The sequence below is a fragment of the Corylus avellana genome, chromosome 2 (genome assembly GCF_965113065.1).
Source record: "Corylus avellana chromosome 2, dhCorAvel1.hap1.2, whole genome shotgun sequence".
NCBI lineage: Eukaryota > Viridiplantae > Streptophyta > Magnoliopsida > Fagales > Betulaceae > Corylus > Corylus avellana.
Window position 1 is genome coordinate 12,120,409 of NC_142491.1, and position 72,089 is coordinate 12,192,497.

Below are 72,089 nucleotides of genomic sequence, written 5' to 3' on the forward strand. Positions count from 1 at the left end.
AAATTGTGCACTAGTGTCTTTATATGAAAATAAGTGAACGCATATGATGTTCCCCATCCTTTAGAAAAACATTATAGCCCTTTATATGACAACAAGCTGACTTTGACTACTACATCACACACTACTGCTAGTTGTCTACACTGAGCCTCATAATTAGCCGTAGAACACTAAAAAGGGATTGAATTCAAACTATGCACACTTCACACCAAGATCGATGTCTCATAGTTTAGTGGAAATATTCCGAGAGTAATCTGATGTATATTAATGAGGTTTATTTTTTTAAAAAAAATTATTTATTTAAATGCAGTGTTGAGCTTATTGAGCATTGTAGCAATTGGCCAAAGTAATTAGTTGAGAAATTTTTTTGCTATTTTTTTTTTTCTATATATGGGTTAAAATAATCTTTTGCCTATTTTGGCTAGAGGCCAATTATCTCGTCGGTACAAAAAAAAAAAAATTATCTCATCAGATTTGGAGATCCAAGCTTCATATATATATATATATAAACAAAAAAAGGTGCACATCGACTACAAATTCTAGTACATTGCAGTATAAAAGTTGCACTCACTTTATTTTATTAGATGTAATTTCATACAAAATGCCATGGATTAACTGATAAAACTGTTCTTAGAAATATGTAGTACTAGACTTTAGTTAAAAATTGCTCAAAATATCATTGGTTAATTAAGTGGATAAATTTTTACTTTGCTAAATTTTGTGAGATTTACCAAACATTAATAGCGTCTTAATCGTCTTCAAATAGCAGTTCAATCGCAAGTGACCATGCATCTTGATGCGGATGTCATTAAATTGAATTATCTACCCCCTTTCCTCTCCTGATGTGAACATGTTAAAAAAAAAAAAATAGAGACGTTGGTATGCCTTTTTAACAACAAGCCATTTTTTAGATTGTATTTAAAAAATAAAAATTCTCAATCTCGTTTAATGGAAAGGATCATAGGCCACACATAAATCAAAGACCAAAGGAATCTAAAGCCACAATTAAAAAACAAGAATTTGTAAAAACACGTGTGAAACCGATTTGAAAACAAATCACGAAAAAACAACAACTAACGCCACTGGCTCACCATAGAATTACACTATAGCCCTTGATATGACAACACGCAAAACTTTGCCTATATTCCACGCTGCCTACAGTCTACGCGACTAAAGTGATATTGCAGTCCATTCTGCTTCTTCTGTAATTGAATGTTAGCAGCGTTGCTTGAAGTTGATGGGCTTGCAGAATGATGAAAAGTTTCACGAAGAATGGAATCAACCAAGTGTGCAATCTACATCCGTCTCCCTTCACCAAATTCTTTGAGCGCTTCACAAAATTCCTTGAGCACTTCAAAATTCCTTGAGCACTAGATGTGTTATCAATGTTGGGAGATATGCTGTTCGAGAGTTTGTCCGTTTAAGTTTGCGATTTTAAAAAGTGTAATTTAAAAGTTACGATTTTAAAATGTGTGATTTGACAACATGATTTTTAAAAACACAGTTAAACGTTTAGAAAAATCGTAATTTAACCTTTAAAATTGTAATTTATCTTTTAAAAATTGTGCGTTTTTTAAAAAAACACATCATTATGTATAATTTGAAAATGCAGATTTTTTATATTTTTCATATTTGGACACGACATAAACCAAAAAGTCTAAGCTAATGAACTTGGGTTGACTTAGGTATGTTAACCACTATTCTTCAATACAAACCAAAGTTTAAGCTAATGGACTTGAGTTGACTTAAGTATATTAACCACTATTTTTTAATCATAAGTTCAATGGCAATTTTAAAAATCATCTTACGCTTAGAAGGGCACAAAAAAGACTCCTAATATTACTCATAATGCCACACTCATTTTTTTTTCACCTCCATTTTCAGACACTTTTAAAATTATTATTAAATTTAAAATAATTTTTTACCCAGTTTAATTTAATAATGAATCTAAAGGTTTGTGTGAAAATAAATGTACGAAAGTAATAGTATATGTACCATTACTTTTTTCTGACCAAGATTGATGCGTCATAGATATTCCAAAAGAGTAACTCCATGTTATGTATTCTATTCTTAATCATTAGTTGAGTTTTTTTTTTTTTTTTTTAAGAGGAAGGAGAGGTCTGCAGCGACCGGCCAATTCTTTAGCCAGATTTTTTTTCCCGTGTCTACAGCATTAGCTAAAACAACTATTAAGTATTGAGCCAAACGTGAATGTTCTTAGGTTATATGAAAGCGCGAGAGGTATTTGTATCATTGCGAGTTGATTTCAACTAAAGAGGATCCGGTCCCTTTTAAGTGAAGAGTAAAACTGTAAACAAAAATGTAAAACAAACATTCCGTTCTTCACTTAAATGGACTACCTTCTCTCCTGTTAATCAACTTGAGAGAATCAATTTCTAAGCGAGAGAAGGGTCAATGCACTTCATCAAAAGGGTAACAAGAAACCAATAAAAAGCAAAGTAAAGACTATAGAAGATGAACTCAATTATGCCAATTATGTCATCAGTTGTGGAGATCTAAGCTTCATATAAAAATAAAAAATAAAAAAAAAAAAAAAATGGTCCACATCCATTACAAGTTCTAGGCAATTACATTGCAACATAAAAGTTGCACTTACTTCCTATGCCTTTAGTGATGAAATATCTGTCAAAGTGCAAGTGGGTCTTTATATAAATCTGTAAGCTGTCTTGTGCCTATCTCAACTATTATATAGACATTCGGAATATTTGCACTGCAACTCATTCTTTATTTGTTGTACTAATTTAGATTTGCCAGCATTATTTGAGGAAAAAAATGATCCAAAAGTATTCTTCTGCATGCTTTTTCAAAAGTAGCGCTTATTTTTCTTCTGATGCCTTATCTTCAATCTTCCCCATTGTGGTAGGGTCAAAGATAAAGTTGATAATGATGCTCATCCAGCTGTTTGGCGGGAATCTTTTTACAGTTTGATGATCATCATGCTGTCCTCTAGATAGCTCCCTTGTCTAATTAATTTGATTCTTTAAAAAATACAATAATTGAGTTCAAAAAGTTTTTATTTGTAAAAATAACTTAAGGAATTACATAGTCTACGCCTCATTCAATAAAACCAAAGGAATCCCAGTCCATGAGAAATATGCTTCGGAAAACTCACACTACAACACAACTTCCCAATCCCCACGTCTTTCATGATCCTCTGTTTGGGTTCTCCGTTTTTGGGAGCCAAAATTTAGATGACATTGATTCCGATATTGCAGTCCATTAATATTCTGCTTCTTCTGTAATTGAATGTTAGCCGTGTTGCTTTGAAGGTGATGGGCTTGCAGAATGATGAGAAGCTTCTCAAAGAATGGAATCAACCAAGTGCAATCTCCATCAGTCTTCCTTCACAAAATTCCTTGAGCACTTGACAAAATTCCTTGAGCACTTGTTGTGTTATCAATGGTAGGAGATACGCTGTCTGAGAGTTTGTCGGTTTTAGTTTGCGGTTTTAAAAAGTGCGATTTAAAAATAACGATTTTAAAATGTGTGACTTGACAACGTCATTTTTAAAAACACAGTTAAGCGTTTGGCAAAATCGCGGTTTAACCTTTAAAATTGTAGTTTAACTTTTAAAACTTGTTTGTTTTTAAAAAAACACATCATTTACCTGCGATTTGAAAATGCAGATTTTCTAGCCTTTTCAAATCACAATTTTTTTAAAATGTAATCACAAACAATTTATTTTCTGTAATTTTGTTTAAAATTGCACTTTTTGTCTATGAAATATCAATGCCAAACGCACCATAATATACATATTTCGACATCACACTAACCAAAAAGTCTAAGCTAATGGACTTGGGTCGACTTAAATATATTAACCAATGTTTTTTGAATCATAAGCCCAATGATGATTTTAAAAGCCACCCTATTCTTGGAGGAACACAAGAGAGACTTCTAACATTATTCGTAATGACACACTCATTTTTTCACCTCCATTTTCAGACATTTTTTAACTGGCTTTTAAAATTATTATTAAATTTTGAATGAATTTTTATTGTGTTTAATTTAATAATAATTTTACAAGTCATCTAAAGGTGTGTAAAAATAAATGTACGAAAATGAGAGTGTATGTAACATTATTTTTTTTTCCAACCAATATTGATGCGTTATCATATTCCAAAAGAGTAACTCCATGTACATTATTCTTCATCATTAGTTGAGTAATTTATTAGAGGAAGGAGAATATATATTGCAGAGGCCTGTAGCAACTAGCCAATTGGCCCAATTCTTTAGCAAGATGGAGAGGTTTCTTTAGCTTCTCTTCTGTTCAGCTATTTTAACTAGGACAATATGAATGCTCTTGGGCTATATAAAAGAGAGAGGGCTCAAAAGGGTAGAAATAAACCAATAAAGACAGAAGATGAACTCAATTAGGCCAATTATGTCATCAGTTGTCTAGATCCAAGCTTCTTATAAAAAAAAAACAAATGGTCCACATCCATTGCAAATTCTAGGCAATTACATTGCAATTTATAAGTTGAACTTATTTTCCATGCCTTAGTACTGATCAAACATCTGTCAAAGGCACAATGCAAGTGGGTCATTATAAATCTGTTAGCAGTCTCGAGCCCATCTCAACTATTAAATAGACACTGGTACCATTGCAGATGGGGAAAATTTGCATTCTTGTGACACATCATTATTTGTTGTACTAATTTACATTTTCCAACATTATTTGAGGAAAATAATGATCCAAAAGTATTTTTGTGTTAATCAAAGGCATGGTTAACAATTTAAAGGTTTACCTTAAACAAACCCCTAAAGTTGCATCAGCATCTCAATAAAAATATCTAAACACAAAAAGTGGAAATTTCATAGGACTTAAAGGAAGAGCAGAGTTCAAATAATTATCAATTGGTTCTTAAAGAATGAACAGTGCATTATTTTGTTAGAAAAACTTCACACATCATTTAAATAATTACTATGGCAAATATTTTATAAAAGGTGCATTCCAAAGTTTAACAACCCACATTAAACTTCTGTTACAAAATGAAAAAAATATTATGTAATGGTAAGAATACCTACGATTGAGCTCTACGTAAGGGTAGGAAGAGCTTTGAGATAGTTATGTAGAAAGACATTTTATGTAATTCTTGGTGGTTTTGTTTCGATATTTCCATGCTTTTAGGAGCTGCTTAGAGGGTCCTCTGTATTATGTTCTAGTTTTGATTTTATGTATTGGTAAAACCAAGGTCATACGTTGAAGCCATTGTTTTGAAAATGGATCCTCGAAAAAGTGTACAAATTGGGATAGTTAAAATTGAGATAATTTTGTCCCACCTTTTTATTTAACCCGCTTATCTCCATTTCATTTGAAATTAAGAGTATCTAATTTTCATTGTCTCTAATGTATGGTCATGAACCTTAAGAATCATAGCATGTTATGACTTTTGTCTTTATTAAATAGTCGCTTACCACGTTTATAAATAAAGACCATCAAGTTTAGACAAAAAGGTTATCAAAAAGTTTCATACTCATTTTTTGAGTTTTCAACTTCGTCATTCATAACTCATTATTGGTTCTAGTATTTCACTTTGTTACTTAAAGAGAGAAATATAGAGCAATTCAGTGCTCATTTTTCATTTTATTACATTGAATCTTGTAATTAAACTAAATGGTTGTTTATTTGACCTTCGTACATTGAAGTGCATCCTTAATTAAGGTAGTCACTATAATCTAATTCTTAAAGGTTAAGTGTCAACAGACCCAATCGTACCGAGTTGAATACTTCACGGGACAAAAAATCAACATTTAAGGACAACGCTCTTACATGATTCTATAGCATTATGAGATATTTCCTTGCTTTAATTTTAATTTCTTGCATTGTGAGTATCTTATTATTTATTTTTCGAATTAATATTATTTAGTACCAATAAGATATTTTCCACCTTCAAAATAATCATCTACTGACATATACTTGCTATTATTTATTTTTCATAGTTGCGAGAAATTATATTTGTCACAGAGGGCTAAGAATGACCACTACAGAAAATTAAGGAAATAGCCATTCCATTCATCAACAAACCAATTATGTTTACCCTTTTTGAGACAAATGAGTTTTCTATTCATAAACAAATCAATTCCAAATAAAAGAAAAATCTCTAATTATCTTTAAGTTGATCAATTGGGAACACTGTTTGGCTTCAAAAGTGATCTGTAGCTCTCTGATCAAATGCAATTAGGAAAAATGTTTGGCTTCATGCTTCAACATTCTTCTGCTACTTTGCCCTGTAAGGGCCCTTATGTTAATATTGGTAGCACAACTCTCATTTTCTGAAGAAAGATATCATACAGCATTACAAGAAATTAGCAATTTCACAAACAGAAGAAAAGATCATGGAACCCTGAGCTCAAAGCTAGAGTCCTTGCTCAAATAGCAATGTAAAAAGGATTGAATTAACACCCAGCAGAGATAGTCTCAATCATTGAAAATAAAGTTTTATTTTCATTCAAAGAAGTTCAATATTAACAGTGCCTCTATAACCAACATGTTAAATAAAGTGGAATTACAACTGTATATGATAATTCCACTACATCAATTATCAGTCGTTAAATGGAAACTGAAATCAACTAAATGTTCTCCATAATTTTGGTAAGGCATCAACCTAAGTACTGTAAAAATTAAAAAAGAAAAAAAATAATAATAACAATCACATGAAAATATATGTACTTGATCATGGATGGATAAATCAGAGTAATGTCAACAATTTGGAATCTGATAAGAATTCATAATCTCAACAAATCAACCAAAAGAGAGAGAGAGAGAGAAAGAGAGAGAGTGGTGAATAGATGCATGCCCCATTATCTTAGTTTCAGTACCAAGAAAAGCTACAGATATACATAAACAATCAAGTAAATCACCAAATTGTAATAACCAACTGAAAGTACTAACTACATCAAATATTTGAACTAGTTTAAATAAACACATCAAACAATCTAATTAACAATTAACTCCGAAAACCGCAGGTCTTCAACAACCTCTATTTCATACCATATTGAGTCAGGAGTAGCACCAAAAAACTTAACCCCCAAAGTTTCAGCAAAGATGGCACATTTTCTAGTAGGTTTCCTTGCTATATATCTCCTCAGTTCCGAATCATAGCTGCAAGTATAAATGCTTTTAAGATTTGGAATTTGTTACTTTGAAAGATAGTAGAGAACCATAGGAGAGAGACAGAGACAGAGGTAAACAAATAGAAAACCTGCAAATGCTGCAATCAGCATTCAGCCCATTATATTAGCTTGATTGGTCTTCTTTTGTAAATATATCTCTATATATATTTTCCTGTGAAAGCAATACACTATATGTAAGGTGGGAGGAAAAATCAAAGAAAGATCTAGATTCAAATTAAAGCAACCAAAGTCCCAACTAAAAAAATATATAAATTTCGTATGTATGACATTTCATACAACTATTAATGGGTTTATTGCTCATACACCTCACAAAAAATCACAGTAAGACCACTTAAGACAAAACTATTAAACAAACACTCTTGAGTTCTAAGCGGAAAAGGTTTAAAAAAAACAGAAAATAAGTAAATTAATGGAACTAACTTAAGTAATAACTTGTCACAAACAGAAATGTTCTGCTTAAGAGGAAAGCAGGCCAAAAAGTAAACAATTAATTTTGCTCTTTATTTCTAGAGAAAATGTTTGTTATCAAACAAATGGTTCTAAAAAAACAAATTAAGAGCTCTGTATAAAGGCTTTTGGAGCATATGGAAAAGCCAATGGAAAATGTCCAATGATGTTCAATGTCATCAAAATAACTTTGGCCTATGCAATGGCTTAGCTCATTAGTAATCTCCTAGGCAATTGCAAGGACAACTTTATACTTGCAATATCATCATTCGATGCACTTATGTAAAACTTTTGAATATTAACAATCGAAGCGCCAGAAGACATATCACTCACTACTATCTTTTTAGAGGCACACTCAAGAATAACTCTTTTCTAATGAGTAACCCCATGAACATTTTGAATGGCCATCTATAATATATTATACAATGAAAAATTGGACAATAATTATCTTCCAACTAGCAGATGTAGTTTTCCAGCGTAACCCAATAAATCATAGCAGTACATCTATCAAAACAAATACTAGAAACCCAACCACATATTTACATAAAAAAATGAGATACAAGTACAAAAAATTTTAAGTACTAGTAGCAGTTAATAATAGGAAATAGAAGCTTACCAAGCAAGGCTCAAGCCCAAAGAACCCAGTAGTGTAAGTCATCCTCTTTCATTTGGCATCTACAGCATTATCAACAAGTACAAAAACCATCCCATCTTTTTTTCGGTAAAAAAAAAAAAGAAAAGCTGAAAAAGAAGACAAGAAACCAAAATTAAAGAAAACCAAACGTTTGGATACCAATTCCCGTGTAGGGGCCAATCTGTGCTTTGTCCCACTTGTCAACGTTCAATCCTCCTTGATAGTGTTAGTTCTTGTGTTGGCTTAATTCAGTTCCAAAATGCAGAGGCTACTGTTCACGAGCTCAAACACTGATATAGAATGCTCAGAATCCAATCTCCACCGTTCATAATGTAGATTCATGTGTTATGAACGTCCCTGCAAAATTTCAGCTCAATCGGACCACAAACGCCCATCGATCGGGGCTGTTGATCAAGACTGGACAGCATTTCCAGAATGCTGTTTCACCCATGTCCGGACATGCCTTCCCCGGGTCCGGACCTCATTTCCAGAAACTCAAATTTTGCTCCGCAAAGCTGTGTCCGGACAGCCCATTAACATGTCCGGACACCCCGTAAGTTTTAGGCCCAAAAACATGATTTTAAGTGGGTTAGGTCTAGGGTTTTGTCGGAGATATATATACATCATTATAGAAGAGAGAAGTACGAATTTTCACCCCCAGAGAGTTCGTCGGAGGCTGTGCTAAGAGAGATCATATGTGGTGAGCGTTAAAGTGAATCTCTTAAAGTTTTAATTATTCCTTTGATAAATCTACGGTTGAGAAGTCTATCGGAAGGGTCCGGTAAAGGAGAATCACGTTGAAGAAGATTGTGAGCGCGGAGACGAGTTGTAGGCTTGTCGATCTTACAGAGCCAAGGTCTTGCAAAGGGTTGTAAGTGTTCCTAGTGTCTGTAATCTCTGGATAATCTTTTGATAGTGATTTCCTGGGTTTGGCTGCCCCGGAGAGGTTTTACTTTTAGATCGGTCTTTAAAAGGTTTCCTCTTCGTCACCAAAATCTTTGTGTGTGATTGTTCATATTTTGGTGATTGTTTGCTTTGATAAATATCCGTTAATTCCGCATAAAATTGTGATATTTTTCTGTTTAGAGTTTTTCAATTGGTATCAGAGCGGGTTCACTCTGTTTGGATTAAATTCTTGAGTGAGATCTGTTGACTCCTGTTTACTATGAATACTTCTCAAGGGGAATATGATCTTATAAACTCCTTCAACAATTTGTTGGAAAAATTCACTCTTTTGAGACATCAATACACAAATTGTTTGGGGGATTTTCAAGATCTTAAGCATGTGAATGAATCTATTGTTAATTAATTGTCTGAATCACATGTCCTAATTGATTCTTTGAAATCTGATAAAGAATCTTTGGCGAATGATTTGTCTAAATCACATATCTTGATTGATTCTTTGAAATCTGAGATTTCTGTGCTTGTTGAAAGTCTTTATCACTTGAGAATGAATTGAATGTTTCTAAGGAACTCTCACGAAATTTCTCTAGTGATAATTTGAAAAGTTTTCTTTGTACTAAAGAATTTGTTTCTAACAAGCCTAGTATGATTGTTGATAATGTTGGTGCATCTACTTCACATGTTTCTAATGAGTCCTTGAATCATAATCCTGTGAATGTTAAAGAAACCAAGGCTAATTTTTCTAAGACTCCTTCAGTTAAACAAACTCAAGGTAAGCTTTTTCCTACATGCCATCATTGTGGGATTGTTGGTCACATTAGACCAAACTGTTGGAAATTCAAAGCTGCTCCAAAGAAAGAAAATCATGCAGCTGCTCCGACTCTCCATGGTAAGAAAGGTAAGAAAATTTATGTTAAGCATCATGCATCTTACCCTAAGCTTAGAGTCATGCATCCTCATAGAAAATTATCTTCTAAAAGGTTTGTGCCCACTTGTCATCATTGTGGAAAGGTTGGTCATATTCGACCAAAGTGTTTTGATTTGAAATCCCATAAGCATAAAAGTGAAAATTCCTATTCTAGGAAAGAAAGTGAGGGTTTGGTCATAATGATGAGAGAAGTGCTATCTAGGCTAGATAAGTTTGAGCAAAGTCATAAGTCTAGACCTAAGATTTCTCAAGTGTGGGTTAGGAAGGATGATATCATTCACCCATTGAGGGGGAGTGGTAGTGATCTCACCTAAAATTAGGTGAGTCAATAACATGCCTAGGATTGATTGTTTTGCTTATTTTATAATATCCTAGAGCATGTTGTTTTTTTTTTCATTGCATTTTTTTTGTTTTTGCTTTATTGTTTATGCACTGCATTGTTTTTGTTGTTACACTTTCTGTATGAAGAGTATATACATGATTGTTTTGAGATTCATGTTTTGAGGCATATTCATAAAGGATTTTTCAAGAAATTCATATATCATGATCTTTGAAAAGTTTATAGATGAGATGTTGTGTGCGGACCACCAAGATTTTTGTCTCCTTGCTAATCAAATGTTTAGGAATGTGTAATGTCTTGTGAAGACCTAGAAGTAGTTATTAAACCAAATCATTATTTTGTAGTGGGACCTATAAGATGTGATGAAAGTTTAATGCTAAAGGACATTCATGTCTTGCCAAATGTAATCTCAATTCAAGCATGTTGCTTTGTTTTGCATTGCATTTTTATTTGTTTTGCATTTGTTTTTCTTTTGTGAAAAATTTCAAAAAGACAAAAATATTTTACTTTGGTTGTTTTTTTTCTTTTCTTTATTTTGTCTTATGCACCTAGATAGTTCATTAATTTCTCATGTTGCTTTTTATGAATTTAATTCCTTACGTCTTGGAATGTTCTTAATATGCATGAGATGAAAATTTGTGTCAATAGACTTGTTTTTGTGGTTACCTAAAGCCTGAGCTTATGTGGTACTTTTTGCCTATGCTTTATCTCTTGTGCACAGTTAAGCTTAAATTGAAGTTTTGTTTCACTTTATTTGTGAGGTCTGTTAGGTAGCCATATGAGGTTTTTGACTAGTCATATTTTTCAAATTGACCATATGCTAGTTGAACCTAGGGCTTAAAAATTCCTGCTTTCTCTGTTGTGATAAGCTCCAAAAGTTTAAGGACACTTTCTCAAAGAGAAAAATAAACAAAATAGTGAAACAAATAAAATCAAAATATCATATTCCAAAAGGAATTTATTTCACTGTGTCAAACTTGTGCAAAATATTTTACAAAGAGAATTGTATAGGATGAGAGTGGCTAGACCCTAGTATGATAAGGTTTCACTTTTGATTTGATATACTTGTCAAAACCTCATGGTGGTGAAACTTTCTCCTCATTTTATAAATTGAAAATTTTTCTCTTTGGATGGCTTACCCACACACCACACAAACATAGGTTGAATGGAACATTTTCTTGGCTTGGGTTAAGCAATATGAGTTTCTAGCCATTTCTAGTCTCATGTATATTTTGCATATTTGGAGCATGTTTGGATATTCATTGTACAATACATGAGTCATTGATGTGTTATCATGTGTGTTCTTTTAACTTTTAAGGGGGAGAAACATGTTTTGCATTTCCAGTTTCCTGTTGTTAATTGAGTCATACATTGAGGGGGAGTTTTGCTGATGTTTCTTTATAATCACGCATGCTACGTCATTTTTTTATCATGAGTTTTATTTATGTCTTCTTGTTCCACATATGCCTTGATGTATTTTGTGAAGTGTTTCAGGAAATATGAAGACCTTTTGTCATTCTGTGACAAAAAGGGGGAGTAAATATGGGGAGATGATGGGATTGGCTCGACATTTTGGTTTTGTCACTGAATTGCCAAAGGGGGAGTTTGTTAGTTCTTGTGTTGGCTTAATTCAGTTCCAAAATGCAGAGGCTACTGTTCACGAGCTCAAACACTGATATAGAATGCTCAGAATCCAATCTCCACCGTTCATAATGTAGATTCATGTGTTATGAACGTCCCTGCAAAATTTCAGCTCAATCGGACCACAAACGCCCATCGATCGGGGCTGTTGATCAAGACTGGACAGCATTTCCAGAATGCTGTTTCACCCATGTCCGGACATGCCTTCCCCGGGTCCGGACCTCATTTCCAGAAACTCAAATTTTGCTCCGCAAAGCTGTGTCCGGACAGCCCATTAACATGTCCGGACACCCTGTAAGTTTTAGGCCCAAAAACATGATTTTAAGTGGGTTAGGTCTAGGGTTTTGTCGGGGATATATATACATCATTATAGAAGAGAGAAGTACGAATTTTCACCCCCAAAGAGTTCGTCGGAGGCTGTGCTAAGAGAGATCATATGTGGTGAGCGTTAAAGTGAATCTCTTAGAGTTTTAATTATTCCTTTGATAAATCTACGGTTGAGAAGTCTATCGGAAGGGTCCGGTAAAGGAGAATCACGTTGAAGAAGATTGTGAGCGCGGAGACGAGTTGTAGGCTTGTCGATCTTACAGAGCCAAGGTCTTGCAAAGGGTTGTAAGTGTTCCTAGTGTCTGTAATCTCTGGATAATCTTTTGATAGTGATTTCCTGGGTTTGGCTGCCCCGGAGAGGTTTTACTTTTAGATCGGTCTCTAAAAGGTTTCCTCTTCGTCACCAAAATTTTTGTGTGTGATTGTTCATATTTTGGTGATTGTTTGCTTTGATAAATATCCGTTAATTCCGCATAAAATTGTGATATTTATCTGTTTAAAGTTTTTCAGATAGTGCAACTCACACAACGTCGTGTAGGGGTGGGCAAAGATCTGATGAGAGCGGTTGTTTGAGATGACAGTAGTGTGGAATTGGAGGAGAGTGATGAACAAAGGTTCTCTGTTGCAAATTGATTAAGTGGGGTTGAGGGAAAGAGCAAGAATAGAGACTAACTATTTCTCATGATATGTGAAGAATCAAGAATGCAGTGCGCTACATTTTTGAAAGTTACTCTTCTACGTCTCCGACATTTTTAGTTTCTAGGAAATTTATGTTTGAAGACGTATCTGGTACCAATTTTCTTGACATAAAGGGTCTTAGTTGGACACTTATTTATTTATTATTTATTATTATTTTTAATTCAAATAAGGGGAAGCCGGAAGCGGGTTATGCATCATACAACAATAAAAGTGTGGGCAACCCAACAACAAAGTTCAAATAAAAAATATAGTACAGTGAAAATAACAGTAATAGACTAGCAATGGTGTTATTCATGGTCCCAGAAGGATCATAAATAAGTCTGGTATTTTTAAGGGCTGCACAAGGCGGTAATTAATGACAAAATGGCTAAATAAAGAGTCGCAACCGGTGAAGGCAACAACCACAATTAAGAGGTTGTTGCAAGAAAGGTACTGCAGTAAACCAGATGGACTCCTTAAATGGTGTCTTTTGAATCTTGATTTTGTGCATATACAATGCCTTCCAAATGCATATATTGTTTATAGAAGTCATTTTGTGAGGTAATTTTCCTTGCGATAAGAAGGGATAATTATATTTACCTCTATGTGGTAAAATGATAATTAATACAAAACTACTTCTGTTAGTCGGTAACTGCTTTTTAAATAGAATTTAAAAAAAAAATAAAATCCAATACGATAATTTGATAATACTCTACTATATATAACGTCATTTTTAGAATTATATATATAATACTTTTAAAAACTTTTACCCGTAAATTTTTAAAAACTTTATAAAACGTCACATTGAGTTCTATTGATGCCATAGTGAGGCGGGTGTTAAGCTATGGCTCGATCAATCTACTACAAAAAAATAGAGGTTTAGTAATGTTTTTTTATGATGGTTTAGGGCTAAAAACCGTCGCTATAAAACTAGTGGCGGTTTTGTAGTGACGATTCCAAAGAGTAGCTAAACAAGGGTAGGGAAATGGGAAAAAGTTGTCGGTTTAGGCAAAACTGACACTAATTAGTGATGGTTTGTCCAAACCGACACCTTTTGAAAGGTGTCGGTTTGTCTTTGTAGTGACGGTTCCAAAGAGTAGTTAAACATGGGTAGGAAAATGGGAAAAGGTGTCGGTTTAGGCAAAACCGACACTAATTTATTAGATTCCAAAAAATATATATATATATATACCCACATATATTTTCCACTTATTTATTGATTTCATTTTTCATTTTTTACATTTTATTTTTATTTTCATTTTAATGTCGATCAGATCCAAATCTCCTCCTTCTTCTTCTTCTCCCTCTCTTTTCTCGATCTCTCTTTGTTGACGTCGGCATCGATCTCTCTGTATGTTGGACTTCTTCTTCTTCTTCTCCCTCTCTTTTCTCGACCTCTCTCTGTTTACGCCGGCATCGATCTCTCTGTTGGGCTTCTTCTTCGTGTGATTTTGGATCTTGCGGCTTGCAATCCAAATATGGCACGCACAAAATCAACCATGGATTCCAAGAAAGTAGCACAAAACTTCATTTCTCGAACGGGCTTAGATTCACAAACATCCAGTATCCTCTTAATTGTCTTGGCTTGGGAAAAATGTTGAGGAACCACCAAATGAACAATCGCCTACAGAAAAATGAAGGAAAAAAAAAGGTGATCAGTAGATCCAGTCAGAAAAATAAAAGAAGATGAAAAAAAGAAAAAAGAAAAAAAGGAAGAAACGTGAAATGGGATTATAGTGTGTTAAACTTTTAAACCCAAAAAAATATTTAAATTAGAAAGGAGGGTTGAATTGGTATTCAAAATTCAAAATTTGAAATTGGTGTCAATCGGTTGAACAGTAAACCAACACTATTATTAGTGTCAGTTACTGTTCAACTGACACCATTTTTAATTTGATGTCGGTTGAACAGAAACCAACACCTTATAGTGTCGGTTTCTTCCAAATCGTCAATAAAACTAGTTTTTTTTTTTTTTTTGATAGTGGTCATGAGAGTGCGTTTGCGGAAACTCCTCTTAAGCGGCACCCCGCGAGTTGGTGTTATTATGGTCAAGCCCTGGTAAGATAGCTACAATTGGCCTCTCACTCCAACCGTCTAAAAAAACGTTTTAATGATTTTATCTCCCAGGCTAGTGGTTCTTTGTAAAAAAACTACTTGAATCATTAAAAGGAGAATCTATTTTGATCGGTCAAATCATTAAAAGTAATAAAACAAAATACTTTTTTATAGACTCAAGCAAATTAGCGAGTTTTATTTTGTGAGTAAACAATACTCACCAAAATCATTAAAAATCACAAAAAAAAAAAAAAAAAAAAACTTGTCAATAGACTCAGCAAAGTTTTGCTTGGAATATATATATAAACTTGCTACAATTTTCCATAGTCGTTATGCTTGCAATTGAAGTTTGTATATGGGCTTTGCATGTTGAGAAGGGCATTTTAATTCACGGGATTCATTTTAATTCATGGCCAATCGACGTCAAGCTTTCAAAAGCGCATGCGCCAAGTTGTCTTTCCTAGTATTGGAATACAGACTCCAATTGCACCTGCAATGACTATGGAAGCAGCCACAATAGCGAGTTTATATATAATGGAGAGCTTTTTTTTTTTTTTTTTTTTTTTTTAATTGAATAAGGGAAAAAAGGCTACAGGGAAATATATAATGGAGACCTTGATGCAATTTTCATACTCTTTATCCTCCCAAAACTTAGGAAAGGTGTAGAAAAAAAAAAACATAAGGAAAAAATTATACTTTAACCACCTAAACTATTATCACATATTTTTTTTAAGCTTTTAAACTTTAAAAAGTGACATTAGGGCGTCTTATAGTATTAATACCGTGTGTCAAATTAGGGATTTAGCTTAAGTACCGTTAAAAAAAAAAACTACAACATATGTGTTGTAGTTTCAATGATCCAGATTTAATTTCAAGTTTTCCTTCCAAGTGTTCCGTGAGAAAAAAAAAAAAAAAAGAAGAAATTAAACCTGGACTATAGAGAAAATTACAACACGTATACTATAGCTTTTTTTTTTTTTTTTTTTTTTTTTTTTTTTTACAACATTTAAGCAAAATCCTCAAATTTAACACTTTTGTATTTTTCTCTCCCACATACCATTAAAGTTATTTAAAAATAACCGTTTAAAAAAGCTAAATTTATTAAAAAAACTTAAGGTTAAAAAAAGGGGTGGCCCTTTTCATATTAACCATTTTTTTTTAAAAAATAATAATGATTTAGGGGTATTTTAGGGAGAAAAAAAATGTAAAAGTGCTTAATTTGTTAGGCAATGGTTCTATGGGAGCCCTAATGTCACTTTGAAAGTTTGGAGATGTAAATGAATATGTGGTGATAGTTCAAAGAGTTAAAATATATTTTTCCTAAAAATAAAGTGCAAGTCCTTTATGAAATTCAGTATAAGATGGGAAAAAAAAAATCAGCTTCATTATGGGAATTGCTTGAATTATTGGTATCCATCAACTCATGAAAAATCGAGAAGCCTCCAGAATTTTGTAAGTAAAATTTATCTGATTATGAAACATAAGTTATTCTTATAGGTGGGAAATAATATTTGTAGCCCCCGTGATAATTGCTATACCCCATGAAGATACAAGGAAAGTATCTATAATTATGTGGATGCTGTATTACTATTTACTTAAGGAAATACTAAGGCTTTGTTTGGTTTGCCGATCGGATATTCTATAAGAAAATGAATAATTATTAGTGGGAATAGAGAAGAGTGGAATGAAATAGTTATTCATATTATTTAGTTTGGCAATAACACATATGTTCTTACTGGAATTAAATCAAAATTACTACAAACCCCACATTTTTTTTAAACTCATATTAGAAAATTTTTTTTTTTTAAAAATAAATAAAAAAAAAAAACCACTAAAAAATATAGTGGGTGACCAACCACGGAAGCAGTCGGGATAAAAGTCTTTCTCTACTAGCACTACTCTCGATCCAAGAGTTGGTTAGAATTATCATGCCAACATTATAAAATAATGATGAAATAAAAATATAATTTATAGGATTATTACTCTTTATAAAACTACCTTAATTTTTGCGTGTTTGTTTTAACTATACGTTTCCTCTGATATTCTAAGGACATTGTAAGGTTCTTGATTCATAATACAGTCAAGATAAAGGTGTTTGGGTATGGTAAACAAGTATTTGACAGGTAAAGCTTTGGTGGGGGTTGCTCTAACCATTTGAGGATTAAGATAAAGCTTCCGTCTGGTGATCAGATCTTGGAGGTCAGAGTGGGTTGCATCCATGGGAGGTAGTGGAGAAGATAGATAGCAGAGAAGACAAAAGTCTTCAGAAAATCAGTCAAAAAAGAGAAAAGATACAGAGTAGTGAAAGATCCGGCTATGTTTTAATTTTTGTAAATTTTATTTCCTTAATAATATCTTTCAATAAAATTACAAAGGGAAATTTTAACCTTAATGAGATTCAAACACATCTCCTAATGTACCACTCCATTTAGACGATAAGAGTTCGTTTGAATTTATGATTTTAAAAAGTGAGATTTAACAATAGTGATTTTAAAATGTGTAATTTGAAAATGTGATTTTTAAAAACACAGTTAATCATTTGGAAAATTGCAGTTTGACTTTTAAAATCACAGTTTGCGTTTTAAAAAAAACGCAAATTTCCTACGTTTTCACATTGTAATTTTTTAAAAACACAATTTTAAATGATATATTTTCTACGTTTGGCTTAAAATCACATTTTTTATCTATGAAATCAAAATGTCAAACGCACGTAAACCCTAAATGTCTTTCAAAATAAAATTAATTATCTCATTTATGGACCTCTGATCTATTAAGCTATTTTGGACCCAATTAATAGAGCCTTGACATTTAAGCCCATTACCATGATGGGCTAACCTACAAACTTAGCTGAATAATGTTACAACTTAAGAGATGGGGTTGCAAATCGGTTTTCAAAATGATCTGTCACATCACTTTGGGCTCTAATCGACACCTTCACCTTATTTTGTGTTTAATAAAATTCTAAAAGAAAATTCAAAATGATGAGATTTAAACTAGGGTTATACATGTAGGCAGTTGGTAACCGCTATCTGTTATCTGCATATGTAGATATATACATATAGCGGTTTTTATATGTGTGTGTTTTTGTTGGATTTGTAACGTTGTTGAATTTCTTCTAAAACAGTAAACACATGTTTACAGATTTTCAAAATCGCTTAAAATAAGTCTTAAAAAAGACACAAAGAAAACCCAGAAAAATAAAATATGCCCCTAAGGCACTGAATTTGGCCCGACTCCAAAGTTTAACAAAACTTCATTGGTGTCAATTGGTAAAGTATTCCTTCTTGACATTATGTCATTTTTATAACTACTTGTGACAGATAAATTAAATTTGTGTTATTTATGAAAGATTAAAATAACATTGTAGTGTCAAATGCATAAGAAGAGGGGAGGTTGGAGTTTAGTTATCTCCGCCTGATTTTTTAATTAATTATTTATAATTTAGGAAAAAAAGTACATATATCTCATTCAAACAATTTAACAATTTGTAATGTTTTCCCTCTCCCAGACTTTTAATTAAAATAATATTATATCCCTTACTCCTTCCCAAAACTACCAAAAAATTACAACGTACCACTTTGTATTAAGAATGACAAAAATACCTTTATTAAAAAAAAAATCAGAAAAATACAGGATATAAAGGGTAATACCCCGAATTTATATAGATTTTTACATCCAAATCATTTAGCCTAATGCCATTCCAAAAATGATAAATAGTAGTACTTCGACACAGCTTGCAAATGTTAACAACACTTGTTATATATAGTTGCTTTTTGGAGAAAGAAGTTTTTCAAAATTAAAATTGAAAAACTCTACTTAAGATTGACAACATCATTTTTTTAAAAAAGAAAAAAGAAAAAAAGAAAAGTGAATTAGCCATAATATCAATTAAAAATGATATTTTAGAAAAGCTTGAATAGAAAATTTTAATTATTAAGTTTGCATTCAAAAAAACAAAAAGAATAAGGAAAAATTACAGTTTACCCCCTCAAAGTTGACAGCTTTTTTCAATTCGAACAACAAAGTTTCAATTTTTGCAATCCACCCCCACAAAGTTTCAATTTTTTTTTCAATTTGACCAATATTATCCAAAAATTTCCATATTGCCCATAATTTTTATTTTTTTTATGAAAAGAAATAAATAAATTTGGGGCTGCAAAAATGGCAAGATGGCCAAAGTGGTGGCTACAGCCATCCCGAATTCTTTTAAATTTTTTTTATAAAAAATAAAAAAATAAAAATTAGGGGCAATATGATAAGTTTTGGATACAATTGGTCAAATTGCAAAAATTTGGAACTTTGAGGGGGTGGATTGCAAAAATTGAAACTTTGATGTTCGAATTGAAAAACGCTATCAACTTTAGGGGGGTAAACTGTAATTTTCCCAAAGAATAATTATAGAAAATATTCTATAATATATCATAGAATTGCATCAATGAAAATCCCTTTGAGCAAACTGTCAGCAAGCCCATGATTCGGCCATATGTGGCGTGAGAAATAAATTATTAAAGAAAGAGATAGAGAACAGAGGATAAGAGAAGATAAAGGAGAAGAATATGAGTAAATGCAAGCCTATGATCCGGCCATATGCGGCGTGAGGAATAAAATTCTAAAGAAAGAGAGATGAAGAAATAGAGGAGGGGAAGAAGATGAAGGTGAGGAAAAAGTAGTAAAAGGAAGAAAAGCCTCGTGTGATATGGCAGCAGGTAACATATCATGCATCTAGTATTCACCTGTGCATAGGAATTGAAAGTAATATAGCTATCAACTATATTAGCCTAATTGGTCTTCTTCTGTAAATATATCTCTATATTTTCCAGTGAAAGCAATACACAATATGTAAGGTGGGAGGAAAAATCAAATAAAGACTGTTTGGATTCAATTTAAAGCAACCAAAGTCCCAACTAAAAATTATATAAACTTCGTATGAATGACATTTCATACAACTATTAATGGGTCTATTGCCAAAAAGACTCTTACACCTCAAAGAATCGTACCTTTTCTGCTTAGAACTCAACTATTAATGGGTCTATTGCAACGGATTCATTAGTAATCTCCTAGGCAATTGCAAAGCCAACTTAATTCTTGCAAAATCATCATTCCACACACTTATGTAAAACTTTTGCATATTGAGTCATTGACAATTAAAGAGTTAGAAGAAATCTCACTCACTATCTTTATTTTAGAGGCACACTAAAGAAAAACTCTTTTCTCAAGAGTAACCCCAATAACATTTCGTCTGACCATTTATAGTATATTCAAGATTTAGGAGAACCATTGACGTACCCAAGAAAAGAACCTGGAGGGTGTAAAAGGGTTTATAACTTCTCTATATTTCGTAATTGGGTGGTCCAATGATGAATTGTGCTGAAAAGGCACCTCATCAATTATGATGGGAAAAAAAAATGGAAGGTAGTCTTAAATAATTATCCATAGTGCTCTTGCTTTATAATTTGATTATTATCCCTACAAATTGTTTCATGATTACTTGTGATACACATTTTCTTCAAGCTAATGTTTTATGATGAGATTTGCCTTATCTCTTATATTACTTGTGATACACATTTTATCATGAGATTTGCCTTATGTCTTATATTTTCTTACTGGGTTGTGAAACTCGCCAATTTTAACTCTAAACCCCGTTTACTAACCCTGCGACTAATGGAAATTTTCTTTATCCTTCTCTTGTGCAGGAAGTGTAGCTTAAGAAAACCTGTGTTCAAGTTTTCTCACCATTACAGAAATGTATCCTTACAAGGGAAAGTAGTATCTTTTCTTTTACTTGTTCTCAAGCTAAATTACAATTATTATACAATTGGTTAAAATGAGAAAAGTTGAGTCCATCTAATATAACTTGTAATTGGGTGGCCCAATAATTCATGCTCCACAGCTTCATTCTTAGATGTATGTTGTTCAACCAGAAACATTTTTTCACTAAGGGAACTGTTTTTTATCCTTCCCACCAACCCCCCCCCCCCCCCCCCCCCCCCCACTTTTTTTTTTTTCATGTAACTTTTTTAACAACCAGCCATTGGATTTGTAAAATCCATATTGGTGAAGAAATGAGTCCTACAGATCCAATGACTGATTTTTTAAAAAGATGTATGAAAAAAAAAAAAGGACAGGAGAAGAACAAATAGCAATTCTCTTTTCACTTATACCAGTTGCAATATTGATATTATCACCAGGTTATAACATGTCATAATTCATAAAGATATTATTACTACCTGATTAATTGAACCATAATTCATAAAGTAAGATACAACACCCACAGGATCCAAATGACTTCAACATAGTGTGATGGCCTTCAATGTTGGTCACAATCTTTTGTTTTCAAAACAGTCACAAAACTAATCACAAAACAGACACAATTAACAAAAGATTTAAAATACAAGATTAACAGGATCCATGACTTCAACACCATTGCTTTCGACTTGAGTATACGTGTTGTGCCAATCATCCCAATCATTTCACATATTTCAACTGGTTGAACCAAGAAAAATAGATAAATTAATAAAAGCCATAAATTTAATAAACATCATGGCACTTATGGAGGAAAAAATCAATGGCAAAGATAACTTATCATGCGTCTACCATTCACCTGCATAGGAATTGAATTAAATATAGCTATCAACTTTTAAATTTTGAGCTCAGATGTTGCAAAAGGAAATTGATAAAGAAAATATAGATTATAGCTAAAAAGAAAAAATTCCTACAAGCAACAAACTAAACAAACAGGAAACAGCAGTAATGATAGAATAGTAATGATACACTCAATTTTGTCATTTCTTATACTAATAAGTAATACAATATAGGGCTAAGCAAATTACCGACTAACCGACTTCCGACCGACTTTCGACTGACACCGACCGTTACCGACTAGATGGAGGATGGTAGGTGGCATGATTTTTTTATTCCGAATTTTTCGGTTCGGTAGGCGGAAGAGGTTTTTTAACCAAACCGACTTTACCGACAAATTTGCCACTTTTCCACATACCGACATTACCGAAACCGACTTTCCCGACTTCCGACCGACACCGACTTTACCAACCGCCATTCGGTTCGAAATGCGAAATAAAATAAAATTTGGCGGTATAAGTCGGTGAAATAACCGACTTTACCAGCATTGTCTGTTCGAAAGGCGAAAATACAATTTTTCTACCGAAACCGACATTACCGATTGACGCTTAGCCCTCATACAATATCTCCAACAATCATGTAGACATGAATGATGCAATTTTTAATTTATGTAGATGATCAAGAGGCCCCCTACAGGCCTGCCTTTTGCTTGATTTTGGGCTGGCCCTGCTGGCAGTAAAGTTTTTACTATCTATTTTTGGAAACGCAACTTAGAGAATCCTCTTTTCTAAATGATATGAGTATTCTCCCCTATTCAATTTTGTAATATCATGAATCATTTTGCCATCCTATGGAACTTCTCTTTTTCGAGAGTAAGATTTAGTAGTTGAGATTCGAGCTGCAAGTAGCCATTTTCTGTTCATTTTATGTAAGGTAAAATTCAACTAGGAGCAAATATCTTGATATTCACTTTTAATCATACAGAGATGAATATAAACAGTCAAAGAGTTATAGCAAGCATACACTCATACAATGATCAGGCTCTCCAAAAACAAAAGATTGCCAGTAAGGTTTACATCATGAATAAGGTTCAGAGAAAGCCCACAATCGTAGATACAAGTGCTGATTTTCTATTTCCTTCTCTTATGACATAAACAGGGGAAAGAATACTCACAGTAGATATGTATGTAACATCTTCCATGGAAACACTTTTCTCGTTCCTTCTCCTAGACCTTCACTGCATGTTCCTCCCTTCATTCATGAGATCCCTACAAATTATGACAAACATTACAGATGGTAGGAGACATTTTATTCAAGTCAATAATTATCATATCATGCCCGCTAATTTTTTTATTTTAATCATATCCTTCAGTCTTTTCACCGGCACATCAATCACAAAATGAACAAGGCGATAGGCATGCTGACCCAATCCAATCAAAAGAGGACTATATCCCGTAAATGAGTGAAAATTTCCTTGTACACTTTCTCTTTTCCCTTTCAGTGAATAAAAGGTAACTCATATTCTAAAATTTCTGAAAAGAAAAATTCAAATGCTATGCATTCAGTATCCTCATTTTTAATCAATGTCGCATTTGAGGGCAATGCTTCCTGACTATCTTTTGTGGCCTAGATATAGGAATGCTTCTTGACTCCTCAAGAACCATAAAAAGTAACCAAACCATTTAATCACAGACGTTACGCTTCTATTAGCTAATAATGGTTCAGGGCAACCCATACATTCTTAAACCGATAAATCCTTTTGGTAAGTATATACTTGATTGGAATTTTATAATATTTCAAAGTAGAAACAAGATTTTTGAAACTTGATTCAGAAACATTCAGAAAATCAGAAAATTTGATCCATAAATAAGAAACTCCCACTACTTTTAATTTGACAATATCAAGCCCATAAATGCATGAAACCTACCTTTTTCAACTTAACAGTGTGCAAAATTATAGTGTGCAAAACTTAACAGTGTGCAAAACCTACCTTTTGCTGACAATACTATCTATGACTATTCTTTGCTCTCTGTTTCTTTGGGATTAAAGATTATTCAGGGCAAATGGAAAAGATTGGCTACTTTCCAAAAATAGACTATAGCATGTAAACCTGAGAAGCTCTTACAATGTCCTTGACCGAGGTACTAACATTTCATTTTGTAGGTTTCACCTCCCGCTCCCTTAAAGTTGAACACAAAAAATATTTGTTAGTTTAGGTTTTGGCACATTCGGTTTGCATGTAAGTTGTTGAAAATGAACACCTCAACATGTCCCAGAAGCAGATTCTAGAAGGCCCTGTCCGGACCACTAGAAGCCAGGTCCGGACCCAATTTCCAGAAAATATCTATTGAAGGGCATGTCCGGACCGCCAGAAGCTGGGTCTGGACTTGATTTCCAGAAACTGCATTTTGATGAAGAGGTCCGAACCACCAGAAGCTGGGTCCGGACCCCATTTCCAGAAAGCCTCAATCTTTATGAGATGTCCAGACACAAGTGTTGGAGGTCCGGATATCGCTAGGTTACGCATATGTTACCCTAGCCATGTCCGGACCCCAGATTAGCCCTGTCCGGACATGGCTGCTTTATTTTGTTTTATTTTCTATTTAAACACGATTTTGCTACATTTATACGTACGTATTTTGGTGAGCAAAATCAGAGAGCTTAGAGAGAGATATTGTTCTAGCTTATTTGAGAAGGGATTAAATACGTGAAGCCAATCAGAGTTCCGGTGAAAGGAAATCGTATAGAAGAATTGTGCCAGATGTTCTGGAAAGGGCTACTGCGGTAGAAGTCAAGTGAGTCGCTTGTCGTGTATAAGGAAGAGTAGATTGCAAAGGTTTTGTAATTCTTCTTGTATTCCTTATTCTTCTTATAGTGGATTGATTTCCTGGGTTTGGCTGCCCCGGAGAGGTTTTACATTTAGAGAGTTCTCTAAATGGTTTCCTCTTCGTAATCAAATATCTGTGTTTTTGTTTTTCATTACATATCTGAATTTGGTTGATTATTAATTGTTAGGTCAGATCTTATTCTGCTTAATATTTGTGAATCACCTAGACATTTAAATAGGTGTCGTTTGGAGTCGTTTTAAAATTTTCAATTGGTATCAGAGCGGGTTCACTCTGAAGGATTTATTTCCTGAGTGTGATCCGAGACTCCATATCAAATGTCTCATACTGTTGCTCCTAATTCTCTTCCCGTCTTTGACGGAACAAATTATACGCTTTGGAAAATTCATATGAGAGCATATTTTAAATCCATTAATGTTTTGCATATTGTCGAATCTGGATGGACACGTCCAGAAAAAGCAATAGCTGAATGGACAACAGAGGAAAAGAATAATGCTACTGCGAATGACAAAGCTATAAATGCTATTTACATCTCTGTTTCAAATGAGGAATTTTCTAGAATTTCTAGATGTGAAATAGCTAAAGAAGCCTGGGAAACTTTAGAAATCACACATGAAGGAACTAAGGTTGTTAGAACTTCAAAAATTCAAATGTTGGTTTCTCAGTTTGAGGAGATTAGAATGCAGGAAGATGAATCTTTTGATGAATTTTATTCAAAGCTTAGTGCCATTAGAAACTCTACCATTAATTTGGGAAAGAAAATGGATGATGCTAAAGTGGTGAAAAAAATCTTAAGATCTTTGCCTGAGAGGTTTATTCCACAAATTGCTGCTATACAACAGAACAAGGACTTAGATACTATGAGAGTAGAAGAACTTGTAGGTTCCCTTCAGACCTTTGAGCTAATTCTTCCTAAACACAAAAACACCAAAAATATTGCTCTTAAGGCAAAAAATGTTAAGGTTGACTCTTGTGGTTCATCTGATGAGGATTCTGGAAATGAGGAAGAAATTGCTATGTTTGCTAAGAAGTTTAGGAAATTTTTTAGAGCCAAGAAAGGAAATTTTAGAAATAGCAATTCACAATTTTCTGAGAAATCTAGAAATGAGAATGTTGAGAAAGGAAAGTCACCTAGAGGTATCAAGTGTCACGAATGTGGAGGACATGGGCACATTCGTGTTGACTGTGCTAACTTGAGAAAGTAAAATGGCAAGGCATTTAATGTGACTCAAAGTGATGAGTCAGATAAGGATGATGCTGAACAGGGAGTTAATTACTTAGCATTTGGAGTTAGTTATGAGAGTGAGCATGAGAATAGTGAGTGTAATTCTCAAGACAAACAAAGTGTGTCCGATAATGATTCGAAAGAAGAAGATGATTTGCAAAATGCTTATAATAATCTCTTTGTGGAATACACTAAACTGAAAAAGCTGAATAAGCAGCAATTGAAGAAACTCAATGAGGTTAATCTTGAAAATGATCAACTTTCTGTCACCTTAACTGATTCTCTTGCTACTCATAATACTTTGATGTCTGAAAATCAAATGCTAATTGCCAAAGTGAAATCCTTAGAGAATGAACTGAATGAATCAAAGAATCATTTAACAAAATTCTCTAGTGAAAAGCTAAATCAAATGTTACATAATCAGAAACATTCGTTTGATAGAACTGGATTGGGTTTTGATAAATCTGCTATTTTATCTACTAATGTTGCTTCTTCTTCAGATATGATTTTTGTGAAACCAGTAAACAAAGAAGATAACTTGGCTGAAAAGAAGGTAATTTCTCCTCAAATTTCCAAAGGTGGAAAAGGTAAGGGAACTCTAACTGATTCCTATATGTCTAGTTCTAAGTCGAGAAGTATGCACATGTTAAGAAACCAACCTTCTCAAAGGTTTATTCCTACGTGTTATAACTGTGGTAAGTTTGGACATATTCGTCCTAAGTGTTTTCAGCTTAACAGTCATGGGCCTAAAAGAAAATATTTCCATTCTAGAAATAGTTATGAGAAATTATTCAACATGATGAGAGACGTAGTAACACGGTTAGATGTCTTGGATAAGAGTCACACAGTTGTCCCTGATGTGAATAAAGTTTGGGTCAAGAAGATTAATACCATTCACCCATTGAGGAGGAGTGGTAATGGACTCACCTAGATTAGGTGGACACATAGACCATGCCTAGAAATTGAGCATATTGATATTTGTTTATAGCTGTTCTAGGACATTTTTGTTTCTTTTTTAATTTTTGTTTGCTTTGTTTTTATTTTCTTTGATTATTTTTTTATTCTTTTAGATTGTTTTAAGTGTTGGATACTCAGTTTCTCATGTTTTGTGCTCAAATGAATATTTTACATATGAGTGGGGTCAATATTTCTGCAATTTACATCTATTGCTCCATATGTTTCTGATATACCTTGTTTTTCTGAAGACTGTTAAAGGAGTAAGAGTCAGTTTTTCTCATGTTCGAAATTGTGCACTTTTTGCCCCCATTAAGTTTAGATTTTTGTTATGTGTTTGGGAATTTGGAGCAAACATTTTGCTTGGAAGATAGGTAGTGTCAGTTCCATTCACTTGACCAACTCGTTAGTTGAACCTAGCTCTAAAAAATTCCAACATTTTCTTCCACAAAAAAAGAAAAAAAAAAGGGAAAGGGCATAAAATAAGCCCAAATGACTTAGTTTTGCTTCTATATGTCCCTAAAGAAAGAATCAGTGATCAAATCATTGCGGAAATAGATGATTACTAAAAGACATGGTAAAAGCAAATGATTAGTCTCAGGGGGAGTGTATCGGATGAGGGAATCTAGATCCTAACATTATAAGGTTTTACTGTGGCTTGAATCAGACTGTTTGTCTTTCATTTACAAAATGTCTGCCTAGATTTCCATTCCACTGATAAAATCTTATTTAATGGGAGTTTTCACACACTACACATTCACATGAGATTTCTGATTATTGCCTACTTGACTGCATTCACAGAATAAGGTTGTGTCATGTATATGATACATTTAAGATGTAAGTGTAATTTGTTGATCACTCCAAATTGTTAAGATATTCATGAGGACATGCATGGTTTATTGATTATCTATACAATTTATCTTTTCCTTTTCAATTTAAAAAAATAAATAAATAATAATAATAATAATAATAAAAATTAAAAAAAATTATGTTTTCCTTTTCAATAAAAAAAAAAAAAAATTTATTATGAATTTATTTTTTTTGGGATGCGGTCCGGACAAGGAAATTTCCTGTCCAGACACGGCATTGGTTATTTTATATAACCTGCAGTGTGTTCCATATCATACTTCTCTCTCTCTCGTCCGATTAACTTCATACAAATTTTTTTTGTTTCGTTTTTTTTTTGTTTCTTTCTTTTTATCTCTGATTTCTCTGTTTCATAGTCCAGTATCCACATTCAATCATCACAGGTATGTTTTTCTTTCCTTCTTCTTTTCAATTTTGTGTTCAAATAAACTTCTCGGCTGTGACTGTTTGGGTTTAATTTTACAATTCCGAATTGTTTGAGTCCTTGATTCACATTGATTATTCTTTCTATCTCATATGATTGTTGCAAACTACATGCACTTTGATGTATTTAGGAATGGTTTTTAATCTTAACATGTGTCTTCCATGCCTACATGTTTTTTTGGCATACAATGTGTTTGATAAAATGTCTCAAAGATTCCGGTTTTCAATTGAGCTACAATTTTTCAATTACATTATTATATTTCACTGTCATTGGGTTTTAGATATTGGTTGGAATGTTCCTAGGCAAGGTATTTTCGGTTTTCATGAATTCTTTTCATCATGTTATATTCAATACCTTAATGCCTATCACCTGTTTGATTGAATGTCTACATGACATATGTTTGCATCTATCTTCACTTTTCCTTGTGAAATAAATTATTTTTGTTGTGTTCAACATTTATTTTTTGTTTCTGGTACATCTATCTCATTTTTCGAATCACATGTTTCCTATAAAAATTTTTTTTCAATCTAATTTCTTCTAGTAATTTGTGATATTCTTTTATCATTTACTTCTTTCTTTGGGGTGAGAATGCAGAAAATGGTGTATCAAAATTCGGAATCCACACCAAGGAGGAAGCGCGCTCGAGAAGAAAAATCAATCTTACAAGACAAGCCTTTGACACGCAACATTGTGATCGAGCGTGGAGTAGAGCAAAATGATCTTCAAGTGGAACCGTTTCGATTCATTCATGAAATATTCCAGGCCAATCAATGGACCTCTGTGTTCGTTCCTGTTAATGCATAAACTCGATTAGTTCGGGAATTCTACTACAACATCGAAGACATTGACTTGGTTGGTTTTCCGTCATTCAAGACCAAGGTCTCAGGGAAAACTCTCAATGTCACTCCTGAGTTGATAAGTGAAGTTACTGGGATTCCTTTGACAAATAAGAAGCCGCTTCCATTTTTGGAGACTGAGCCATAACCAACTAAAGCGGAGATCATGGCGGTTCTTAATCCAAGTCGAAAGCTTGTATGGGACGAAAACAAGAACAAAATTCCGATTGGTTATGTACGGGCTCTAGAGAGGCTGCTAACACAGATTGCGCTGCATAATATTTGACTTACTTAAAGCCTAAGGCCAAAGCATTGAAGCTATCAACAACCGCCTGATGACTCAAGGCCAAAGCATCGAAGCTATAACCACCCGCCTAACTACTTTGGAGAAAGATGTAAAGTATATCAAGGACAGTTTTTGGCAAGAATGATCTTCTCATATGTTTTGTTTTGTTCTTCTTTTGGCCAGAATATTTTTTTTAGTCTACTTATTTATAGGTTTAATGGGTTGTTTTTCTTTGTTTTTTTTTTAACTCTAGAATTTCATTTGTTTTTGTGTGCCTCCTTTGTTCTTCTGAGACAAAAAGGGGGAGTTGATTTTGATGTGTCATTTTCATGTATATTTTTGTCCCCGAATGGCCAAAGGGGGAGTTTGTTAGTTTAGGTTTTGGCACATTCGGTTTGCGTGTAAGTTGTTGAAAATGAGCACCTCAACATGTCCCGGAAGCAGATTCTAGAAGGCCCTGTCCGGACCACCAGAAGCCAGGTCCGGACCCAATTTCCAGAAAATATCTATTGAAGGGCATGTCCGGACCGCCAGAAGCTGGGTCCGGACCTGATTTCCAGAAACTGCATTTTGATGAAGAGGTCCGGACCACTAGAAGCTGGGTTCGGACCCCATTTCCAGAAAGCCTCAATCTTTATGAGATGTCCGAACATAAGTGTTGGAGGTCCGGACATTGCTAGGTTACGCATATGTAACCCTAGCCATGACCGGACCCCAGATTAGCCCTGTCCGGACATTGCTGCTTTATTTTGTTTTATTTTCTATTTAAACACGATCTTGCTACATTTATACGTACGTATTTTGGTGAGCAAAATCAGAGAGCTTAGAGAGAGATATTGTTCTAGCTTATTTGAGAAGGGATTAAATACGTGAAGCCAATCGGAGTTCCGGTGAAAGGAAATCGTATAGAAGAATTGTGCCAGATGTTCTGGAAAGGGCTACTGCGGTAGAAGTCAAGTGGGTCGCTTGTCGTGTACAAGGAAGAGTAGATTGCAAAGGTTTTGTAATTCTTCTTGTATTCCTTATTCTTCTTATAGTGGATTGATTTCCTGGGTTTGGCTGCCCCGGAGAGGTTTTACATTTAGAGAGTTCTCTAAATGGTTTCCTCTTCGTAATCAAATATCTGTGTTCTTGTTTTTCATTACATATCTGAATTTGGTTGATTATTAATTGTTAGGTCAGATCTTATTCTGCTTAATATTTGTGAATCATCTAGACATTTAAATATGTGTCGTTTGGAGTCGTTTTAAAATTTTCAATATTGTTCGACACTTAACAGACTTTTGACTACCAAGGATTGTTAAATAGCGTGCACAAACTTTTATGATTTTAGCAAATGCAATAAGAATCGCATGAAAAATATACAATACTTGATCACGGATTGATAAATTTGAGTAATCTCAACAATTTAGAAGAATTTGATCAGAATTCATAATATTTCCAAGCTACCAAATAAACCGAAAGAGCAAGAAAAAGAGGTAGTGAATAAATGCATGCCCCATTATCTTAGTTTCAGTACCAAGAAAAATTACCGATATGCATAAACAATTAAGTAAATCATCAAATTGCAATAACCAGGTGAAAGTATTAACTAAATAACAAAAAAAAAAAAATAGTTAAAATAAATACATCCAAACAACGAAGTAAATCCCAATGTAATTAACAATTAACTCCAAAAACAATAGGTCTTCAACCTCCTCAGTTATGAATCATAACTGCAAGTATAAATACTTATAAGATTTGGAATTTGATACTTCGAAAGATAGTGGAGGACAATGGGAGAGAGACGGACACTAGAAACCCAGCCTAATATTTACATAAAAAAAAGAAAGACGAGTACAAAAAAATTAAATACTAGTAGCAATTAATAATAGGAAACAAAAGCTTACCAAGCAAGGCTCAGGATCAAAGATGCCTGGGTGCTAGAACTAAGTATACCCCTGGAAAGTCAACAATCTTTTCCCAATCCTCACCAGTGTCATTCTCGCATCTTCGCAATAACATGGGACAACCCCAAATTGATAGGCTCTGCAAAGACGTTGGCCTACGCATTCCTTCAGGCAGTGATGTCAAACTGGAGCATTCATAAATGTCTAAGTATTGAAGTGATTTGAAGTTGTGGATCCAATCTGGTATAGCCTTCAAGCTTTCACAATTCGAAAGACTAAGCCTTTGTAGAGTGGTAGTATGTTGAAGTCCTGAGGGGAGAGAAACCAATTTTGGAAGTCCTCTGAAGGAAAGAGAGAGGAGGCTCGTAAGGCCATGCCATTGCATCCCATCCTCATCATTGGCTAGCTCAAGGTCAAGACAACGCTCAAGAATCAAGTCTTGAACGGAAGTGAGATGTTGAAGGGGGAGAGACTTTAATGAATGACAATCAACTAGCCACAAGCTCACAAGATTTCTCAATGAAAAAACCCAACTCGGAAGCCTTGAACCCGGATAATCATATAAGCCTAGATGTTTCAGATTTGGGGGCGGTTGGAAGCCTTCCAATTGCATTTTATCATCAACAACGTCCCAATCATTGACATATCCTTTAGTACTCCAGCATAAAAACAAAGAATGAAGATATTGCATCTCCTTTAGATTTGCAGCCTCATATTCTAATGCAACATCTTTCCCACGTCCAAGATTTGAAATCTGTAAACTTCCTCTTAGCTTATTGAGCCCATTCAATTCTCGTAAACCACTGCAGTGCTTGAATTTAGAACCCGAGTGGACCACAAAATTTGTTAACCTCTCAAGATTAGTCAATTGCCCCAATCCCTGTGGCATATAAGTCAAACCATCACAGCTATCTATATCAAGATGCCTAAGATTGACCAATTTTTTAATGTCTCTCGGCAATTCTTTAAGTGACTCACAATAAAAGAGTCTTAATGTTTGCAAATTGTGCAACCTAGTTATAGAATCTGGTAACTTCTTGATATTCTTATTGCCAGAAAGATCAAGACACCTTAAATGCTTCAGCTCCCCGATAGAGCTTGGCACATAATCAAGATCTCTACTAGACAGATCCAACATGCGCAAGAACTTGAAACTTGAAAAAATTGCATCACAATCAATCTTATACTTATACACATCGTTATCGAGGCAAAGAAATGAACGTATCCTACTTGCTTCACACAATGAAGAAATATGTTTATTGTAACCACGCAATGATAGATGACGATTTTTCTCATCGATGTTTGTCTCCTTATCACCTAATGTGGCCATCAACGATCCTGCCACTGATATGGCAAGATCATGCATGAGGTCATGCATTTTGCATTGATACATGTCACCAAACAGAAAGGTTTCAGCTTCTTGAAAGAATGATCTCTGTAGTAAATCTATAAAATACTCCCTACCAACCTCTTCCAAGCATCGGCTTTGATCATCAGAAGACTTGACAAACCCTTGTGCTATCCAAAGCCGAATTAGTTCTGCTGAAGAAAATTCGTAATGCTTTGGAAACAAACTACAATAAGCAAAGCAGTGCTTCAAATGTGAAGGAAGATGGTCGTAACTCAACTTCAGAGTTGGTAAGAGGTCAGTTTCATTTTGAGATATTTTTAAGAGATCACTGTTCTTAAAAGAAAACCACTCTGCTTCTGAAGTTTTGGAGCCCAGTAAACTTCCGATTGTCAATATGGCCAGAGGGACGCCTAAACACTTTGTTACTATCTCCTTCCCAAGTGTGACAATGCTTGAATTCTCTGGCTCTTGTCCTCTCTCAAAAGCCTTTTGCTTAAATAAAGACCATGACGCATCTTCATCTAAACATTCCAAGGGATATGATTTAACAGTCCCAATAATCCCTGCAACGCTTTCCTGGCGGATGGTCCTTGCAACGATTTCTTGGCGGGTAGTCACTACTATTCTACTGCCTCTCGCACCACCCATCAGCACTTCTTTCAAGCGACACCATTTTCTATGATCACCATTCCACACATCATCCAACACTAGGAAGTATTTCTTTCCTTGGATTTTTTCTCTAAGTTTAGCCACCAATGTATCCATTTCAGCGTCTTCTGGTTTCTCCTCGGTTGCAGATTCTAAGACTTTTGCAACAATATTTTTAACATCGAAGATATCAGAGACACACACCCACATTTTGAGCTCAAAATGTTTCTGGATTTGGTGATCATTGAATACGAATTGAGCGAGTGTAGTCTTTCCCAATCCACCGATGCCAACAATTGGAAGGATGGAAACATTCTCTTCAACGTTGGAGTCCAGCAGAAGGTGTATGACAGCCTTTTTATCATCCTCTCGCCCAATAACTACTTCATCAGGTACAAAAGAATGAGTGTTATCCCTCTCCCTTTTCCCGACTCGTGGCTCAACCTGGAGTACCTCCAAGTGGAAATTCTGCCTATCGGCGTTGATGGCATCTAACTTCTTTCGGATGGCTTTAATCTCACGGGCCATTCTAATACGAAAGGCAAACTGGTTTGATTCAGAAAAGAAAATGCGTACCTTTTTGGCCTTCTTATCACGGGTCATTATTTCTCTTCTTAGAGCTTCAGTTGAAACGGCATCCAGCAAGTCATCTGCATCATAAATCACATCTTCTAGCCTTCCGAGCCAACGTTTAACAGCACGGTCTCCTGCAGCTTGTTTGTCCTCCGCATCCAGAAGCACATCTTTGATTGTTGAAACGGTGTCGGTGAGGCTTTGAAGCTCATCTTTGACACCCCAGAGCAGCCCGATCTGTTTGACAGCAAGTGAGCCCAAAGTCTTAATGATTTGCTCGGCAACAAAGGAGAGAAGTGGTTCCGCCATTTCCTGATGGTGAGTGAAGGAATGAATGCTCAGAAGTGAAACTACACAGCGCTGTTGATGGAAGGGGTTGAAGGGTAGAGTGAAGAAATGATGAGTGAAGTAGTTAGTTGAAGGGTAGAATTGCAGAAAAGTGTTGAGAAGAAGAAATGATGAGTGAAGGAACGAGCAATTATTATGACTTGGTTGGACACTTTTTAGTAATGTTGCAGAAATGTTTTTAATTAACTTGTTTTCATTCGCATTTTTCTTTTTTCATTCACACGCATGGATTGATTTTTACTGATTTTGCTTTTTCTCTCTCCTTATAGTTGTACACCTTCCTTCCAAGGGCTTCTTCTTTTTACAAGTCAAACATTTTTTTTTTTTTTTTTTTTTACAAAAATGCATCAAAGCAATTATCTTCACGTGGATAAAGCTGTTAATGATGGACTACTCTTCTTTCTCTTCACATGCTATGTTCCGCTTCTTCTTTTTTTGGTCATCTTCAAGAATCTTAAGAATTCCCTTCTTCAAATCTCTCATTTACAAATTCATTGTATTAGATTTTGTACATTGAAAACAAATTGTGCACTAGTGTCTTTATATGAAAATAAGTGAACGCATATGATGTTCCCCATCCTTTAGAAAAACATTATAGCCCTTTATATGACAACAAGCTGACTTTGACTACTACATCACACACTACTGCTAGTTGTCTACACTGAGCCTCATAATTAGCCGTAGAACACTAAAAAGGGATTGAATTCAAACTATGCACACTTCACACCAAGATCGATGTCTCATAGTTTAGTGGAAATATTCCGAGAGTAATCTGATGTATATTAATGAGGTTTATTTTTTTAAAAAAAATTATTTATTTAAATGCAGTGTTGAGCTTATTGAGCATTGTAGCAATTGGCCAAAGTAATTAGTTGAGAAATTTTTTTGCTATTTTTTTTTTCTATATATGGGTTAAAATAATCTTTTGCCTATTTTGGCTAGAGGCCAATTATCTCGTCGGTACAAAAAAAAAAAAAATTATCTCATCAGATTTGGAGATCCAAGCTTCATATATATATATATATAAACAAAAAAAGGTGCACATCGACTACAAATTCTAGTACATTGCAGTATAAAAGTTGCACTCACTTTATTTTATTAGATGTAATTTCATACAAAATGCCATGGATTAACTGATAAAACTGTTCTTAGAAATATGTAGTACTAGACTTTAGTTAAAAATTGCTCAAAATATCATTGGTTAATTAAGTGGATAAATTTTTACTTTGCTAAATTTTGTGAGATTTACCAAACATTAATAGCGTCTTAATCGTCTTCAAATAGCAGTTCAATCGCAAGTGACCATGCATCTTGATGCGGATGTCATTAAATTGAATTATCTACCCCCTTTCCTCTCCTGATGTGAACATGTTAAAAAAAAAAAAATAGAGACGTTGGTATGCCTTTTTAACAACAAGCCATTTTTTAGATTGTATTTAAAAAATAAAAATTCTCAATCTCGTTTAATGGAAAGGATCATAGGCCACACATAAATCAAAGACCAAAGGAATCTAAAGCCACAATTAAAAAACAAGAATTTGTAAAAACACGTGTGAAACCGATTTGAAAACAAATCACGAAAAAACAACAACTAACGCCACTGGCTCACCATAGAATTACACTATAGCCCTTGATATGACAACACGCAAAACTTTGCCTATATTCCACGCTGCCTACAGTCTACGCGACTAAAGTGATATTGCAGTCCATTCTGCTTCTTCTGTAATTGAATGTTAGCAGCGTTGCTTGAAGTTGATGGGCTTGCAGAATGATGAAAAGTTTCACGAAGAATGGAATCAACCAAGTGTGCAATCTACATCCGTCTCCCTTCACCAAATTCTTTGAGCGCTTCACAAAATTCCTTGAGCACTTCAAAATTCCTTGAGCACTAGATGTGTTATCAATGTTGGGAGATATGCTGTTCGAGAGTTTGTCCGTTTAAGTTTGCGATTTTAAAAAGTGTAATTTAAAAGTTACGATTTTAAAATGTGTGATTTGACAACATGATTTTTAAAAACACAGTTAAACGTTTAGAAAAATCGTAATTTAACCTTTAAAATTGTAATTTATCTTTTAAAAATTGTGCGTTTTTTAAAAAAACACATCATTATGTATAATTTGAAAATGCAGATTTTTTATATTTTTCATATTTGGACACGACATAAACCAAAAAGTCTAAGCTAATGAACTTGGGTTGACTTAGGTATGTTAACCACTATTCTTCAATACAAACCAAAGTTTAAGCTAATGGACTTGAGTTGACTTAAGTATATTAACCACTATTTTTTAATCATAAGTTCAATGGCAATTTTAAAAGTCATCTTACGCTTAGAAGGGCACAAAAAAGACTCCTAATATTACTCATAATGCCACACTCATTTTTTTTTCACCTCCATTTTCAGACACTTTTAAAATTATTATTAAATTTAAAATAATTTTTTACCCAGTTTAATTTAATAATGAATCTAAAGGTTTGTGTGAAAATAAATGTACGAAAGTAATAGTATATGTACCATTACTTTTTTCCGACCAAGATTGATGCGTCATAGATATTCCAAAAGAGTAACTCCATGTTATGTATTCTATTCTTAATCATTAGTTGAGTTTTTTTTTTTTTTTTTTAAGAGGAAGGAGAGGTCTGCAGCGACCGGCCAATTCTTTAGCCAAATTTTTTTTCCCGTGTCTACAGCATTAGCTAAAACAACTATTAAGTACTGAGCCAAACGTGAATGTTCTTAGGTTATATGAAAGCGCGAGAGGTATTTGTATCATTGCGAGTTGATTTCAACTAAAGAGGATCCGGTCCCTTTTAAGTGAAGAGTAAAACTGTAAACAAAAATGTAAAACAAACATTCCGTTCTTCACTTAAATGGACTACCTTCTCTCCTGTTAATCAACTTGAGAGAATCAATTTCTAAGCGAGAGAAGGGTCAATGCACTTCATCAAAAGGGTAACAAGAAACCAATAAAAAGCAAAGTAAAGACTATAGAAGATGAACTCAATTATGCCAATTATGTCATCAGTTGTGGAGATCTAAGCTTCATATAAAAATAAAAAAAAAAAAAAAAAAAAAAATGGTCCACATCCATTACAAGTTCTAGGCAATTACATTGCAACATAAAAGTTGCACTTACTTCCTATGCCTTTAGTGATGAAATATCTGTCAAAGTGCAAGTGGGTCTTTATATAAATCTGTAAGCTGTCTTGTGCCTATCTCAACTATTATATAGACATTCGGAATATTTGCACTGCAACTCATTCTTTATTTGTTGTACTAATTTAGATTTGCCAGCATTATTTGAGGAAAAAAATGATCCAAAAGTATTCTTCTGCATGCTTTTTCAAAAGTAGCGCTTATTTTTCTTCTGATGCCTTATCTTCAATCTTCCCCATTGTGGTAGGGTCAAAGATAAAGTTGATAATGATGCTCATCCAGCTGTTTGGCGGGAATCTTTTTACAGTTTGATGATCATCATGCTGTCCTCTAGATAGCTCCCTTGTCTAATTAATTTGATTCTTTAAAAAATACAATAATTGAGTTCAAAAAGTTTTTATTTGTAAAAATAACTTAAGGAATTACATAGTCTACGCCTCATTCAATAAAACCAAAGGAATCCCAGTCCATGAGAAATATGCTTCGGAAAACTCACACTACAACACAACTTCCCAATCCCCACGTCTTTCATGATCCTCTGTTTGGGTTCTCCGTTTTTGGGAGCCAAAATTTAGATGACATTGATTCCGATATTGCAGTCCATTAATATTCTGCTTCTTCTGTAATTGAATGTTAGCCGTGTTGCTTTGAAGGTGATGGGCTTGCAGAATGATGAGAAGCTTCTCAAAGAATGGAATCAACCAAGTGCAATCTCCATCAGTCTTCCTTCACAAAATTCCTTGAGCACTTGACAAAATTCCTTGAGCACTTGTTGTGTTATCAATGTTAGGAGATACGCTGTCTGAGAGTTTGTCGGTTTTAGTTTGCGGTTTTAAAAAGTGCGATTTAAAAATAACGATTTTAAAATGTGTGACTTGACAACGTCATTTTTAAAAACACAGTTAAGCGTTTGGCAAAATCGCGGTTTAACCTTTAAAATTGTAGTTTAACTTTTAAAACTTGTTTGTTTTTAAAAAAACACATCATTACCTGCGATTTGAAAATGCAGATTTTCTAGCCTTTTCAAATCACAATTTTTTTAAAATGTAATCACAAACAATTTATTTTCTGTAATTTTGTTTAAAATTGCACTTTTTGTCTATGAAATATCAATGCCAAACGCACCATAATATACATATTTCGACATCACACTAACCAAAAAGTCTAAGCTAATGGACTTGGGTCGACTTAAATATATTAACCAATGTTTTTTGAATCATAAGCCCAATGATGATTTTAAAAGCCACCCTATTCTTGGAGGAACACAAGAGAGACTTCTAACATTATTCGTAATGACACACTCATTTTTTCACCTCCATTTTCAGACATTTTTTAACTGGCTTTTAAAATTATTATTAAATTTTGAATGAATTTTTATTGTGTTTAATTTAATAATAATTTTACAAGTCATCTAAAGGTGTGTAAAAATAAATGTACGAAAATGAGAGTGTATGTAACATTATTTTTTTTTCCAACCAATATTGATGCGTTATCATATTCCAAAAGAGTAACTCCATGTACATTATTCTTCATCATTAGTTGAGTAATTTATTAGAGGAAGGAGAATATATATTGCAGAGGCCTGTAGCAACTAGCCAATTGGCCCAATTCTTTAGCAAGATGGAGAGGTTTCTTTAGCTTCTCTTCTGTTCAGCTATTTTAACTAGGACAATATGAATGCTCTTGGGCTATATAAAAGAGAGAGGGCTCAAAAGGGTAGAAATAAACCAATAAAGACAGAAGATGAACTCAATTAGGCCAATTATGTCATCAGTTGTCTAGATCCAAGCTTCTTATAAAAAAAAAACAAATGGTCCACATCCATTGCAAATTCTAGGCAATTACATTGCAATTTATAAGTTGAACTTATTTTCCATGCCTTAGTACTGATCAAACATCTGTCAAAGGCACAATGCAAGTGGGTCATTATAAATCTGTTAGCAGTCTCGAGCCCATCTCAACTATTAAATAGACACTGGTACCATTGCAGATGGGGAAAATTTGCATTCTTGTGACACATCATTATTTGTTGTACTAATTTACATTTTCCAACATTATTTGAGGAAAATAATGATCCAAAAGTATTTTTGTGTTAATCAAAGGCATGGTTAACAATTTAAAGGTTTACCTTAAACAAACCCCTAAAGTTGCATCAGCATCTCAATAAAAATATCTAAACACAAAAAGTGGAAATTTCATAGGACTTAAAGGAAGAGCAGAGTTCAAATAATTATCAATTGGTTCTTAAAGAATGAACAGTGCATTATTTTGTTAGAAAAACTTCACACATCATTTAAATAATTACTATGGCAAATATTTTATAAAAGGTGCATTCCAAAGTTTAACAACCCACATTAAACTTCTGTTACAAAATGAAAAAAATATTATGTAATGGTAAGAATACCTACGATTGAGCTCTACGTAAGGGTAGGAAGAGCTTTGAGATAGTTATGTAGAAAGACATTTTATGTAATTCTTGGTGGTTTTGTTTCGATATTTCCATGCTTTTAGGAGCTGCTTAGAGGGTCCTCTGTATTATGTTCTAGTTTTGATTTTATGTATTGGTAAAACCAAGGTCATACGTTGAAGCCATTGTTTTGAAAATGGATCCTCGAAAAAGTGTACAAATTGGGATAGTTAAAATTGAGATAATTTTGTCCCACCTTTTTATTTAACCCGCTTATCTCCATTTCATTTGAAATTAAGAGTATCTAATTTTCATTGTCTCTAATGTATGGTCATGAACCTTAAGAATCATAGCATGTTATGACTTTTGTCTTTATTAAATAGTCGCTTACCACGTTTATAAATAAAGACCATCAAGTTTAGACAAAAAGGTTATCAAAAAGTTTCATACTCATTTTTTGAGTTTTCAACTTCGTCATTCATAACTCATTATTGGTTCTAGTATTTCACTTTGTTACTTAAAGAGAGAAATATAGAGCAATTCAGTGCTCATTTTTCATTTTATTACATTGAATCTTGTAATTAAACTAAATGGTTGTTTATTTGACCTTCGTACATTGAAGTGCATCCTTAATTAAGGTAGTCACTATAATCTAATTCTTAAAGGTTAAGTGTCAACAGACCCAATCGTACCGAGTTGAATACTTCACGGGACAAAAAATCAACATTTAAGGACAACGCTCTTACATGATTCTATAGCATTATGAGATATTTCCTTGCTTTAATTTTAATTTCTTGCATTGTGAGTATCTTATTATTTATTTTTCGAATTAATATTATTTAGTACCAATAAGATATTTTCCACCTTCAAAATAATCATCTACTGACATATACTTGCTATTATTTATTTTTCATAGTTGCGAGAAATTATATTTGTCACAGAGGGCTAAGAATGACCACTACAGAAAATTAAGGAAATAGCCATTCCATTCATCAACAAACCAATTATGTTTACCCTTTTTGAGACAAATGAGTTTTCTATTCATAAACAAATCAATTCCAAATAAAAGAAAAATCTCTAATTATCTTTAAGTTGATCAATTGGGAACACTGTTTGGCTTCAAAAGTGATCTGTAGCTCTCTGATCAAATGCAATTAGGAAAAATGTTTGGCTTCATGCTTCAACATTCTTCTGCTACTTTGCCCTGTAAGGGCCCTTATGTTAATATTGGTAGCACAACTCTCATTTTCTGAAGAAAGATATCATACAGCATTACAAGAAATTAGCAATTTCACAAACAGAAGAAAAGATCATGGAACCCTGAGCTCAAAGCTAGAGTCCTTGCTCAAATAGCAATGTAAAAAGGATTGAATTAACACCCAGCAGAGATAGTCTCAATCATTGAAAATAAAGTTTTATTTTCATTCAAAGAAGTTCAATATTAACAGTGCCTCTATAACCAACATGTTAAATAAAGTGGAATTACAACTGTATATGATAATTCCACTACATCAATTATCAGTCGTTAAATGGAAACTGAAATCAACTAAATGTTCTCCATAATTTTGGTAAGGCATCAACCTAAGTACTGTAAAAATTAAAAAAGAAAAAAAATAATAATAACAATCACATGAAAATATATGTACTTGATCATGGATGGATAAATCAGAGTAATGTCAACAATTTGGAATCTGATAAGAATTCATAATCTCAACAAATCAACCAAAAGAGAGAGAGAGAGAGAAAGAGAGAGAGTGGTGAATAGATGCATGCCCCATTATCTTAGTTTCAGTACCAAGAAAAGCTACAGATATACATAAACAATCAAGTAAATCACCAAATTGTAATAACCAACTGAAAGTACTAACTACATCAAATATTTGAACTAGTTTAAATTAAACACATCAAACAATCTAATTAACAATTAACTCCGAAAACCGCAGGTCTTCAACAACCTCTATTTCATACCATATTGAGTCAGGAGTAGCACCAAAAAACATAACCCCCAAAGTTTCAGCAAAGATGGCACATTTTCTAGTAGGTTTCCTTGCTATATATCTCCTCAGTTCCGAATCATAGCTGCAAGTATAAATGCTTTTAAGATTTGGAATTTGTTACTTTGAAAGATAGTAGAGAACCATAGGAGAGAGACAGAGACAGAGGTAAACAAATAGAAAACCTGCAAATGCTGCAATCAGCATTCAGCCCATTATATTAGCTTGATTGGTCTTCTTTTGTAAATATATCTCTATATATATTTTCCTGTGAAAGCAATACACTATATGTAAGGTGGGAGGAAAAATCAAAGAAAGATCTAGATTCAAATTAAAGCAACCAAAGTCCCAACTAAAAAAATATATAAATTTCGTATGTATGACATTTCATACAACTATTAATGGGTTTATTGCTCATACACCTCACAGAAAATCACAGTAAGACCACTTAAGACAAAACTATTAAACAAACACTCTTGAGTTCTAAGCGGAAAAGGTTTAAAAAAAACAGAAAATAAGTAAATTAATGGAACTAACTTAAGTAATAACTTGTCACAAACAGAAATGTTCTGCTTAAGAGGAAAGCAGGCCAAAAAGTAAACAATTAATTTTGCTCTTTATTTCTAGAGAAAATGTTTGTTATCAAACAAATGGTTCTAAAAAAACAAATTAAGAGCTCTGTATAAAGGCTTTTGGAGCATATGGAAAAGCCAATGGAAAATGTCCAATGATGTTCAATGTCATCAAAATAACTTTGGCCTATGCAATGGCTTAGCTCATTAGTAATCTCCTAGGCAATTGCAAGGACAACTTTATACTTGCAATATCATCATTCGATGCACTTATGTAAAACTTTTGAATATTAACAATCGAAGCGCCAGAAGACATATCACTCACTACTATCTTTTTAGAGGCACACTCAAGAATAACTCTTTTCTAATGAGTAACCCCATGAACATTTTGAATGGCCATCTATAATATATTATACAATGAAAAATTGGACAATAATTATCTTCCAACTAGCAGATGTAGTTTTCCAGCGTAACCCAATAAATCATAGCAGTACATCTATCAAAACAAATACTAGAAACCCAACCACATATTTACATAAAAAAATGAGATACAAGTACAAAAAATTTTAAGTACTAGTAGCAGTTAATAATAGGAAATAGAAGCTTACCAAGCAAGGCTCAAGCCCAAAGAACCCAGTAGTGTAAGTCATCCTCTTTCATTTGGCATCTACAGCATTATCAACAAGTACAAAAACCATCCCATCTTTTTTTCGGTAAAAAAAAAAAAGAAAAGCTGAAAAAGAAGACAAGAAACCAAAATTAAAGAAAACCAAACGTTTGGATACCAATTCCCGTGTAGGGGCCAATCTGTGCTTTGTCCCACTTGTCAACGTTCAATCCTCCTTGATAGTGTTAGTTCTTGTGTTGGCTTAATTCAGTTCCAAAATGCAGAGGCTACTGTTCACGAGCTCAAACACTGATATAGAATGCTCAGAATCCAATCTCCACCGTTCATAATGTAGATTCATGTGTTATGAACGTCCCTGCAAAATTTCAGCTCAATCGGACCACAAACGCCCATCGATCGGGGCTGTTGATCAAGACTGGACAGCATTTCCAGAATGCTGTTTCACCCATGTCCGGACATGCCTTCCCCGGGTCCGGACCTCATTTCCAGAAACTCAAATTTTGCTCCGCAAAGCTGTGTCCGGACAGCCCATTAACATGTCCGGACACCCCGTAAGTTTTAGGCCCAAAAACATGATTTTAAGTGGGTTAGGTCTAGGGTTTTGTCGGAGATATATATACATCATTATAGAAGAGAGAAGTACGAATTTTCACCCCCAGAGAGTTCGTCGGAGGCTGTGCTAAGAGAGATCATATGTGGTGAGCGTTAAAGTGAATCTCTTAAAGTTTTAATTATTCCTTTGATAAATCTACGGTTGAGAAGTCTATCGGAAGGGTCCGGTAAAGGAGAATCACGTTGAAGAAGATTGTGAGCGCGGAGACGAGTTGTAGGCTTGTCGATCTTACAGAGCCAAGGTCTTGCAAAGGGTTGTAAGTGTTCCTAGTGTCTGTAATCTCTGGATAATCTTTTGATAGTGATTTCCTGGGTTTGGCTGCCCCGGAGAGGTTTTACTTTTAGATCGGTCTCTAAAAGGTTTCCTCTTCGTCACCAAAATCTTTGTGTGTGATTGTTCATATTTTGGTGATTGTTTGCTTTGATAAATATCCGTTAATTCCGCATAAAATTGTGATATTTTTCTGTTTAGAGTTTTTCAATTGGTATCAGAGCGGGTTCACTCTGTTTGGATTAAATTCTTGAGTGAGATCTGTTGACTCCTGTTTACTATGAATACTTCTCAAGGGGAATATGATCTTATAAACTCCTTCAACAATTTGTTGGAAAAATTCACTCTTTTGAGACATCAATACACAAATTGTTTGGGGGATTTTCAAGATCTTAAGCATGTGAATGAATCTATTGTTAATTAATTGTCTGAATCACATGTCCTAATTGATTCTTTGAAATCTGATAAAGAATCTTTGGCGAATGATTTGTCTAAATCACATATCTTGATTGATTCTTTGAAATCTGAGATTTCTGTGCTTGTTGAAAAGTCTTTATCACTTGAGAATGAATTGAATGTTTCTAAGGAACTCTCACGAAATTTCTCTAGTGATAATTTGAAAAGTTTTCTTTGTACTAAAGAATTTGTTTCTAACAAGCCTAGTATGATTGTTGATAATGTTGGTGCATCTACTTCACATGTTTCTAATGAGTCCTTGAATCATAATCCTGTGAATGTTAAAGAAACCAAGGCTAATTTTTCTAAGACTCCTTCAGTTAAACAAACTCAAGGTAAGCTTTTTCCTACATGCCATCATTGTGGGATTGTTGGTCACATTAGACCAAACTGTTGGAAATTCAAAGCTGCTCCAAAGAAAGAAAATCATGCAGCTGCTCCGACTCTCCATGGTAAGAAAGGTAAGAAAATTTATGTTAAGCATCATGCATCTTTCCCTAAGCTTAGAGTCATGCATCCTCATAGAAAATTATCTTCTAAAAGGTTTGTGCCCACTTGTCATCATTGTGGAAAGGTTGGTCATATTCGACCAAAGTGTTTTGATTTGAAATCCCATAAGCATAAAAGTGAAAATTCCTATTCTAGGAAAGAAAGTGAGGGTTTGGTCATAATGATGAGAGAAGTGCTATCTAGGCTAGATAAGTTTGAGCAAAGTCATAAGTCTAGACCTAAGATTTCTCAAGTGTGGGTTAGGAAGGATGATATCATTCACCCATTGAGGGGGAGTGGTAGTGATCTCACCTAAAATTAGGTGAGTCAATAACATGCCTAGGATTGATTGTTTTGCTTATTTTATAATATCCTAGAGCATGTTGTTTTTTTTTTCATTGCATTTTTTTTGTTTTTGCTTTATTGTTTATGCACTGCATTGTTTTTGTTGTTACACTTTCTGTATGAAGAGTATATACATGATTGTTTTGAGATTCATGTTTTGAGGCATATTCATAAAGGATTTTTCAAGAAATTCATATATCATGATCTTTGAAAAGTTTATAGATGAGATGTTGTGTGCGGACCACCAAGATTTTTGTCTACTTGCTAATCAAATGTTTAGGAATGTGTAATGTCTTGTGAAGACCTAGAAGTAGTTATTAAACCAAATCATTATTTTGTAGTGGGACCTATAAGATGTGATGAAAGTTTAATGCTAAAGGACATTCATGTCTTGCCAAATGTAATCTCAATTCAAGCATGTTGCTTTGTTTTGCATTGCATTTTTATTTGTTTTGCATTTGTTTTTCTTTTGTGAAAAATTTCAAAAAGACAAAAATATTTTACTTTGGTTGTTTTTTTTCTTTTCTTTATTTTGTCTTATGCACCTAGATAGTTCATTAATTTCTCATGTTGCTTTTTATGAATTTAATTCCTTACGTCTTGGAATGTTCTTAATATGCATGAGATGAAAATTTGTGTCAATAGACTTGTTTTTGTGGTTACCTAAAGCCTGAGCTTATGTGGTACTTTTTGCCTATGCTTTATCTCTTGTGCACAGTTAAGCTTAAATTGAAGTTTTGTTTCACTTTATTTGTGAGGTCTGTTAGGTAGCCATATGAGGTTTTTGACTAGTCATATTTTTCAAATTGACCATATGCTAGTTGAACCTAGGGCTTAAAAATTCCTGCTTTCTCTGTTGTGATAAGCTCCAAAAGTTTAAGGACACTTTCTCAAAGAGAAAAATAAACAAAATAGTGAAACAAATAAAATCAAAATATCATATTCCAAAAGGAATTTATTTCACTGTGTCAAACTTGTGCAAAATATTTTACAAAGAGAATTGTATAGGATGAGAGTGGCTAGACCCTAGTATGATAAGGTTTCACTTTTGATTTGATATACTTGTCAAAACCTCATGGTGGTGAAACTTTCTCCTCATTTTATAAATTGAAAATTTTTCTCTTTGGATGGCTTACCCACACACCACACAAACATAGGTTGAATGGAACATTTTCTTGGCTTGGGTTAAGCAATATGAGTTTCTAGCCATTTCTAGTCTCATGTATATTTTGCATATTTGGAGCATGTTTGGATATTCATTGTACAATACATGAGTCATTGATGTGTTATCATGTGTGTTCTTTTAACTTTTAAGGGGGAGAAACATGTTTTGCATTTCCAGTTTCCTGTTGTTAATTGAGTCATACATTGAGGGGGAGTTTTGCTGATGTTTCTTTATAATCACGCATGCTACGTCATTTTTTTATCATGAGTTTTATTTATGTCTTCTTGTTCCACATATGCCTTGATGTATTTTGTGAAGTGTTTCAGGAAATATGAAGACCTTTTGTCATTCTGTGACAAAAAGGGGGAGTAAATATGGGGAGATGATGGGATTGGCTCGACATTTTGGTTTTGTCACTGAATTGCCAAAGGGGGAGTTTGTTAGTTCTTGTGTTGGCTTAATTCAGTTCCAAAATGCAGAGGCTACTGTTCACGAGCTCAAACACTGATATAGAATGCTCAGAATCCAATCTCCACCGTTCATAATGTAGATTCATGTGTTATGAACGTCCCTGCAAAATTTCAGCTCAATCGGACCACAAACGCCCATCGATCGGGGCTGTTGATCAAGACTGGACAGCATTTCCAGAATGCTGTTTCACCCATGTCCGGACATGCCTTCCCCGGGTCCGGACCTCATTTCCAGAAACTCAAATTTTGCTCCGCAAAGCTGTGTCCGGACAGCCCATTAACATGTCCGGACACCCCGTAAGTTTTAGGCCCAAAAACATGATTTTAAGTGGGTTAGGTCTAGGGTTTTGTCGGGGATATATATACATCATTATAGAAGAGAGAAGTACGAATTTTCACCCCCAAAGAGTTCGTCGGAGGCTGTGCTAAGAGAGATCATATGTGGTGAGCGTTAAAGTGAATCTCTTAGAGTTTTAATTATTCCTTTGATAAATCTACGGTTGAGAAGTCTATCGGAAGGGTCCGGTAAAGGAGAATCACGTTGAAGAAGATTGTGAGCGCGGAGACGAGTTGTAGGCTTGTCGATCTTACAGAGCCAAGGTCTTGCAAAGGGTTGTAAGTGTTCCTAGTGTCTCTAATCTCTGGATAATCTTTTGATAGTGATTTCCTGGGTTTGGCTGCCCCGGAGAGGTTTTACTTTTAGATCGGTCTCTAAAAGGTTTCCTCTTCGTCACCAAAATCTTTGTGTGTGATTGTTCATATTTTGGTGATTGTTTGCTTTGATAAATATCCGTTAATTCCGCATAAAATTGTGATATTTATCTGTTTAGAGTTTTTCAGATAGTGCAACTCACACAACGTCGTGTAGGGGTGGGCAAAGATCTGATGAGAGCGGTTGTTTGAGATGACAGTAGTGTGGAATTGGAGGAGAGTGATGAACAAAGGTTCTCTGTTGCAAATTGATTAAGTGGGGTTGAGGGAAAGAGCAAGAATAGAGACTAACTATTTCTCATGATATGTGAAGAATCAAGAATGCAGTGCGCTACATTTTTGAAAGTTACTCTTCTACGTCTCCGACATTTTTAGTTTCTAGGAAATTTATGTTTGAAGACGTATCTGGTACCAATTTTCTTGACATAAAGGGTCTTAGTTGGACACTTATTTATTTATTATTTATTATTATTTTTAATTCAAATAAGGGGAAGCCGGAAGCGGGTTATGCATCATACAACAATAAAAGTGTGGGCAACCCAACAACAAAGTTCAAATAAAAAATATAGTACAGTGAAAATAACAGTAATAGACTAGCAATGGTGTTATTCATGGTCCCAGAAGGATCATAAATAAGTCTGGTATTTTTAAGGGCTGCACAAGGCGGTAATTAATGACAAAATGGCTAAATAAAGAGTCACAACCGGTGAAGGCAACAACCACAATTAAGAGGTTGTTGCAAGAAAGGTACTGCAGTAAACCAGATGGACTCCTTAAATGGTGTCTTTTGAATCTTGATTTTGTGCATATACAATGCCTTCCAAATGCATATATTGTTTATGGAAGTCATTTTGTGAGGTAATTTTCCTTGCGATAAGAAGGGATAATTATATTTACCTCTATGTGGTAAAATGATAATTAATACAAAACTACTTCTGTTAGTCGGTAACTGCTTTTTAAATAGAATTTAAAAAAAAAATAAAATCCAATACGATAATTTGATAATACTCTACTATATATAACGTCATTTTTAGAATTATATATATAATACTTTTAAAAACTTTTACCCGTAAATTTTTAAAAACTTTATAAAACGTCACATTGAGTTCTATTGATGCCATAGTGAGGCGGGTGTTAAGCTATGGCTCGATCAATCTACTACAAAAAAATAGAGGTTTAGTAATGTTTTTTTATGATGGTTTAGGGCTAAAAACCGTCGCTATAAAACTAGTGGCGGTTTTGTAGTGACGATTCCAAAGAGTAGCTAAACAAGGGTAGGGAAATGGGAAAAAGTTGTCGATTTAGGCAAAACTGACACTAATTAGTGATGGTTTGTCCAAACCGACACCTTTTGAAAGGTGTCGGTTTGTCTTTGTAGTGACGGTTCCAAAGAGTAGTTAAACATGGGTAGGAAAATGGGAAAAGGTGTCGGTTTAGGCAAAACCGACACTAATTTATTAGATTCCAAAAAATATATATATATATATACCCACATATATTTTCCACTTATTTATTGATTTCATTTTTCATTTTTTACATTTTATTTTTATTTTCATTTTAATGTCGATCAGATCCAAATCTCCTCCTTCTTCTTCTTCTCCCTCTCTTTTCTCGATCTCTCTTTGTTGACGTCGGCATCGATCTCTCTGTATGTTGGACTTCTTCTTCTTCTTCTCCCTCTCTTTTCTCGACCTCTCTCTGTTTACGCCGGCATCGATCTCTCTGTTGGGCTTCTTCTTCGTGTGATTTTGGCTCTTGCGGCTTGCAATCCAAATATGGCACGCACAAAATCAACCATGGATTCCAAGAAAGTAGCACAAAACTTCATTTCTCGAACGGGCTTAGATTCACAAACATCCAGTATCCTCTTAATTGTCTTGGCTTGGGAAAAATGTTGAGGAACCACCAAATGAACAATCGCCTACAGAAAAATGAAGGAAAAAAAAAGGTGATCAGTAGATCCAGTCAAAAAAATAAAAGAAGATGAAAAAAAGAAAAAAGAAAAAAAGGAAGAAACGTGAAAAAAAGGTGATCAGTAGATCCAGTCAGAAAAATAACAGAAGATGAAAAAAAGAAAAAAGAAAAAAGAAAAATTAGTGTCAGTTACTGTTCAACTGACACCATTTTTAATTTGATGTCGGTTGAACAGAAACCAACACCTTATAGTGTCGGTTTCTTCCAAATCGTCAATAAAACTAGTTTTTTTTTTTTTTTTGATAGTGGTCATGAGAGTGCGTTTGCGGAAACTCCTCTTAAGCGGCACCCCGCGAGTTGGTGTTATTATGGTCAAGCCCTGGTAAGATAGCTACAATTGGCCTCTCACTCCAACCGTCTAAAAAAAAGTTTTAATGATTTTATCTCCCAGGCTAGTGGTTCTTTGTAAAAAAACTACTTGAATCATTAAAAGGAGAATCTATTTTGATCGGTCAAATCATTAAAAGTAATAAAACAAAATACTTTTTTATAGACTCAAGCAAATTAGCGAGTTTTATTTTGTGAGTAAACAATACTCACCAAAATCATTAAAAATCACAAAAAAAAAAAAAAAAAAAAAACTTGTCAATAGACTCAGCAAAGTTTTGCTTGGAATATATATATAAACTTGCTACAATTTTCCATAGTCGTTATGCTTGCAATTGAAGTTTGTATATGGGCTTTGCATGTTGAGAAGGGCATTTTAATTCACGGGATTCATTTTAATTCATGGCCAATCGACGTCAAGCTTTCAAAAGCGCATGCGCCAAGTTGTCTTTCCTAGTATTGGAATACAGACTCCAATTGCACCTGCAATGACTATGGAAGCAGCCACAATAGCGAGTTTATATATAATGGAGAGCTTTTTTTTTTTTTTTTTTTTTTTAATTGAATAAGGGAAAAAAGGCTACAGGGAAATATATAATGGAGACCTTGATGCAATTTTCATACTCTTTATCCTCCCAAAACTTAGGAAAGGTGTAGAAAAAAAAAAACATAAGGAAAAAATTATACTTTAACCACCTAAACTATTATCACATATTTTTTTTAAGCTTTTAAACTTTAAAAAGTGACATTAGGGCGTCTTATAGTATTAATACCGTGTGTCAAATTAGGGATTTAGCTTAAGTACCGTTAAAAAAAAAAACTACAACATATGTGTTGTAGTTTCAATGATCCAGATTTAATTTCAAGTTTTCCTTCCAAGTGTTCCGTGAGAAAAAAAAAAAAAAAAGAAGAAATTAAACCTGGACTATTGAGAAAATTACAACACGTATACTATAGCTTTTTTTTTTTTTTTTTTTTTTTTTTTTTTTTTACAACATTTAAGCAAAATCCTCAAATTTAACACTTTTGTATTTTTCTCTCCCACATACCATTAAAGTTATTTAAAAATAACCGTTTAAAAAAGCTAAATTTATTAAAAAAACTTAAGGTTAAAAAAAGGGGTGGCCCTTTTCATATTAACCATTTTTTTAAAAAAAATAATAATGATTTAGGGGTATTTTAGGGAGAAAAAAAATGTAAAAGTGCTTAATTTGTTAGGCAATGGTTCTATGGGAGCCCTAATGTCACTTTGAAAGTTTGGAGATGTAAATGAATATGTGGTGATAGTTCAAAGAGTTAAAATATATTTTTCCTAAAAATAAAGTGCAAGTCCTTTATGAAATTCAGTATAAGATGGGAAAAAAAAAATCAGCTTCATTATGGGAATTGCTTGAATTATTGGTATCCATCAACTCATGAAAAATCGAGAAGCCTCCAGAATTTTGTAAGTAAAATTTATCTGATTATGAAACATAAGTTATTCTTATAGGTGGGAAATAATATTTGTAGCCCCCGTGATAATTGCTATACCCCATGAAGATACAAGGCAAGTATCTATAATTATGTGGATCCTGTATTACTATTTACTTAAGGAAATACTAAGGCTTTGTTTGGTTTGCCGATCGGATATTCTATAAGAAAATGAATAATTATTAGTGGGAATAGAGAAGAGTGGAATGAAATAGTTATTCCTATTATTTAGTTTGGCAATAACACATATGTTCTTACTGGAATTAAATCAAAATTACTACAAACCCCACATTTTTTTTAAACTCATATTAGAAAATTTTTTTTTAAAAAAATAAAAAAAAAAAAAAAAACCACTAAAAAATATAGTGGGTGACCAACCACGGAAGCAGTCGGGATAAAAGTCTTTCTCTACTAGCGCTACTCTCGATCCAAGAGTTGGTTAGAATTATCATGCCAACATTATAAAATAATTATGAAATAAAAATATAATTTATAGGATTATTACTCTTTATAAAACTACCTTAATTTTTGCGTGTTTGTTTTAACTATACGTTTCCTCTGATATTCTAAGGACATTGTAAGGTTCTTGATTCATAATACAGTCAAGATAAAGGTGTTTGGGTATGGTAAACAAGTATTTGACAGGTAAAGCTTTGGTGGGGGTTGCTCTAACCATTTGAGGATTAAGATAAAGCTTCCGTCTGGTGATCAGATCTTGGAGGTCAGAGTGGGTTGCATCCATGGGAGGTAGTGGAGAAGATAGATAGCAGAGAAGACAAAAGTCTTCAGAAAATCAGTCAAAAAAGAGAAAAGATACAGAGTAGTGAAAGATCCGGCTATGTTTTAATTTTTGTAAATTTTATTTCCTTAATAATATCTTTCAATAAAATTACAAAGGGAAATTTTAACCTTAATGAGATTCAAACACATCTCCTAATGTACCACTCCATTTAGACGATAAGAGTTCGTTTGAATTTATGATTTTAAAAAGTGAGATTTAACAATAGTGATTTTAAAATGTGTAATTTGAAAATGTGATTTTTAAAAACACAGTTAATCATTTGGAAAATTGCAGTTTGACTTTTAAAATCACAGTTTGCGTTTTAAAAAAAACGCAAATTTCCTACGTTTTCACATTGTAATTTTTTAAAAACACAATTTTAAATGATATATTTTCTACGTTTGGCTTAAAATCACATTTTTTATCTATGAAATCAAAATGTCAAACGCACGTAAACCCTAAATGTCTTTCAAAATAAAATTAATTATCTCATTTATGGACCTCTGATCTATTAAGCTATTTTGGACCCAATTAATAGAGCCTTGACATTTAAGCCCATTACCATGATGGGCTAACCTACAAACTTAGCTGAATAATGTTACAACTTAAGAGATGGGGTTGCAAATCGGTTTTCAAAATGATCTGTCACATCACTTTGGGCTCTAATCAACACCTTCACCTTATTTTGTGTTTAATAAAATTCTAAAAGAAAATTCAAAATGATGAGATTTAAACTAGGGTTATACATGTAGGCAGTTGGTAACCGCTATCTGTTATCTGCATATGTAGATATATACATATAGCGGTTTTTATATGTGTGTGTTTTTGTTGGATTTGTAACGTTGTTGAATTTCTTCTAAAACAGTAAACACATGTTTACAGATTTTCAAAATCGCTTAAAATAAGTCTTAAAAAAGACACAAAGAAAACCCAGAAAAATAAAATATGCCCCTAAGGCACTGAATTTGGCCCGACTCCAAAGTTTAACAAAACTTCATTGGTGTCAATTGGTAAAGTATTCCTTCTTGACATTATGTCATTTTTATAACTACTTGTGACAGATAAATTAAATTTGTGTTATTTATGAAAGATTAAAATAACATTGTAGTGTCAAATGCATAAGAAGAGGGGAGGTTGGAGTTTAGTTATCTCCGCCTGATTTTTTAATTAATTATTTATAATTTAGGAAAAAAAGTACATATATCTCATTCAAACTATTTAACAATTTGTAATGTTTTCCCTCTCCCAGACTTTTAATTAAAATAATATTATATCCCTTACTCCTTCCCAAAACTACCAAAAAATTACAACGTACCACTTTGTATTAAGAATGACAAAAATACCTTTATTAAAAAAAAAATCAGAAAAATACAGGATATAAAGGGTAATACCCCGAATTTATATAGATTTTTACATCCAAATCATTTAGCCTAATGCCATTCCAAAAATGATAAATAGTAGTACTTCGACACAGCTTGCAAATGTTAACAACACTTGTTATATATAGTTGCTTTTTGGAGAAAGAAGTTTTTCAAAATTAAAATTGAAAAACTCTACTTAAGATTGACAACATCATTTTTTTAAAAAAGAAAAAAGAAAAAAAGAAAAGTGAATTAGCCATAATATCAATTAAAAATGATATTTTAGAAAAGCTTGAATAGAAAATTTTAATTATTAAGTTTGCATTCAAAAAAACAAAAAGAATAAGGAAAAATTACAGTTTACCCCCTCAAAGTTGACAGCTTTTTTCAATTCGAACAACAAAGTTTCAATTTTTGCAATCCACCCCCACAAAGTTTCAATTTTTTTTTTCAATTTGACCAATATTATCCAAAAATTTCCATATTGCCCATAATTTTTATTTTTTTTATGAAAAGAAATAAATAAATTTGGGGCTGCAAAAATGGCAAGATGGCCAAAGTGGTGGCTACAGCCATCCCGAATTCTTTTAAATTTTTTTTATAAAAAATAAAAAAATAAAAATTAGGGGCAATATGATAAGTTTTGGATACAATTGGTCAAATTGCAAAAATTTGGAACTTTGAGGGGGTGGATTGCAAAAATTGAAACTTTGATGTTCGAATTGAAAAACGCTATCAACTTTAGGGGGGTAAACTGTAATTTTCCCAAAGAATAATTATAGAAAATATTCTATAATATATCATAGAATTGCATCAATGAAAATCCCTTTGAGCAAACTGTCAGCAAGCCCATGATTCGGCCATATGTGGCGTGAGAAATAAATTATTAAAGAAAGAGATAGAGAACAGAGGATAAGAGAAGATAAAGGAGAAGAATATGAGTAAATGCAAGCCTATGATCCGGCCATATGCGGCGTGAGGAATAAAATTCTAAAGAAAGAGAGATGAAGAAATAGAGGAGGGGAAGAAGATGAAGGTGAGGAAAAAGTAGTAAAAGGAAGAAAAGCCTCGTGTGATATGGCAGCAGGTAACATATCATGCATCTAGTATTCACCTGTGCATAGGAATTGAAAGTAATATAGCTATCAACTATATTAGCCTAATTGGTCTTCTTCTGTAAATATATCTCTATATTTTCCAGTGAAAGCAATACACAATATGTAAGGTGGGAGGAAAAATCAAATAAAGACTGTTTGGATTCAATTTAAAGCAACCAAAGTCCCAACTAAAAATTATATAAACTTCGTATGAATGACATTTCATACAACTATTAATGGGTCTATTGCCAAAAAGACTCTTACACCTCAAAGAATCGTACCTTTTCTGCTTAGAACTCAACTATTAATGGGTCTATTGCAACGGATTCATTAGTAATCTCCTAGGCAATTGCAAAGCCAACTTAATTCTTGCAAAATCATCATTCCACACACTTATGTAAAACTTTTGCATATTGAGTCATTGACAATTAAAGAGTTAGAAGAAATCTCACTCACTATCTTTATTTTAGAGGCACACTAAAGAAAAACTCTTTTCTCAAGAGTAACCCCAATAACATTTCGTCTGACCATTTATAGTATATTCAAGATTTAGGAGAACCATTGACGTACCCAAGAAAAGAACCTGGAGGGTGTAAAAGGGTTTATAACTTCTCTATATTTCGTAATTGGGTGGTCCAATGATGAATTGTGCTGAAAAGGCACCTCATCAATTATGATGGGAAAAAAAAAATGGAAGGTAGTCTTAAATAATTATCCATAGTGCTCTTGCTTTATAATTTGATTATTATCCCTACAAATTGTTTCATGATTACTTGTGATACACATTTTCTTCAAGCTAATGTTTTATGATGAGATTTGCCTTATCTCTTATATTACTTGTGATACACATTTTATCATGAGATTTGCCTTATGTCTTATATTTTCTTACTGGGTTGTGAAACTCGCCAATTTTAACTCTAAACCCCGTTTACTAACCCTGCGACTAATGGAAATTTTCTTTATCCTTCTCTTGTGCAGGAAGTGTAGCTTAAGAAAACCTGTGTTCAAGTTTTCTCACCATTACAGAAATGTATCCTTACAAGGGAAAGTAGTATCTTTTCTTTTACTTGTTCTCAAGCTAAATTACAATTATTATACAATTGGTTAAAATGAGAAAAGTTGAGTCCATCTAATATAACTTGTAATTGGGTGGCCCAATAATTCATGCTCCACAGCTTCATTCTTAGATGTATGTTGTTCAACCAGAAACATTTTTTCACTAAGGGAACTGTTTTTTATCCTTCCCACCAACCCCCCCCCCCCCCCCCCCCCCCCCCCACTTTTTTTTTTTTCATGTAACTTTTTTAACAACCAGCCATTGGATTTGTAAAATCCATATTGGTGAAGAAATGAGTCCTACAGATCCAATGACTGATTTTTTAAAAAGATGTATGAAAAAAAAAAAAGGACAGGAGAAGAACAAATAGCAATTCTCTTTTCACTTATACCAGTTGCAATATTGATATTATCACCAGGTTATAACATGTCATAATTCATAAAGATATTATTACTACCTGATTAATTGAACCATAATTCATAAAGTAAGATACAACACCCACAGGATCCAAATGACTTCAACATAGTGTGATGGCCTTCAATGTTGGTCACAATCTTTTGTTTTCAAAACAGTCACAAAACTAATCACAAAACAGACACAATTAACAAAAGATTTAAAATACAAGATTAACAGGATCCATGACTTCAACACCATTGCTTTCGACTTGAGTATACGTGTTGTGCCAATCATCCCAATCATTTCACATATTTCAACTGGTTGAACCAAGAAAAATAGATAAATTAATAAAAGCCATAAATTTAATAAACATCATGGCACTTATGGAGGAAAAAATCAATGGCAACAGATAACTTATCATGCGTCTACCATTCACCTGCATAGGAATTGAATTAAATATAGCTATCAACTTTTAAATTTTGAGCTCAGATGTTGCAAAAGGAAATTGATAAAGAAAATATAGATTATAGCTAAAAAGAAAAAATTCCTACAAGCAACAAACTAAACAAACAGGAAACAGCAGTAATGATAGAATAGTAATGATACACTCAATTTTGTCATTTCTTATACTAATAAGTAATACAATATAGGGCTAAGCAAATTACCGACTAACCGACTTCCGACCGACTTTCGACTGACACCGACCGTTACCGACTAGATGGAGGATGGTAGGTGGCATGATTTTTTTATTCCGAATTTTTCGGTTCGGTAGGCGGAAGAGGTTTTTTAACCAAACCGACTTTATCGACAAATTTGCCACTTTTCCACATACCGACATTACCGAAACCGACTTTCCCGACTTCCGACCGACACCGACTTTACCAACCGCCATTCGGTTCGAAATGCGAAATAAAATAAAATTTGGCGGTATAAGTCGGTGAAATAACCGACTTTACCAGCATTGTCTGTTCGAAAGGCGAAAATACAATTTTTCTACCGAAACCGACATTACCGATTGACGCTTAGCCCTCATACAATATCTCCAACAATCATGTAGACATGAATGATGCAATTTTTAATTTATGTAGATGATCAAGAGGCCCCCTACAGGCCTGCCTTTTGCTTGATTTTGGGCTGGCCCTGCTGGCAGTAAAGTTTTTACTATCTATTTTTGGAAACGCAACTTAGAGAATCCTCTTTTCTAAATGATATGAGTATTCTCCCCTATTCAATTTTGTAATATCATGAATCATTTTGCCATCCTATGGAACTTCTCTTTTTCGAGAGTAAGATTTAGTAGTTGAGATTCGAGCTGCAAGTAGCCATTTTCTGTTCATTTTATGTAAGGTAAAATTCAACTAGGAGCAAATATCTTGATATTCACTTTTAATCATACAGAGATGAATATAAACAGTCAAAGAGTTATAGCAAGCATACACTCATACAATGATCAGGCTCTCCAAAAACAAAAGATTGCCAGTAAGGTTTACATCATGAATAAGGTTCAGAGAAAGCCCACAATCGTAGATACAAGTGCTGATTTTCTATTTCCTTCTCTTATGACATAAACAGGGGAAAGAATACTCACAGTAGATATGTATGTAACATCTTCCATGGAAACACTTTTCTCGTTCCTTCTCCTAGACCTTCACTGCATGTTCCTCCCTTCATTCATGAGATCCCTACAAATTATGACAAACATTACAGATGGTAGGAGACATTTTATTCAAGTCAATAATTATCATATCATGCCCGCTAATTTTTTATTTTAATCATATCCTTCAGTCTTTTCACCGGCACATCAATCACAAAATGAACAAGGCGATAGGCATGCTGACCCAATCCAATCAAAAGAGGACTATATCCCGTAAATGAGTGAAAATTTCCTTGTACACTTTCTCTTTTCCCTTTCAGTGAATAAAAGGTAACTCATATTCTAAAATTTCTGAAAAGAAAAATTCAAATGCTATGCATTCAGTATCCTCATTTTTAATCAATGTCGCATTTGAGGGCAATGCTTCCTGACTATCTTTTGTGGCCTAGATATAGGAATGCTTCTTGACTCCTCAAGAACCATAAAAAGTAACCAAACCATTTAATCACAGACGTTACGCTTCTATTAGCTAATAATGGTTCAGGGCAACCCATACATTCTTAAACCGATAAATCCTTTTGGTAAGTATATACTTGATTGGAATTTTATAATATTTCAAAGTAGAAACAAGATTTTTGAAACTTGATTCAGAAACATTCAGAAAATCAGAAAATTTGATCCATAAATAAGAAACTCCCACTACTTTTAATTTGACAATATCAAGCCCATAAATGCATGAAACCTACCTTTTTCAACTTAACAGTGTGCAAAATTATAGTGTGCAAAACTTAACAGTGTGCAAAACCTACCTTTTGCTGACAATACTATCTATGACTATTCTTTGCTCTCTGTTTCTTTGGGATTAAAGATTATTCAGGGCAAATGGAAAAGATTGGCTACTTTCCAAAAATAGACTATAGCATGTAAACCTGAGAAGCTCTTACAATGTCCTTGACCGAGGTACTAACATTTCATTTTGTAGGTTTCACCTCCCGCTCCCTTAAAGTTGAACACAAAAAATATTTGTTAGTTTAGGTTTTGGCACATTCGGTTTGCATGTAAGTTGTTGAAAATGAACACCTCAACATGTCCCAGAAGCAGATTCTAGAAGGCCCTGTCCGGACCACTAGAAGCCAGGTCCGGACCCAATTTCCAGAAAATATCTATTGAAGGGCATGTCCGGACCGCCAGAAGCTGGGTCTGGACTTGATTTCCAGAAACTGCATTTTGATGAAGAGGTCCGAACCACCAGAAGCTGGGTCCGGACCCCATTTCCAGAAAGCCTCAATCTTTATGAGATGTCCAGACACAAGTGTTGGAGGTCCGGACATCGCTAGGTTACGCATATGTTACCCTAGCCATGTCCGGACCCCAGATTAGCCCTGTCCGGACATGGCTGCTTTATTTTGTTTTATTTTCTATTTAAACACGATTTTGCTACATTTATACGTACGTATTTTGGTGAGCAAAATCAGAGAGCTTAGAGAGAGATATTGTTCTAGCTTATTTGAGAAGGGATTAAATACGTGAAGCCAATCAGAGTTCCGGTGAAAGGAAATCGTATAGAAGAATTGTGCCAGATGTTCTGGAAAGGGCTACTGCGGTAGAAGTCAAGTGAGTCGCTTGTCGTGTATAAGGAAGAGTAGATTGCAAAGGTTTTGTAATTCTTCTTGTATTCCTTATTCTTCTTATAGTGGATTGATTTCCTGGGTTTGGCTGCCCCGGAGAGGTTTTACATTTAGAGAGTTCTCTAAATGGTTTCCTCTTCGTAATCAAATATCTGTGTTTTTGTTTTTCATTACATATCTGAATTTGGTTGATTATTAATTGTTAGGTCAGATCTTATTCTGCTTAATATTTGTGAATCACCTAGACATTTAAATAGGTGTCGTTTGGAGTCGTTTTAAAATTTTCAATTGGTATCAGAGCGGGTTCACTCTGAAGGATTTATTTCCTGAGTGTGATCCGAGACTCCATATCAAATGTCTCATACTGTTGCTCCTAATTCTCTTCCCGTCTTTGACGGAACAAATTATACGCTTTGGAAAATTCATATGAGAGCATATTTTAAATCCATTAATGTTTTGCATATTGTCGAATCTGGATGGACACGTCCAGAAAAAGCAATAGCTGAATGGACAACAGAGGAAAAGAATAATGCTACTGCGAATGACAAAGCTATAAATGCTATTTACATCTCTGTTTCAAATGAGGAATTTTCTAGAATTTCTAGATGTGAAATAGCTAAAGAAGCCTGGGAAACTTTAGAAATCACACATGAAGGAACTAAGGTTGTTAGAACTTCAAAAATTCAAATGTTGGTTTCTCAGTTTGAGGAGATTAGAATGCAGGAAGATGAATCTTTTGATGAATTTTATTCAAAGCTTAGTGCCATTAGAAACTCTACCATTAATTTGGGAAAGAAAATGGATGATGCTAAAGTGGTGAAAAAAATCTTAAGATCTTTGCCTGAGAGGTTTATTCCACAAATTGCTGCTATACAACAGAACAAGGACTTAGATACTATGAGAGTAGAAGAACTTGTAGGTTCCCTTCAGACCTTTGAGCTAATTCTTCCTAAACACAAAAACACCAAAAATATTGCTCTTAAGGCAAAAAATGTTAAGGTTGACTCTTGTGGTTCATCTGATGAGGATTCTGGAAATGAGGAAGAAATTGCTATGTTTGCTAAGAAGTTTAGGAAATTTTTTAGAGCCAAGAAAGGAAATTTTAGAAATAGCAATTCACAATTTTCTGAGAAATCTAGAAATGAGAATGTTGAGAAAGGAAAGTCACCTAGAGGTATCAAGTGTCACGAATGTGGAGGACATGGGCACATTCGTGTTGACTGTGCTAACTTGAGAAAGTAAAATGGCAAGGCATTTAATGTGACTCAAAGTGATGAGTCAGATAAGGATGATGCTGAACAGGGAGTTAATTACTTAGCATTTGGAGTTAGTTATGAGAGTGAGCATGAGAATAGTGAGTGTAATTCTCAAGACAAACAAAGTGTGTCCGATAATGATTCGAAAGAAGAAGATGATTTGCAAAATGCTTATAATAATCTCTTTGTGGAATACACTAAACTGAAAAAGCTGAATAAGCAGCAATTGAAGAAACTCAATGAGGTTAATCTTGAAAATGATCAACTTTCTGTCACCTTAACTGATTCTCTTGCTACTCATAATACTTTGATGTCTGAAAATCAAATGCTAATTGCCAAAGTGAAATCCTTAGAGAATGAACTGAATGAATCAAAGAATCATTTAACAAAATTCTCTAGTGAAAAGCTAAATCAAATGTTACATAATCAGAAACATTCGTTTGATAGAACTGGATTGGGTTTTGATAAATCTGCTATTTTATCTACTAATGTTGCTTCTTCTTCAGATATGATTTTTGTGAAACCAGTAAACAAAGAAGATAACTTGGCTGAAAAGAAGGTAATTTCTCCTCAAATTTCCAAAGGTGGAAAAGGTAAGGGAACTCTAACTGATTCCTATATGTCTAGTTCTAAGTCGAGAAGTATGCACATGTTAAGAAACCAACCTTCTCAAAGGTTTATTCCTACGTGTTATAACTGTGGTAAGTTTGGACATATTCGTCCTAAGTGTTTTCAGCTTAACAGTCATGGGCCTAAAAGAAAATATTTCCATTCTAGAAATAGTTATGAGAAATTATTCAACATGATGAGAGACGTAGTAACACGGTTAGATGTCTTGGATAAGAGTCACACAGTTGTCCCTGATGTGAATAAAGTTTGGGTCAAGAAGATTAATACCATTCACCCATTGAGGAGGAGTGGTAATGGACTCACCTAGATTAGGTGGACACATAGACCATGCCTAGAAATTGAGCATATTGATATTTGTTTATAGCTGTTCTAGGACATTTTTGTTTCTTTTTTAATTTTTGTTTGCTTTGTTTTTATTTTCTTTGATTATTTTTTTATTCTTTTAGATTGTTTTAAGTGTTGGATACTCAGTTTCTCATGTTTTGTGCTCAAATGAATATTTTACATATGAGTGGGGTCAATATTTCTGCAATTTACATCTATTGCTCCATATGTTTCTGATATACCTTGTTTTTCTGAAGACTGTTAAAGGAGTAAGAGTCAGTTTTTCTCATGTTCGAAATTGTGCACTTTTTGCCCCCATTAAGTTTAGATTTTTGTTATGTGTTTGGGAATTTGGAGCAAACATTTTGCTTGGAAGATAGGTAGTGTCAGTTCCATTCACTTGACCAACTCGTTAGTTGAACCTAGCTCTAAAAAATTCCAACATTTTCTTCCACAAAAAAAGAAAAAAAAAAGGGAAAGGGCATAAAATAAGCCCAAATGACTTAGTTTTGCTTCTATATGTCCCTAAAGAAAGAATCAGTGATCAAATCATTGCGGAAATAGATGATTACTAAAAGACATGGTAAAAGCAAATGATTAGTCTCAGGGGGAGTGTATCGGATGAGGGAATCTAGATCCTAACATTATAAGGTTTTACTGTGGCTTGAATCAGACTGTTTGTCTTTCATTTACAAAATGTCTGCCTAGATTTCCATTCCACTGATAAAATCTTATTTAATGGGAGTTTTCACACACTACACATTCACATGAGATTTCTGATTATTGCCTACTTGACTGCATTCACAGAATAAGGTTGTGTCATGTATATGATACATTTAAGATGTAAGTGTAATTTGTTGATCACTCCAAATTGTTAAGATATTCATGAGGACATGCATGGTTTATTGATTATCTATACAATTTATCTTTTCCTTTTCAATTTAAAAAAATAAATAAATAATAATAATAATAATAATAATAATAATAATAAAAATTAAAAAAAATTATGTTTTCCTTTTCAATAAAAAAAAAAAAAAATTTATTATGAATTTATTTTTTTTGGGATGCGGTCCGGACAAGGAAATTTCCTGTCCAGACACGGCATTGGTTATTTTATATAACCTGCAGTGTGTTCCATATCATACTTCTCTCTCTCTCGTCCGATTAACTTCATACAAATTTTTTTTGTTTCGTTTTTTTTTTGTTTCTTTCTTTTTATCTCTGATTTCTCTGTTTCATAGTCCAGTATCCACATTCAATCATCACAGGTATGTTTTTCTTTCCTTCTTCTTTTCAATTTTGTGTTCAAATAAACTTCTCGGCTGTGACTGTTTGGGTTTAATTTTACAATTCCGAATTGTTTGAGTCCTTGATTCACATTGATTATTCTTTCTATCTCATATGATTGTTGCAAACTACATGCACTTTGATGTATTTAGGAATGGTTTTTAATCTTAACATGTGTCTTCCATGCCTACATGTTTTTTTGGCATACAATGTGTTTGATAAAATGTCTCAAAGATTCCGGTTTTCAATTGAGCTACAATTTTTCAATTACATTATTATATTTCACTGTCATTGGGTTTTAGATATTGGTTGGAATGTTCCTAGGCAAGGTATTTTCGGTTTTCATGAATTCTTTTCATCATGTTATATTCAATACCTTAATGCCTATCACCTGTTTGATTGAATGTCTACATGACATATGTTTGCATCTATCTTCACTTTTCCTTGTGAAATAAATTATTTTTGTTGTGTTCAACATTTATTTTTTGTTTCTGGTACATCTATCTCATTTTTCGAATCACATGTTTCCTATAAAATTTTTTTTTCAATCTAATTTCTTCTAGTAATTTGTGATATTCTTTTATCATTTACTTCTTTCTTTGGGGTGAGAATGCAGAAAATGGTGTATCAAAATTCGGAATCCACACCAAGGAGGAAGCGCGCTCGAGAAGAAAAATCAATCTTACAAGACAAGCCTTTGACACGCAACATTGTGATCGAGCGTGGAGTAGAGCAAAATGATCTTCAAGTGGAACTGTTTCGATTCATTCATGAAATATTCCAGGCCAATCAATGGACCTCTGTGTTCGTTCCTGTTAATGCATAAACTCGATTAGTTCGGGAATTCTACTACAACATCGAAGACATTGACTTGGTTGGTTTTCCGTCATTCAAGACCAAGGTCTCAGGGAAAACTCTCAATGTCACTCCTGAGTTGATAAGTGAAGTTACTGGGATTCCTTTGACAAATAAGAAGCCGCTTCCATTTTTGGAGACTGAGCCATAACCAACTAAAGCGGAGATCATGGCGGTTCTTAATCCAAGTCGAAAGCTTGTATGGGACGAAAACAAGAACAAAATTCCGATTGGTTATGTACGGGCTCTAGAGAGGCTGCTAACACAGATTGCGCTGCATAATATTTGACTTACTTAAAGCCTAAGGCCAAAGCATTGAAGCTATCAACAACCGCCTGATGACTCAAGGCCAAAGCATCGAAGCTATAACCACCCGCCTAACTACTTTGGAGAAAGATGTAAAGTATATCAAGGACAGTTTTTGGCAAGAATGATCTTCTCATATGTTTTGTTTTGTTCTTCTTTTGGCCAGAATATTTTTTTTAGTCTACTTATTTATAGGTTTAATGGGTTGTTTTTCTTTGTTTTTTTTTTAACTCTAGAATTTCATTTGTTTTTGTGTGCCTCCTTTGTTCTTCTGAGACAAAAAGGGGGAGTTGATTTTGATGTGTCATTTTCATGTATATTTTTGTCCCCGAATGGCCAAAGGGGGAGTTTGTTAGTTTAGGTTTTGGCACATTCGGTTTGCGTGTAAGTTGTTGAAAATGAGCACCTCAACATGTCCCGGAAGCAGATTCTAGAAGGCCCTGTCCGGACCACCAGAAGCCAGGTCCGGACCCAATTTCCAGAAAATATCTATTGAAGGGCATGTCCGGACCGCCAGAAGCTGGGTCCGGACCTGATTTCCAGAAACTGCATTTTGATGAAGAGGTCCGGACCACTAGAAGCTGGGTTCGGACCCCATTTCCAGAAAGCCTCAATCTTTATGAGATGTCCGAACATAAGTGTTGGAGGTCCGGACATTGCTAGGTTACGCATATGTAACCCTAGCCATGACCGGACCCCAGATTAGCCCTGTCCGGACATTGCTGCTTTATTTTGTTTTATTTTCTATTTAAACACGATCTTGCTACATTTATACGTACGTATTTTGGTGAGCAAAATCAGAGAGCTTAGAGAGAGATATTGTTCTAGCTTATTTGAGAAGGGATTAAATACGTGAAGCCAATCGGAGTTCCGGTGAAAGGAAATCGTATAGAAGAATTGTGCCAGATGTTCTGGAAAGGGCTACTGCGGTAGAAGTCAAGTGGGTCGCTTGTCGTGTACAAGGAAGAGTAGATTGCAAAGGTTTTGTAATTCTTCTTGTATTCCTTATTCTTCTTATAGTGGATTGATTTCCTGGGTTTGGCTGCCCCGGAGAGGTTTTACATTTAGAGAGTTCTCTAAATGGTTTCCTCTTCGTAATCAAATATCTGTGTTCTTGTTTTTCATTACATATCTGAATTTGGTTGATTATTAATTGTTAGGTCAGATCTTATTCTGCTTAATATTTGTGAATCATCTAGACATTTAAATATGTGTCGTTTGGAGTCGTTTTAAAATTTTCAATATTGTTCGACACTTAACAGACTTTTGACTACCAAGGATTGTTAAATAGCGTGCACAAACTTTTATGATTTTAGCAAATGCAATAAGAATCGCATGAAAAATATACAATACTTGATCACGGATTGATAAATTTGAGTAATCTCAACAATTTAGAAGAATTTGATCAGAATTCATAATATTTCCAAGCTACCAAATAAACCGAAAGAGCAAGAAAAAGAGGTAGTGAATAAATGCATGCCCCATTATCTTAGTTTCAGTACCAAGAAAAATTACCGATATGCATAAACAATTAAGTAAATCATCAAATTGCAATAACCAGGTGAAAGTATTAACTAAATAACAAAAAAAAAAAAATAGTTAAAATAAATACATCCAAACAACGAAGTAAATCCCAATGTAATTAACAATTAACTCCAAAAACAATAGGTCTTCAACCTCCTCAGTTATGAATCATAACTGCAAGTATAAATACTTATAAGATTTGGAATTTGATACTTCGAAAGATAGTGGAGGACAATGGGAGAGAGACGGACACTAGAAACCCAGCCTAATATTTACATAAAAAAAAGAAAGACGAGTACAAAAAAATTAAATACTAGTAGCAATTAATAATAGGAAACAAAAGCTTACCAAGCAAGGCTCAGGATCAAAGATGCCTGGGTGCTAGAACTAAGTATACCCCTGGAAAGTCAACAATCTTTTCCCAATCCTCACCAGTGTCATTCTCGCATCTTCGCAATAACATGGGACAACCCCAAATTGATAGGCTCTGCAAAGACGTTGGCCTACGCATTCCTTCAGGCAGTGATGTCAAACTGGAGCATTCATAAATGTCTAAGTATTGAAGTGATTTGAAGTTGTGGATCCAATCTGGTATAGCCTTCAAGCTTTCACAATTCGAAAGACTAAGCCTTTGTAGAGTGGTAGTATGTTGAAGTCCTGAGGGGAGAGAAACCAATTTTGGAAGTCCTCTGAAGGAAAGAGAGAGGAGGCTCGTAAGGCCATGCCATTGCATCCCATCCTCATCATTGGCTAGCTCAAGGTCAAGACAACGCTCAAGAATCAAGTCTTGAACGGAAGTGAGATGTTGAAGGGGGAGAGACTTTAATGAATGACAATCAACTAGCCACAAGCTCACAAGATTTCTCAATGAAAAAACCCAACTCGGAAGCCTTGAACCCGGATAATCATATAAGCCTAGATGTTTCAGATTTGGGGGCGGTTGGAAGCCTTCCAATTGCATTTTATCATCAACAACGTCCCAATCATTGACATATCCTTTAGTACTCCAGCATAAAAACAAAGAATGAAGATATTGCATCTCCTTTAGATTTGCAGCCTCATATTCTAATGCAACATCTTTCCCACGTCCAAGATTTGAAATCTGTAAACTTCCTCTTAGCTTATTGAGCCCATTCAATTCTCGTAAACCACTGCAGTGCTTGAATTTAGAACCCGAGTGGACCACAAAATTTGTTAACCTCTCAAGATTAGTCAATTGCCCCAATCCCTGTGGCATATAAGTCAAACCATCACAGCTATCTATATCAAGATGCCTAAGATTGACCAATTTTTTAATGTCTCTCGGCAATTCTTTAAGTGACTCACAATAAAAGAGTCTTAATGTTTGCAAATTGTGCAACCTAGTTATAGAATCTGGTAACTTCTTGATATTCTTATTGCCAGAAAGATCAAGACACCTTAAATGCTTCAGCTCCCCGATAGAGCTTGGCACATAATCAAGATCTCTACTAGACAGATCCAACATGCGCAAGAACTTGAAACTTGAAAAAATTGCATCACAATCAATCTTATACTTATACACATCGTTATCGAGGCAAAGAAATGAACGTATCCTACTTGCTTCACACAATGAAGAAATATGTTTATTGTAACCACGCAATGATAGATGACGATTTTTCTCATCGATGTTTGTCTCCTTATCACCTAATGTGGCCATCAACGATCCTGCCACTGATATGGCAAGATCATGCATGAGGTCATGCATTTTGCATTGATACATGTCACCAAACAGAAAGGTTTCAGCTTCTTGAAAGAATGATCTCTGTAGTAAATCTATAAAATACTCCCTACCAACCTCTTCCAAGCATCGGCTTTGATCATCAGAAGACTTGACAAACCCTTGTGCTATCCAAAGCCGAATTAGTTCTGCTGAAGAAAATTCGTAATGCTTTGGAAACAAACTACAATAAGCAAAGCAGTGCTTCAAATGTGAAGGAAGATGGTCGTAACTCAACTTCAGAGTTGGTAAGAGGTCAGTTTCATTTTGAGATATTTTTAAGAGATCACTGTTCTTAAAAGAAAACCACTCTGCTTCTGAAGTTTTGGAGCCCAGTAAACTTCCGATTGTCAATATGGCCAGAGGGACGCCTAAACACTTTGTTACTATCTCCTTCCCAAGTGTGACAATGCTTGAATTCTCTGGCTCTTGTCCTCTCTCAAAAGCCTTTTGCTTAAATAAAGACCATGACGCATCTTCATCTAAACATTCCAAGGGATATGATTTAACAGTCCCAATAATCCCTGCAACGCTTTCCTGGCGGATGGTCCTTGCAACGATTTCTTGGCGGGTAGTCACTACTATTCTACTGCCTCTCGCACCACCCATCAGCACTTCTTTCAAGCGACACCATTTTCTATGATCACCATTCCACACATCATCCAACACTAGGAAGTATTTCTTTCCTTGGATTTTTTCTCTAAGTTTAGCCACCAATGTATCCATTTCAGCGTCTTCTGGTTTCTCCTCGGTTGCAGATTCTAAGACTTTTGCAACAATATTTTTAACATCGAAGATATCAGAGACACACACCCACATTTTGAGCTCAAAATGTTTCTGGATTTGGTGATCATTGAATACGAATTGAGCGAGTGTAGTCTTTCCCAATCCACCGATGCCAACAATTGGAAGGATGGAAACATTCTCTTCAACGTTGGAGTCCAGCAGAAGGTGTATGACAGCCTTTTTATCATCCTCTCGCCCAATAACTACTTCATCAGGTACAAAAGAATGAGTGTTATCCCTCTCCCTTTTCCCGACTCGTGGCTCAACCTGGAGTACCTCCAAGTGGAAATTCTGCCTATCGGCGTTGATGGCATCTAACTTCTTTCGGATGGCTTTAATCTCACGGGCCATTCTAATACGAAAGGCAAACTGGTTTGATTCAGAAAAGAAAATGCGTACCTTTTTGGCCTTCTTATCACGGGTCATTATTTCTCTTCTTAGAGCTTCAGTTGAAACGGCATCCAGCAAGTCATCTGCATCATAAATCACATCTTCTAGCCTTCCGAGCCAACGTTTAACAGCACGGTCTCCTGCAGCTTGTTTGTCCTCCGCATCCAGAAGCACATCTTTGATTGTTGAAACGGTGTCGGTGAGGCTTTGAAGCTCATCTTTGACACCCCAGAGCAGCCCGATCTGTTTGACAGCAAGTGAGCCCAAAGTCTTAATGATTTGCTCGGCAACAAAGGAGAGAAGTGGTTCCGCCATTTCCTGATGGTGAGTGAAGGAATGAATGCTCAGAAGTGAAACTACACAGCGCTGTTGATGGAAGGGGTTGAAGGGTAGAGTGAAGAAATGATGAGTGAAGTAGTTAGTTGAAGGGTAGAATTGCAGAAATGTGTTGAGAAGAAGAAATGATGAGTGAAGGAACGAGCAATTATTATGACTTGGTTGGACACTTTTTAGTAATGTTGCAGAAATGTTTTTAATTAACTTGTTTTCATTCGCATTTTTCTTTTTTCATTCACACGCATGGATTGATTTTTACTGATTTTGCTTTTTCTCTCTCCTTATAGTTGTACACCTTCCTTCCAAGGGCTTCTTCTTTTTACAAGTCAAACATTTTTTTTTTTTTTTTTTTTTACAAAAATGCATCAAAGCAATTATCTTCACGTGGATAAAGCTGTTAATGATGGACTACTCTTCTTTCTCTTCACATGCTATGTTCCGCTTCTTCTTTTTTTGGTCATCTTCAAGAATCTTAAGAATTCCCTTCTTCAAATCTCTCATTTACAAATTCATTGTATTAGATTTTGTACATTGAAAACAAATTGTGCACTAGTGTCTTTATATGAAAATAAGTGAACGCATATGATGTTCCCCATCCTTTAGAAAAACATTATAGCCCTTTATATGACAACAAGCTGACTTTGACTACTACATCACACACTACTGCTAGTTGTCTACACTGAGCCTCATAATTAGCCGTAGAACACTAAAAAGGGATTGAATTCAAACTATGCACACTTCACACCAAGATCGATGTCTCATAGTTTAGTGGAAATATTCCGAGAGTAATCTGATGTATATTAATGAGGTTTATTTTTTTAAAAAAAATTATTTATTTAAATGCAGTGTTGAGCTTATTGAGCATTGTAGCAATTGGCCAAAGTAATTAGTTGAGAAATTTTTTTGCTATTTTTTTTTTTCTATATATGGGTTAAAATAATCTTTTGCCTATTTTGGCTAGAGGCCAATTATCTCGTCGGTACAAAAAAAAAAAAAATTATCTCATCAGATTTGGAGATCCAAGCTTCATATATATATATATATAAACAAAAAAAGGTGCACATCGACTACAAATTCTAGTACATTGCAGTATAAAAGTTGCACTCACTTTATTTTATTAGATGTAATTTCATACAAAATGCCATGGATTAACTGATAAAACTGTTCTTAGAAATATGTAGTACTAGACTTTAGTTAAAAATTGCTCAAAATATCATTGGTTAATTAAGTGGATAAATTTTTACTTTGCTAAATTTTGTGAGATTTACCAAACATTAATAGCGTCTTAATCGTCTTCAAATAGCAGTTCAATCGCAAGTGACCATGCATCTTGATGCGGATGTCATTAAATTGAATTATCTACCCCCTTTCCTCTCCTGATGTGAACATGTTAAAAAAAAAAAAAAAAAAAAATAGAGACGTTGGTATGCCTTTTTAACAACAAGCCATTTTTTAGATTGTATTTAAAAAATAAAAATTCTCAATCTCGTTTAATGGAAAGGATCATAGGCCACACATAAATCAAAGACCAAAGGAATCTAAAGCCACAATTAAAAAACAAGAATTTGTAAAAACACGTGTGAAACCGATTTGAAAACAAATCACGAAAAAACAACAACTAACGCCACTGGCTCACCATAGAATTACACTATAGCCCTTGATATGACAACACGCAAAACTTTGCCTATATTCCACGCTGCCTACAGTCTACGCGACTAAAGTGATATTGCAGTCCATTCTGCTTCTTCTGTAATTGAATGTTAGCAGCGTTGCTTGAAGTTGATGGGCTTGCAGAATGATGAAAAGTTTCACGAAGAATGGAATCAACCAAGTGTGCAATCTACATCCGTCTCCCTTCACCAAATTCTTTGAGCGCTTCACAAAATTCCTTGAGCACTTCAAAATTCCTTGAGCACTAGATGTGTTATCAATGTTGGGAGATATGCTGTTCGAGAGTTTGTCCGTTTAAGTTTGCGATTTTAAAAAGTGTAATTTAAAAGTTACGATTTTAAAATGTGTGATTTGACAACATGATTTTTAAAAACACAGTTAAACGTTTAGAAAAATCGTAATTTAACCTTTAAAATTGTAATTTATCTTTTAAAAATTGTGCGTTTTTTAAAAAAACACATCATTATGTATAATTTGAAAATGCAGATTTTTTATATTTTTCATATTTGGACACGACATAAACCAAAAAGTCTAAGCTAATGAACTTGGGTTGACTTAGGTATGTTAACCACTATTCTTCAATACAAACCAAAGTTTAAGCTAATGGACTTGAGTTGACTTAAGTATATTAACCACTATTTTTTAATCATAAGTTCAATGGCAATTTTAAAAATCATCTTACGCTTAGAAGGGCACAAAAAAGACTCCTAATATTACTCATAATGCCACACTCATTTTTTTTTCACCTCCATTTTCAGACACTTTTAAAATTATTATTAAATTTAAAATAATTTTTTACCCAGTTTAATTTAATAATGAATCTAAAGGTTTGTGTGAAAATAAATGTACGAAAGTAATAGTATATGTACCATTACTTTTTTCCGACCAAGATTGATGCGTCATAGATATTCCAAAAGAGTAACTCCATGTTATGTATTCTATTCTTAATCATTAGTTGAGTTTTTTTTTTTTTTTTTTTTTTTTTAAGAGGAAGGAGAGGTCTACAGCGACCGGCCAATTCTTTAGCCAGATTTTTTTTCCCGTGTCTACAGCATTAGCTAAAACAACTATTAAGTACTGAGCCAAACGTGAATGTTCTTAGGTTATATGAAAGCGCGAGAGGTATTTGTATCATTGCGAGTTGATTTCAACTAAAGAGGATCCGGTCCCTTTTAAGTGAAGAGTAAAACTGTAAACAAAAATGTAAAACAAACATTCCGTTCTTCACTTAAATGGACTACCTTCTCTCCTGTTAATCAACTTGAGAGAATCAATTTCTAAGCGAGAGAAGGGTCAATGCACTTCATCAAAAGGGTAACAAGAAACCAATAAAAAGCAAAGTAAAGACTATAGAAGATGAACTCAATTATGCCAATTATGTCATCAGTTGTGGAGATCTAAGCTTCATATAAAAATAAAAAAAAATAAAAATAAAAAAATGGTCCACATCCATTACAAGTTCTAGGCAATTACATTGCAACATAAAAGTTGCACTTACTTCCTATGCCTTTAGTGATGAAATATCTGTCAAAGTGCAAGTGGGTCTTTATATAAATCTGTAAGCTGTCTTGTGCCTATCTCAACTATTATATAGACATTCGGAATATTTGCACTGCAACTCATTCTTTATTTGTTGTACTAATTTAGATTTGCCAGCATTATTTGAGGAAAAAAATGATCCAAAAGTATTCTTCTGCATGCTTTTTCAAAAGTAGCGCTTATTTTTCTTCTGATGCCTTATCTTCAATCTTCCCCATTGTGGTAGGGTCAAAGATAAAGTTGATAATGATGCTCATCCAGCTGTTTGGCGGGAATCTTTTTACAGTTTGATGATCATCATGCTGTCCTCTAGATAGCTCCCTTGTCTAATTAATTTGATTCTTTAAAAAATACAATAATTGAGTTCAAAAAGTTTTTATTTGTAAAAATAACTTAAGGAATTACATAGTCTACGCCTCATTCAATAAAACCAAAGGAATCCCAGTCCATGAGAAATATGCTTCGGAAAACTCACACTACAACACAACTTCCCAATCCCCACGTCTTTCATGATCCTCTGTTTGGGTTCTCCGTTTTTGGGAGCCAAAATTTAGAT

At 34.0% G+C, this 72,089-nt stretch overlaps 2 protein-coding genes and 2 long non-coding RNA genes across 4 annotated transcripts; all 4 read right to left on the bottom strand.

The window, feature by feature from the left end:
- Positions 1-7,040: 7,040 nt before the first annotated feature.
- Positions 7,041-8,325, bottom strand: LOC148587328 (uncharacterized). The gene is made up of 3 exons (XR_015911511.1): positions 8,216-8,325; positions 7,221-7,303; positions 7,041-7,120 (listed from the first exon to the last, which is right to left on the bottom strand). It is a non-coding gene; the product is annotated as an uncharacterized LOC148587328 (long non-coding RNA).
- Positions 8,326-21,302: 12,977 nt separating this feature from the next.
- Positions 21,303-33,986, bottom strand: LOC132182449 (putative disease resistance protein RGA1). Its single transcript, XM_059595698.2, has 3 exons — positions 31,012-33,986; positions 22,859-22,952; positions 21,303-21,588 (listed from the first exon to the last, which is right to left on the bottom strand). The coding sequence occupies exon 1, from the start codon at positions 33,890-33,892 to the stop codon at positions 31,028-31,030; it is 2,865 nt and encodes a 954-aa protein (XP_059451681.2). The 5' UTR covers positions 33,893-33,986; the 3' UTR covers positions 21,303-21,588; positions 22,859-22,952; positions 31,012-31,027.
- A 7,510-nt stretch (positions 33,987-41,496) lies between these two features.
- LOC148587329 (uncharacterized) lies at positions 41,497-42,777 on the bottom strand. The gene is made up of 3 exons (XR_015911508.1): positions 42,668-42,777; positions 41,673-41,755; positions 41,497-41,572 (listed from the first exon to the last, which is right to left on the bottom strand). It is a non-coding gene; the product is annotated as an uncharacterized LOC148587329 (long non-coding RNA).
- Positions 42,778-55,700: 12,923 nt separating this feature from the next.
- On the bottom strand, positions 55,701-68,448 carry LOC148587330 (putative disease resistance protein RGA1). Its single transcript, XM_088513629.1, has 3 exons — positions 65,422-68,448; positions 57,258-57,351; positions 55,701-55,986 (listed from the first exon to the last, which is right to left on the bottom strand). Exon 1 carries the CDS (start codon positions 68,300-68,302, stop codon positions 65,438-65,440), a length of 2,865 nt encoding a protein of 954 aa, XP_088369755.1. The 5' UTR covers positions 68,303-68,448; the 3' UTR covers positions 55,701-55,986; positions 57,258-57,351; positions 65,422-65,437.
- Between the last annotated feature and the right edge of the window lie 3,641 nt (positions 68,449-72,089).

Excerpts from the sequence above, each read along its gene's own strand:
- LOC148587330 (XM_088513629.1), bottom strand. The coding sequence starts at position 68,302 with ATGGCGGAACCACTTCTCTCCTTTGTTGCCGAGCAAATCATTAAGACT.
- LOC132182449 (XM_059595698.2), bottom strand. The coding sequence starts at position 33,892 with ATGGCGGAACCACTTCTCTCCTTTGTTGCCGAGCAAATCATTAAGACT.